Source organism: Portunus trituberculatus, chromosome 25 (genome assembly GCF_017591435.1).
Source record: "Portunus trituberculatus isolate SZX2019 chromosome 25, ASM1759143v1, whole genome shotgun sequence".
Lineage (NCBI taxonomy): Eukaryota > Metazoa > Arthropoda > Malacostraca > Decapoda > Portunidae > Portunus > Portunus trituberculatus.
Genome location: NC_059279.1, coordinates 1,826,770 through 1,898,858, shown reverse-complemented (window position 1 = coordinate 1,898,858; position 72,089 = coordinate 1,826,770). Strand labels below are relative to the sequence as shown.

Sequence of the window (72,089 nt, the reverse complement as noted above, 5' to 3'; positions counted from 1 at the left end):
TAACTTGTACACAGATATCATGGTATTATTGCAGTTTCGACCAATACACCACATGTAACTATACACATTCTCAAGGTCTTGATCACACTTCTACAAACATTTCTAAACCCATTTTACCCTATCGGAAATTAATAATATGGTTAGGTCAGGTCTAAGAGCATTTCTAGCCCCATTTTACCATATCAGAAATTAATAATAACTTCAGGACAGAATTTTTTTAGGTTGGGTTTAGTTTTCCCACCCTCAAACCCCGCCTTCTCAGGAGGTCCCAAAGCTTGTTAGACATTGGGAAAAAGAAATATAAGATAGGGTACATTGGTTGAAACTGCAAATTTACTGATATCATTAATACTGACATGTATCAACTCATTTTGAACTTTCATTTGATATACAACCACCACCCCCAAACAACACAAATCTTCCTTATCACACAAATTCATTCTTTTATCCTATATGAGAGCCAAGATGCATTTGAAATCAACGATAAAGAAAACCAACGATGACACACACACACACACACACATTCTGAAAATTCCTAATCCACATAATAGAAAACCATGACACACACACATTCTTACTTTGTCTCCATAAGAAATCATACATAATAAATTAATTAGAGAGTAAACCAAATGACCCACACACACACACGACCCTGAAACGTCTACACCCTGTTACACACACACACGTGAGAAAAAAAAAAAAAAAAAACGAAAAAACGCTGAATAACGAAACAGGTAACAGGAAACACAATAAAAACACAAACAAAGACGAAATCCAAACAAGACAGGTGAGTAATGAGTATCACAGGTGCCACGTCTCCAGGTAAGGGATGGCCAGTCTCAGCCTATTAGTGACGTAATTGTCAGCTGATACACCCCTAGGCCTCCCTCACCTTCGCACCTCACCTACACCTGCTAATTGACACCTGCGCCTCCCCCCTCCCTTCCCCTCGCCCCTCACCACCTGAATGAGCGCCTGCAGTGAGGGAGGAATGAGCCAGGAGTGGCGAGGAAGTGGCCGCGACCCTCACTCCGCCACTGCTCAGCTGATAAACAACAACGAAAATATGGCTGAACGACGACCGACGTGTTGCGTAGTTCCGCTTTTTCTACAGGAATACTAAATTGTTGTCTTCATCAGTGTTGTTCAATTATTTTCATCTATTAGGCTCATTATTATAATTGCTTATAATATTTAGATGTTATTAGTATTTTTCTTATAATAAATAACATAACATAACATAAAATAATAGGATAACAAAGGGCCACCAGGGCCCATCTAGGTTATCCTGTATCAGTCGCACAGCGACCTCGTCATCAGTACTTAAAGATACATTTACAAGTACACAATACATTATACTAATTCTAAATATTTGGCCCATTAACAGGGCTAAGTCCTGCAGCGAATTCCTCTACAATCTGTGATCCCCTGTGTGGATCATAAGTTCCGCTCCTCCTACGAGTCCTCAAAGTTAATGTTATTCATCATATTCATCAGTGTTATTGAACTATTATCAACTATTACGCTCGTTATTATGATTAGTAATAGTGTTTAGGTGATATTAGTATTTTTTTTTTTCCAAAGTTCAGCTCTTCCACCGAGTTTGCTGTTACTGTTATTCATCATGCTGTCATCATCAGTGTTATTTAATCATTATCAATTATTATGCTCGTTATTATGATTGGTGGCAATATTTAAGTGATGTTAGTTAGTATTTTCTTCAAGTTTCGCTCCTCCTACAAGTTCGCTAAGTTACTATTACTCATCGTATTGTCATCATCACCGTTATTTAATTATGATCAACTACTATTCTCGTTATTATGACTGGTAATAGTACCTAGGTGATATTTAGTATTTTTCTTCAAAGTTCCGCGCTTCCAACGAGTTCGCTAAGTTACTATTATTGATTCTACTATCACCATCAGTGTTATTTAGCTATTATTAACTATTATGCTCACTCCTATGATTGATAATAATACATAGGTGGTATTAGTGTTCATTTTTTCACAAGTTTCACTCCTATGAGTTCGCTAAGCTACTATTATTATAAGGATCATTCAGTTGTCAAGTTCTCACGCCCATGATTGAGAATAATATTGATGTGACTTTAGTGTTCTCATCCAAGTTCCATTTTTATTTGTGTGTGATTTACCCTTACTATCATTTTTATTATTATTATTATTATTATTATTATTATTATTATTATTATTATTATTATTATTATTATTATCATTATTATTATTATTATTATTATTATTATTATTATTATCATTATTATTATTATTATTATCATTATTACTAATCTGTCATTATCAACTGTTAGTCTAATTCATTTAATGATGGCTACTTTAATAAAATTTCATAGACTTGTTAATTTATCTCTCTCTCTCTCTCTCTCTCTCTCTCTCTCTCTCTCTCTCTCTCTCTCTCTCCACTAAAAGCTAATCATTGACCAACATAATAGTCACGACATAATATCCACATCTTGACCAACACAGAAGGAAAACCAGCGAACACAAACACAAACACATTACAACATCTTTTTTCACCTGCCAGTGTTTAGTGTTTACCTTATCAACACAAGAACTGATAATAACACGATTGCAACACCGCCCGACTATATTTATGAGCGGAAGGACTAGCGAGGCGTCGAAATAACCTAGCACAAGATAAACACGTGTCTCATCCCCGTAAGAGTTGGCAGGAAAGTACAAAAGACCAAAATAGAGAGGTATCTGTCCCTTTACCTGCCAAACCTCTTAATTTCCCTACGCATCTCTTTTCCACTCATAGCTGGCCACCGCTTGTCATGGTACTGTCCACGAGGTGATGTTAGCCTCTTCATTACTGGGACGCATTTTTATCATGACTTATTTTTGGATGGGTGTGATTAGACGATTTTACTGACATTAGGAAGTGTCTATCAAGGTCACAGGATTAATGGCAAGAATCTTCACTGTTTAAATCCTCACATAAGTTTCTGAAGCTTTATAAAATCACCAGATAGTAAACAGAATGAATATGAAAACGTGGCTTGGTGCTGAAAGGGTTAAGCTGTCCATTCATACGCTCTTTTCTCTCATGACGTCTATTTTTGAGATACTTTGATGCGCTATGGATGTAATCGTTGCCTAGTTGTTTCCAGACACTGTCCGTTTACTTCTGGGCAATATATGGTGTATTGTGAACAGTGACCTATGCAGCGAAGGGATCGGCAGTGAAATTTGAGGTGAATGATCTAAATTTAACCTAGAATTACCTATATGAAACTCCAGAGGAAGACGCTAATATTGCTTCTAAACTATCCACGCTTTGTTTTCTTATTAATTACTGTCTTGAGAGGCCAAAATGTGTTCTTTTGTTGTCTTGGAAGTGCAGGAATTGTTCTTTCATTACGTCTGCTTCAAATGTTATAGCAGAGATGATTAGATGAGTATATCCTCCACTCACTATACTGTCCACACGTCTGGTTTCCCCGGATTGTGACACGCTTTCTTCCCTCATTACTATTACTGTTTTCGAAGGCAACAAAGCTGATGAGATATTTAATTATTACTTTCTCCTCTCGTTGATTGCTTTCTTTTATTACAACTATTCTGCTACATATCTCTCTTTACGGTTATTTCATCACCTTGAAACGCTTTAGTCTCTCAAATCATCGTTTTCAAAGACCACAGGGAGAATGAGTTGGGTTTTCATGATTTTTATTTATTTATTTATTTTGTGTGTGTGTGTGTTTCTTCGTGGGTAATGTACGTACAAGGTTTACTGAATTACTCGTGAAAATCCTTATAGCATTCACGAAATTCTGCTTTACACTAGACAGGAGAAAACGCTGAAAATTATATGAGAGAACGAAGTCTATGGAGAATATGCCCAATGAGAAACATGACTAACCATCTTCGTGACCCATAGGAATAGTGCTTAGTAGAGGTGGAAGTACTATAGAATGGTAGTAGCTGTAGTAGTAGTAGTAGTAGTAGTAGTAGTAGGAGGAGGAGGAGGAGGAGGAGGAGGAGGAGGAGGAGAAATAGTAGTAGTAGTAGTAGTAGTAGTAGTAGTAGTAGTAGTAGGAGGAGGAGGAGGAGGAGGAGGAGGAGGAGGAGGAGGAGGAGGAGGAGGAGGAGGAGGAGGAGGAGGAGGAGGAGGAGGAGGAGGAGGAGGAAGAGGAGGAGGAGGAGGAGGAGGAAAAAGAAGAAGAAGAAGAAGAAGAAGAAGAAGAAGGAGAAGAAGAGGAGGAGTGGCAATAATTACTCTCTCTCTCTCTCTATTTATCTATCAATCTCTATATATCTATCTATCGAAGCAATTCCCAGTTGTCCATCACATCAACTATTAACCAACTCACTTTCATCACACGGAAAAAAAAAAAAAAGGCAAAAAGAAAAAGAAAAATAAAGAAAAAGAAAAAAGAAAAAGAAAATCACCTTGAAACCAAAAGAAAAGAGATTCCCACTTTCTAATTAAACATTCAAACGTGCGTCCTAACTGATATTCTGTGGATTTTATTTTTATTTGTTTTTTCTTTACTTTACATAAGCGAACACGTGCTTCCCCAACGTGTGAGGTGGATAATGACGATGCAGGGCAAGGTGGACGTGATGCAAGGAGCTCTGTTGGCACCGGGCAGCCATGAGTGTGTGAGTGTGCCTGTGTGTGTGTGTGTGTGTGTGTGTGTGTGTGTGTGTGTGTGTGTGTGTGTGTGTTTACGTGCTTCTACACTCATACTTTCTTGTTCTATAGTAAACACAACATTCGCAAGCGTTTCAGAGTATATTTTTGACAGGTTATATTAAATTAGGGTTTTTTCAAGCTCTTTTTTTATTTTACTTTAGCTTCAGTGAAAGTTATTTGTGTTTTCAGGGAAGTTTTGGTGATTGTGGTGATGCCTGTGTGTGTGTGTGTGTGTGTGTGTGTGTGTGTGTGTGTGTGTGTGTGTGTGTGTGTGTGTGTGTGTGTTTACGTACTTCTATAACGATACTTTCTAGTTCTCTAGCAAACACAGCATTCACAAGCGTTCCAGGATATACTTTTAACAGATTCTATTAAATTTGGGCTTTTCAAGTTTTTTTTTTTTTTCTAGCTTCATTGAAAGTGATTTATGTTTTCAGGGAAGTTTTAGTGATGGTAGTGATAGTTTAATACGCCTAAGTGAGAGGAATTTGTGTTTTCAAGGATGTTTTCATGATTTTAAAAGCTTAACGCTCGTGTTTGTTCAAGGATGTGTATTTGGTAGTTTAACATCCTCTAGTGATAAGTAAATTTTGTTTTCAAGGATATTCTTCTTTTTCTAGGGACAGTTTAAGACGCTAGAATGAAAATTATTGACGCTTGCAAGGGTGTTTTCAAGGATTCTACAGTATATATTCCTTGGGTGCTTTCTAGACAGGTTAACAGGCTCTAACGAAAATTATTGCTATTTTCAAAGGTGTTATCATGATTCTAGTTTAGTGATAGGTTGTGAAGGATTTTGCATCATTAAAGAGAAACAAACAGCCATAAAAAACACGATCCATCATCTGTAACATTCCAAAACGATAGATTAGAGAGAGCGAAGCGTTTCAAAATAGACGAAAATAACATCTAACACAACCATTAGTGAGAAGGATTTTGCACCATTAGAAACAAACAGCCATAAAAAAAAAAAAAACACGCCCCATCATCTGTAACATTCCAAAACGATAGATTAGAGAGCGAAAAGCATTTCAAAATAGACGAAAATAACATCAAACACAACCATTAGTGAGAAGGATTTTGCATCATTAAAGAGAAACAAACAGCCATGAAAAAAATCTGTAACATTCCAAAACGATAGATTAGAGAGAGCGAAGCGTTTCAAAATAGACCAAAATAACATCACAACCACAGCAAGTGTTCCTTTTGGTGCCTCACTGCTGCCACGACTCAACGACTCATTTCCTCCGCTGCTCATGCATATCCTTTATCACTCTCATTCTCCTCAATCAGCTCCCGCCACTGAGCGCAACTAACACCGCCCAGAGAAAGGACCACGACATTCTGAAAGCAACAAAACACCTAGTTGATTCTTTTCATGCACTGATGTAGGAATCGGTTCCCTCAACCATGACTGTTTTCAAAGGCCACAGAGATGAACAGTCGGGATTTCAAGTGTGTTTTCTGGTTTTTAATGTGGAAATGTTTAATTGTCACTAGAATGGTAAAAAGTTATGTTAAAAGTAAGTAATATTTTTCTCTTATAATGTGGAAATGTTTAACTATCAGTAGAATGGTAAAAAGTTATGTTAAAGTATGCAGTATTTATTTATTTATTTATTTTTTATATATAATGTGGAAATGTTTATCAGTCACTAGAATGGTAGAAAATAATGTTAAAGTAAGCAGTATTTTTCTTTTATGATGTGGAAATGTTTATGTCACTAGAATGGTAGAAAGTAATATCAAAAGTATACAGTATTTTCTTTTTTAATGTGGAAATGTTTATCTTTTTTTATTTATACCATCTGTCACTAGAATGAAAAAAAATAAATAATGTTGAAGTATGCAGTATTTTTATATATTTTTTTCATAGAGTGGAAATGTTTATCAGTCACTAGAATGGCAAAAAAGTAATGTTAAAGCAGTATTTTTTTCATAATGTGTAAATGTTGTTTATTTGTCACTAGAGTCACTAGAATCTGTGTAGCTTACTTGCACAGGGTCTTGAAAGTATTGGTGTGGAGCAGAGCTGTTTGGAAATGGACATATGATTAATTATTTTTCTTTTTATCTTGCAATGTCAAAAATAGGTGAAGAATTGTAAGTTTATTCGTAAAGGTATACATGTATGAGAGAGAGAGAGAGAGAGAGAGAGAGAGAGAGAGAGAGAGAGAGAGAGAGAGAGAGAGTGTGTGTGTGTGTGTGTGTGTGTGTGTGTGTGTGTGTGTGTGTGTGTGTGTGTGTGTGTGTGTGTGTGTGTGCGGATAAAATAATAAAACCAAAAGAAAAGTTTTTACAAATTTATTATATTCATCTCGTCACCAAAACACTTAGTCTATAGATACAAAATGAAAGAGAACCATCGTCTCAGCGCGGCTCCCATTCAGGCTGCCAGTGAGTGAAGCTTTCGGGAGAGATAGATTATGGAGTGTCGGGGTCTGGAGTCAGGGAGGAAGCGTGCCAGCGTCAGGAAACAATCTTACCGTCCATATCTGAAATAAATAAATAGTAGTAGTAGTAGTAGTAGTAGTAGTAGTAGTAGTAGTAGTAGTAGTAGTAGTAGTAGTAGTAGTAGTAGTAGTAATGTGAGGAGGAGGAGGAGGAGGAAAAGAATTAAGAAGAAGAAGAAGAAGAAGAAAAAAAAAGAAGGAAGAAGAAGAAGAAGAAGAAGAAGAAGAAGAAAAGAAGAAAGAAGAAGAAGAAAGAAAAGAAGGAAGAAGAAGAAAGAAAAGAAGAAGAAGAAGAAGAAAGAAAAGAAGAAGAAGAAGAAAGAAAAGAAGAAGAAGAAGAAGAAGAAGAAGAAAAAGAAAGAAGAAGAAGAAGAAGAAGAAAGAAAAGAAGGAAGAAGAAGAAAAGAAGGAAGAAGAAGAAGAAGAAGAAGAAGAAGAAGAAGAAGAAGAAGAAGAAGAAGAAGAGAAGAGGAAGAAGAGGAGGAGGAGGAGGAGGAGGAGGAGGAGGAGGAAAAAGAAAAATAACAATAAATGATACACAAAATAAATAAAAGGAGGAGAGAGAGAGAGAGAGAGAGAGAGAGAGAGAGAGAGAGAGAGAGAGAGAGAGAGAGAGAGAGAGAATCAGTGGCCATGGAAAGTGGTAGCGGCAGAGGAGCAAAGCGTCACAGAATCACAGACTACAAGCTGAACCTCGTGGCATCACTTACCCGTAGCTTGGTCTGCTGTGGCCATGGGAGGGGCGGTGGTAGCTACCATGGCTGCCTCCAAAACTGCCACCAAAGCTGCCACCAAAGCCGCTGTTGTGGCCTCCGAAATGACCCCCTTGGTGGCCATAACCGCCATAAGGTCTGTTGTAAGGTACCCCTGGAGCAGACGCCGCCAGACACACCAGGGACATCAGCGCCACCACCACCACAACCTGCAGGGACGAGACGGGATATGAAATGAGCGAATTATATAAATGAACTGAACTGGTGGGCGAAATTTGTGTTGTGAGTTATGAATGGATTCAGTAACGATTGAGTAACGTTTAAGTAATGATGGTAATAATAATGATGGTTGTAATAATAATAATAATAATAATAATAATAATAATAATAATAATAATAATAATAATAATAATAATAATAATAATAATAATAATGATAATAACAATAATGACGTCTTTACATTCATTACAGTCTACGAAAGATTATCTACAAGACGAAATTTTACAGTAACCTAGCAAATATCAAAATGAGTAATATCGTTGAACAAACAAGTAAGACAAAACAACTACTCAAAGACTAAACACAACCAGCCACCGTCCAGCAACATTGCAACAACAGTCATCCAGGAAATCAGATCATGCAGAACAACACAAGAGTCAACACAGAGGCACTTAGCACACTGTCCCTCACCCTCTCGCAATACTTACCAAGGAGCGAAGAGCAAACATCGTCTCTACTATTGGTATTCGTCTGAACCTCCTTGTGTCTGCCTCGTCCTTCGCTGGATGATGCCTCCTCAACACGCCGCTGCCCTTTTATACACAGCGACCTATGACCAGCTGGAGTGACCGCGCTGATGGTTGGCATAACTTTCCTGGACGCACTTATTTTCTCACTAATCCCTCTCTCTTTAAGCTACAGCAGAAAACGAAGTATATTTCACGAAGCGTCAAATATCAGCAATACATAGAGATTATCGATTAAGTGTTAGAAAGTAAGGACTGATATTTAGACGGGTTAGAAGTGCAGGTAATGGCGAGGACTGGAAGCTGGAGGGGGTGGGTCTAGAAACGGGCTTCCCAGCATATGAATGACCCGAGGCAGTGTTCAGGACTTCCCCCAACACCGTTCATAGTAGCAAAAAACATGGAGCGGAATTATCTGGTGGGGAATCCTTTACCTCTGCTTGTAAATAGCAACAAGAGAAAACGTTAATTTGGCGATACTACGGGATTCAAAACGTTTCAGTGTATTCTTATTAGGTTATAGTGTAAATTATTAAGGTTTTCAAAGGTGTATTCGTGATTCTGTTTGGCGGACAATATTCTTTCCTTCACCTTGTAAACCATAACAAGAAGAATGTTTATTTGACGATGCTGTGTGATTATAAACGTTTCAGTGTATTTTTATCAGGTTCTAGTGTAAAAATGATTAAGATTTTCATAGATGTATTCGTGATTCTGTTTGGCAGACAATATTCTCTTTCAACTTGTAAACAATAACAAGAAGAATGTTTATTTAGCGATGCTGTGTGATTGTAAACGTTTCAGTGTCACTTGCACTGTCTTTATCAGGTTGTGGTGTAAGTTATTATGGTTTTCAAAGATGTTTACGCGAGTCTATTTGATGGAGAATATACTTTTTTTTCTCTCAACTTGTAAACAGTATCAAGTAAAAAACGTTGATTTCGTAATGCGTCGCAACTGAAAACGTTCCAGCGACTATTGGCTTATTCTTGATGGCCTGTTGTGTAATTTATGAGGGTTTACGGGGCGTTTACGGGTATGTTTCCATGATTGCAGTGAGTTAAATATTCCTTATGCCTCACCAATGTGAAGAAATATACACGAGAACTTACAATTAAACCTCAGCGTCATTTTACTAATGCCTATCAGGTTAAAGTTTGAATTATAAGGTTTCCAAAGCTGTTTTCTCGATTCCACTGACAGTTAAACAATGATTCTGTGTCACTTATAGGAAAACAGGACCTAAATCATCCCTGTGGTCTTTGAAAATAATCCTTATAATTCTTATGTGAGGAGCGTTTCACAATCAATAGTGTATAGTTAATAGCCACGTCAAAGTTAACGATAAACTCATGTACGTACACACAAGGAATACTTAGGAATAATACCGGTCAAAAATCAGATTTCTTTCTTGGCAATGTAAACAACAAATATGCAATCTTCAATGGAGCATCTTATATACTACGGGAATACCCCACTCTCTCTCTCTCTCTCTCTCTACTACTACTACTACTACTACTACTACTACTACTACTACCGCTGTTACTACTACTACTAAGGCTACTATACTATTCCCTCTTCTCCACACCACGGTTCATCCATCAAACTTCACACATGGGCAACAACTTTATAAGCCTTGGCATGCAAAAAAGGGGTAAATCCAGAGTCCAGACTGAGTTGAATGAACCGACCCACACGCACACACACACCCACAGAAGTCCTACACATGCCAAAGGTGTCTCACTGCCTAATTAACCAAAGGTATCTGAGCGCACACCTAACACCTGCTAGCGCCTCCAACACAGAGAACATGTCCTGACGGCGAAGAAAATGTGAGGAATAAGATATAAAACCAATAGTAAGCTTAAAATAAAATGTAAGTTAGTAAAGGAGGCGATAGCAACTCAAGAAGCGACGGGAGACCAGGAAAATTTTGTTCTCCTCTCTCCTTCCCACCTCCTTTCTCTCTTCCTCGTCCCACTCTCTCCGCAGCACCACAATAGGTAAACTTTGACGGGAATACCCAGTGGCGAGTGTCTGCCTCCTCAGGTATTCTGTGGGTGCGTGACAGTGTTCGATATGAGAATCACAGTGTCTTCTCGGAAAGGCTACGCGGGAAGTACAGGTAAAATGTCACTGATTCTTCGCCATGTCTTTTTTTAATACTTAGTGTTGTTGTTGTTCTTGTTGAAGGAAAGCCAAGAGGAGATAAACTTCGAAAAAATACGATGAGGTAAAAATGAAGATGTAAAGAAGAATGTAAAGGAAGAAAAATGAAAATGGAGGGAATATATGATGGAGGAGTGAAGAAAGATGTGAAAGAAGGAAGAAATGGAGGAAAAATGAAGAAGGAAGGAAAAAATATAGAATGAAATAAAGGAAAAAAGAACAAATGAGGAAGGGAGGAAGAAGTGAACGAGAGAAATCACAAACATGAAAGCATTATCATAAGATTATTAAGATTACACCGCTTTTCCTTGGACCCATAAATGCCTCAAAAATAATAATCAGAGACGGGAAAAGATCAACAAGGAAGCATGACATTATTACGTGCATTCTCCTTTATCTTGAGTTTAATTCCTGCTTTCCTCTCCTGCGTCAATCAGTACTATTATCATTTCTATTACTATCATTGTTGTTGTTGTATCGTTGTTGGGTTACGTATGAAAAGTGATTAGCTGCCAGAAAAGATTGGAAAGACATTGGAAACACTCGATCGCTCTCAGACAAACCTCGCCCACTTACTCTACCCACACTACACCTCGCAGCCAAGGTCACGCTGGGAAAGTACGGCCATTATTTGCATTGCTACGTGCCAGGCAACAAAATCACATTCAGTCCTTTGTAATTTACACGATGTTGTCCTTGGCTCCCTGTCTCTGTCCCTCCACTAGTACATGTTGTGGTCGACACGCAAGCAGGACCACGGCAGCACCCCAGATAACAGGAGAAACATTATCCCATTACCGTGAAGGGAGCTGATGCAAGGCTGTGGTGACTATGAAGGCGTCAAGGACAAACTCACTGGATCCTATATACACGTGCGTACTGTACTCTTTACATTGTCAATAACAGCACACTTCGTCTCTCGTGTGAATACATATGCCCATATACAACACGTGACAATTATGAGCATATATACACTGTTTGATGATGAATAACTAGTTACTGTTATGTGCTGAGGTAGTTAACAAGCCTATTGCCTCCACACTAACCACAGCCAACCAGCACAGGGAACAAACACAAGATAGCGGCATACACAGACGCTCACCAATTCAAGTTGCGTCTATCAGGTGAACTATTTCTTTAATTCTCACCTCAACAAACTTATTATTAATCACTCACATTAACTGGTAATTCTATGTTTCACCTGGACATGCAAACAACTTCCCCCCTCACGATACCTCGCCTGAAAAGCTTAAAGTTAACTAGTTCTCTGCACTCTAATAATAACCTCTTTACAGCTTGTTAATCACCACCACCACCACCACCTCCACCACCACCACCATCAACTGCTAAACTAATCACATCTGATCAACCTAATCACCTCATTTAGTTAACGTAATCACAACCTGGTCAGTCACATCACCCACCTCACTTCACCTGCACATTACTTAACCTTAAAACACCTTTGAAAGCCCTTACAACTTCAACTACTGAGTCTTTCATATTTATCATTATCCCGATCACAACTGCCTAACCTAATTACCTAATCACATACAAAACCTAACCACTCATACTAATATTAATCAGTTACACTTAAATACTCAGTCACTCAATAAATATTCCTTCCATTAACAAATTCTTACTTTCATCTCATCTCTCTCTCTCTCTCTCTCTCTCTCTCTCTCTCTCTCTCTCTCGACATGAACCATATTATGAAACACTTCGGAGCCACAACACCGTCACTAGATGAAAAGACTCTAAGTTGAAGTACTGTGGGTTTTCAAAAAGGTCTTTATGGTTCTAGATCAGCTACATTTCAACATTATCAACAGGAAAAAACACTTGAGAACACGCTTACGCACGAGTGCCTTGTTAAGAGTTAGCCAGACACACCCACCTGCCAATGCATGCAGACAAACATTCACCGCCGCCCTTCCACCAGTGTCAGCCCCTGCAGCCACCCTGCATCTCACCTTCCGCCCACCCACCCACCCTCCCTAACCACTACGCCGCCTGTAACAAGCTGAGGTTCCTATCACAACCCACCCAGACACCACCTCGCACCGCACCGCTATGGAAAGCACTGAACAGCGCCACACACTCTATACTCACGCAAATCAATAAATATCTTTTCATAACCTATCAACTCACACCTACTTTGCCCTCACGCTCGCCTATAGTTCCTTAGGGAGAGGTGCTGACATAATAGTAATGTTCAACCCTGCCTTAACGAACATCTTGCCGTCCTGAAGCACGCACGTCACACCGCCCCCCCTCGCTGGAATTGTGTAATCGCCATTTGTTCACAGTGAACTTGCAATCGGCACCCTATTCTCCCTCCAGAGCTCGGCAGAACAAAAACTGATAGAACAAAAAACTGGATCCTAAACACATCAAACAACAATGAAGCTTGCGTTCGTACAGCTTTTTCGCAGCTATCTGAGCTATGTTTGACTGTGGCAGGCCCCTGTGGGTATAATGGCTGATAAGCTCACTGTATGTGTGTTACAAGTAAAGGTATTCTAAGTTAGGGGACTGATGAGCGTGCGTGACCAAAACACTTTAAAACACACTCAAAATGCAAAAATCAACATCCTATATACACACCTAAAGCACGTTTAACACACCCAAAACACAATGAAACACATCCAGAACGCGTTTGATATTATTCCAAACACAACCAAAACACTCAGAATAAACTCAACCTCACCTAAAATACGCATGTAATACACTTGAACCACACCCAAAACACGGATAATACACCGAAAACACACCCGAACTTAACCATGTACTCAACCTCACCCAAAACACTCCAACTTACCCAATACATGCAGTAATAAAACCACAACGCACTTAAAACACGCCGCAATACGTCAAAACACGCCTAAAACACACCTAAACCACGCCAAACCTTATCCAGAATAATTGAGAGTTAGAGTTAGAGTTCGTTGGTTTTAGTTCCGGTATGGTCTGGCATAATTACAATAAGATCGGAAGCTGTTTATTGGGAAGTTACTGCTGTGGTTGGAACGTCACAGTGGAGAGTTGGGGTCACCTGATTGACGTTCAGGAGAGCATTAGATGTGAGGGATTCTATCAGATAAGAAGAATCCGTCACATCCGATGCTCTCCTGAACGTCAGTCAGGTGAACCAACTCCCCACTGTGGCGCTCCAACCACAGCAGTGACCTCCCATTAAACAGCTGCTGACTCTAACAGTGCCAGACCAGCGTGTTACCACTGTACTAGCCAGAAACTTGAAACAAAGAAAATAAACCCCCAAAAACACTCAAAATGCCTTCACCTAAAGCCCTCACATCCCCCCACACCCAACAAATCCAAGCACTGAAGACACTCAAAACAAGGTACGTTATCATATCTACAACATCAAATACACACTTGCAACATCCTAAAAACACTTGCAACACCCAATAAACGCCCGAACACCCTACACATATCACAATACATCCAAAACACACCTAAAGCCACGATATATCAAAGAACGGCACTGGAGCATGGGTAACTAAGCTAAATATTGCTATTTAAGCATTTCTTCTTTCTTCTTCCTCCTCCTCCTCTATTTGTCCTCTTTTCTACCTTTCGCCATTACTATCAACACACATCTAGGCTGAGAAACACAGGAAAACATATAGAAGCCAATATATTGCGTTATATAATGAGAAACAGGTCGAGAAAAGCGCTAACTCCTGTTGCCATGACTACGCCGCCATTGCATGAGTCATCAGAGAGACGGCGCGAAGAGCGGTGACTCGTTTAAATTTACGTAAATAATTCCAAAAATGACCTATAGAAAAAATGAAGCCAAGGCCAAATTTCTGATGTTTTATGACTTGATACATGTTCTAACTGTTATCCATAAAATCAAAACATCTCCAGCCTAATTAGTATTAAAGAAATATCCAAATTAAGTATGAAAAAAGTTATAAAATATGGTCATCACTAAATATAATAAAACGTCCAGCCATTTCGACTTCACAGATATATCAAAAAATATTAGGCAATATAATCTATCTTCTCGGGCATCCGAAACTTACCGAGAGTCAGAAGCAAACCCATAAAAGTTTTAAATGTAAGTGATGAAGCATTAAAAACTTAACACATTGTAAACCACTGTTAAATCCAGCCATGTTGATTTAACAAGTATGCTAACACACTTTGAGGAATCTGAGCTATGCTGTAAAACAATTTAGAAAGACATACACCAGCATCCAAAGATGTAAACAAATGAAAACAAACATTATAATGACAACCTTGAACAGAAATAAACACCATTATAAAGCCAACATATTTGACTCAATGGGTTGGTTTCACACTTAAAAGAGTATAAACGATTCTTTGAAATTACAGAGACACAGTTATAATTTGAATTAAAAAATTCCAATATGGAGATATGCAAAATTTACGCCAACAGAGGGCCCTTATTTAGGCCTCAAAACAGCACAAAACACCACATAATTACCGAACACAGGCACGAAAAACACTTCAAAGTCAAAGAAATATTCATAGAAATCCTAAAAACATATTACAAAAACCGAATAATAGAATTAAGTAAATAATGAAAAATATTGGAACCAGCAGGTGCACCCACCGGTTACCGGGCCCTCAAACGCCGGGCTGCCGGGCGCCATCTTGCCTCTCATCACACCAAATATCAAGCAATGTTGAGTATGTTTGACCGCTGAAGGTAAAATACTGGGTAGGTGATTCCATTCCGAGGTATGTTTGGCTCACAATAGGCGAGAAATTAATTCAAGCAAATAACCGCTGATAACACAGGACGCCCTGCCTTCCCCAAACTTACTGCTTGTTTACCCTTCAATATCTAACTAAATTTTCAAACTTTCACTCAGACGTAACGAATATCTAATAATAATAATAAAATAAAGCCGATAACGGATAAAATAACCGATAACTGACAATACAGCCTGCGGAAGACCAGGAAGAGGGCTGGTGGAGAGTTATAGTGAATCTGCTGGCACAGGCACTCACCTGAAGTACGTTACTGTACGTAGTACTGGTGCTGCTTGGTGCAGGAAGAAGCTGGCTGGAACGTGCAACTCTGTGTGTGTGTGTGTGTGTGTGTGTGTGTTTGTTTGACAGTGTATGTACCTTTCCGTGTTTAGAGCAAGACTGAGCATTGTAAGCAGCCACTCAGCATTTCCGCCCATCCACCGGTCTCCGGCACCGGCAATTTCGCGCTTTTTTTTTTTTTTTTTTCCTATATCACAGCGCCACCTGCCACTCCCTGCCGTGATCGGGGCGCTAATAATTGACAATTATCAATTACCAAGTTGACTATGTATTTTTTTCGAAAAACAGCGCACAATTAGACTAATACCAATACTGTTATATAGATAGGGACATATTGGCTACAACAACTCCTCCAATGCATATATCGTAATGATAATGTATAATTATACATTATCATTATGATACATTATTATTCCTTCTTTTCCTCCTACCTGTCCATACCTTCTCTTAATTCTACCTAGTTTCTCCTCCATCTTTTTTTTCCTCTTCCAGTCTCTCTCTCTCTCTCTCTCTCTCTCTGTTTACCAGCCTTCAATACTGTTTCTATGCAATATTTACTAGGCAGAATAGGAGAAAAACGATATTTAGTTTAATTTACCCTTTCAGTTATTTTTCTCTATGTAATATTTATGAAACATCAGAGATTCTTAAAACAGCAGATAATTAGTCTAACACGTTTGATTTAAGTTACCAAGTCGTTTGAATATCTCCATGGAAGTTATCCAGTTACCCTACCAGGAGTCCAGTTGCAGCATCTCCCTCTCACGGCATTAGTACTAAATTATCTCAGGCACTATGAGCTGTACTTCGTAACTCATTCTTGGGGTTTCGGTCTAAAGATACGTAATTTATGGAGAAGAAAATTTGTCCTGCCTCGAGATGGATTTTTCATTGCTTCTTTGATGTTTGGAGAGAGAGAGAGAGAGAGAGAGAGAGAGAGGCATGACATTACTCTTTAGATATTAATGTTTCGGATATAATTTCTGGCCAGGGCACATCTATAGCTGGGAAAAAAAAAAAAAAAAAAAAAAAAATCCTGCCTTCATATAAAATGTTCATGGTTTCTGTGGTGTTCAATAGAAGTGTGGATCAATTTTCATATAAGTTTTTTTTTAGTGTTTCCATGATAGTGTTAACCCTTTCAGTGCTACACTAGTTCTCTTTTTTAATGCCTCTAACTCTATTTTTGTGCTAGGCTCTCAAAAGTGTTTCTGTAGCTTAAAAAGATGACAAAATTTTCTTCTGCTTTTCCACTCCTCCCTCCTGTGTCTCCATGCATACAGGTTTTACAGTGGCAAGGTTAATGAAGGATGAACCAGCAGCCAGAGTTAAACAGGGCATTACACCTTAACCCCTTGAGTATCATGATGCATTTCCATATTCATTCTACTTACTATTTAGTGATTCTATACAGCTTCAGAAACTCATGTTGGGGGATTAAAATAGTGAAGACTTTGGATATCAATCTTCTGACCTCCAAAAACCCTTACTAATGTAAATAAATTGGTCTAATCGTAGACAAATCTCAAGGTAAAAATGTGTCCCAATATAAAAGTTAAAATGAAATAAAAAAAGGAAGAAAATAAATCCTCCAATGTGAAAACACCTTACTGTACTATACATCACCTGAAGCTGCAGGTAAGTATACACAAAGGATAAAGTGTGAGATGAAAGAAATAACTACAAGTATATTTATATTTAATTTGGTATTTAAAATTTTGTTACTGGTCATCTGGATGGACAAGTCACTGCTTCTCCCAAACCATGTCAATGAATCAGGAGATGGACCTTGTTATTACAGACTCATGAAAGGAAAGACCTCCTAATGGGCTTCACATATACTCAAAATATATATAATTCCTGATAGTAAAAAGTAAGATCCTTTATAAATAGTGTTAAGTGGAGACTGGTGACTCAGCGAACGATGCTTTGATTACAAAATATATATCATAACAAATTGCTGGCTCCAGGGAACTGCTCAAACATTCCTCCACTTTTACAGATACACAAAGAATGAGAAGGAAAGATGAACTGCTAAGAAAAAGTTATCACAATAAATGGTTGCATGACTAGAGAACAAGATTAACAGGGTGATTATAATATTATGCCTCCAGACAGTGGCGATCTGAAAGCAAGACTTGTGTGAGTGAATGGATGGAGTGAAGAACCTCATCAGATCTGCCCAATAATTTCATCAAGATTCAGTTCATCTAATTGTGTAACAGAGTGGTAGTGACAGGAGTAGTGGTGGTGGTAGTTTAAGTAGTAGTGGTTACTGTTATGAAAGTAGAAGTAATAAGTTTATGTAATGTGCTGTGATCATAGTACTAAAAGCAGTAGTACTAGTGTAAAAAGTAGTAGTAGTAGTAGTAGTAGTAGTAGTAGTAGTAGTAGTAGTATAAGTGTGTGATAAACAGTGGTGGTGAAGTAGTACATGTTGTAGTGGTGGCAGCAGTACAAGTAGTTGTAGTGTGATCAAGGTTTAGCAGTACACACTTGTGCCATGTTGAAAAAAAATCAATATAAATACAATAAGACAACTTAAGATGAGCTATGTACACTACTAGATTCCATGAAATAACCATCTTTGGTACAAATATTAACTGCAAAAAACACATGCTGACGTCGTCCCCCCCTTCACCCTCGACCATTATAATATCTCGGAGCCTCCCTTCACAGCAGCCTGGCAGCATATACCTTCAGACACAGCTCCAGCACACCTTGTGAGTCTGGGGCAGCACCTAGCATCCTAATTACCAGCAAGTAAAAATTCTGATTCTTTAACACCAAATTTCAAAGGAATTAAGTAGCCAATGAATGATTCTCTATTTTAGAAAGAAACACAAAATGCATTTCTTTACTTATCACTGAGTATTTAAAGCCACGGAGTATTGTGAGTTATTTAGAAATTTGCAGAACTATTGGAGTGTGGCTCTCCCCTCCAGCCATCACAAGGTGTGTGGGTGCTCCAGTCTGCCCACACTGCACTAACACTGAGGCTCACTAAGGCTCACTCCCACATCTTACTTAAGTAGGCTTTTTGGTTAGAGGATCACTTCAGTTGCCTCTTATTATGTAGGTGATTTTTAAGGCAAATATCTTTTAAAACTGCATGGGAAAATAATTAACATATATATGGCATTATTAACACATTTACAAAAAAATGTACTTTGTAACTTCAAAAATATTTCAACAACCTTTTAAACATTAATTACGGAAGTCACATTTCTTAAGTAACGCTAAAATGCACATCAGTGATGTTCCTACGCTAAGGCCAGAGAAGAGCCGTCCCTGGCCCCAGCAGGAGTGTTTGTCTTGTAGCTTCAACAGGATGGCTTCAGCTGTACACCTCATGGTAGAGAATTGTTATACCACTCTTGTATCAGGAGTTATATATCCTGACAGGATGCAAGTCTATACAAGCAATGATGACAGCCACAACAGGTCAGTAGTGATATGAGTACAACCTTGTCTTGGTTAACATTGTGACTTGAGGCAATTTGAGCTATAATGCACAGCAAACTTATTCACTTTAATATTTGCAAAACTTAGTCTCACAGAGACTGTGCAAAAGGCTTTCCTTACTATTTATTCATATATATTTATATATATGTGTGTGTGTGTGTGTGTGTGTGTGTATATATATATATATATATATATATATATATATATATATATATATATATATATATATATATATATATATATATATATATATATATATATATATATATTTTGTAGTGTCCCTCATGTGTTAAGCCAGTGATGTGCTCTCCAAAGTAAGCAATACATGGCCCTCTGTGCCTGTGCTGGCTCAGGATGAGCTGACCTGGGCATGGGTGCATAGCGGCCCAAGAGGTTCCTGTAACCCTTCCCTATGGTGGCCAGCAGAGGAGTGGGACTTGGCATCCCTTCCCTGTCCCCACTAAATCCATCTGTCTGGTCCTCAGAGCTGCCTGGATCCAAGACCACAGATGCTGGAGGAAGAGGAACTATTGCACGAACCTCATTTTCATACGGCCTGAACACAGTGATGGGACGCATTGACTCAGCCTCTGCCACCACCACACAGCCCCATGTGGTGCCCACATAGACCTCACTGCCACACACAGCCACTGCCGTCACCTGGTGGGTTATACCGATAATTAATTTCTGTTAAGTTCTTCAACTTTGATGTGTGTGTGTGTGTGTGTGTGTGTGTGTGTGTGTGTGTGTGTGTGTGTGTGTATACTGTATCTATCTAACTATCTTTTTACAGGACTAACTCATGTAGTGTGAATTCATGTTATACCTTGAGGGGTAAACAGCCATAAGTATATAAAAAATAACAAGGAACATTTAAAAATACACATAATTAATCATGACAAAACAAAATGCACCAGACATATCAAATCAGCCATTTCTCTGAAGACTTTAACTTACAGATGCATCTTTAATAACTCAGGCCAACCATGAGGCAATGGCATCAGAAATAGAAAATTCCCTAACCTGGCAGTGTGATGGGGACAGATGCTCCTCTATGCTGATGGACTGCAGGCTTTCAGAACATGGCACCAGCTTGGAGCAGTCTAGTCGATTCACTACTTTCTGATCCCTGGCATCCCAGTGATACACAACACACCCTGGCAAGACACAGATCATTTGTTGCAACTCTACCTGACTTACATACACATTCATATATGCAAGCTGTGCCTACTGTGGTTTGAAAGATAATACAGAATGTTACAAATTTCATGCTTCAAATTTCTAATACATTCTTCCTTCACTCTTACCAGGATAGACATAAGACCAGATGGAGTTTCTGAGATGAGCAGAGACTGTGGAGAGGTTCTGTGGAGCGTGAAGTATCAACACATCAGCGGAGGAATCATTTGCTGGAGGTGTTGAGGTGGTGAAGTGCGACACAGCATCTTGACTCGTCACCAGACCATCGTCCCGCAGGCAGAACACACTCATGGTGCCCTGGCTGCCCCCACACCATAGTGACCTACAAAGATTAACAAATGAAACATAATTAATTTCAAGTAAAGAAAAAAATAATCCTAAACACTGATATTAAGTTTTATACTGGTAAGAAGATGTAATCCTGTCGTTAATGAAGCAACATTCATCCTTACCAAGTGTTGTCAGTCTGGGTAACAGCAAGGCAGTGGATCTCATGTGTTGAGCCGGCCAACTCTGTCATGACAAAGCTGCCCTCGCCCAGAACAGGGGAGGTGGGTGTGACGTCTGAGCTACACAGGAAAAGGCGACCATTCAGGAGAGCTACAGCCACCCGACCCAGGGCATGGAGGCTGCAGAGGGAGCGCACAGGGGAGGACTGAGGGGCATCTGGCTCTAAGCAATAGCTGAACACTCGGCAGTAGTCCACCGTGCTGGGAGAACAAGAAGTAATGCTGTAAAGCTCACATGTACATCTTTGGGAAATATTTATAGCACATAAACTCATAAACTTTACAAGTCAGAAAATGCTGAAAAACATTCACTTACTTGTAGCCGTGAATGTTGCCGGCACTGTCGCCCAGCCAGACGTGCTCACCCACACAACACATGGCAGTGATGGTGTCTGGCAGTCCTTCTATGCTGGTGTATCCTGCCCAGCCCCACTCCCCGGCCCCAACCATGTCCAGCTGAGGGGAGGTGCGGCTCACCCAGATGTTCCCCAGCTCACGCATCACCAACTCCCCATCTGTAACAAAAGTTTTATGAAATACAAACACACTATGGCAATACCATCATCAATAAGACTGTGAATGTGGCACTAATTAATATCTACCAATGAGAGTAGAAATAGTAAAAAGTCATCAACTGTCGGTAAGCTTCCTGGAAAAATTAAAACCATGAATTACAGATGGAGTTTAAAACAAGTGAAGGCAACACTGAAGGAAGACGGCAACACACTCACCTTCATCCTTGACGTAGGTTGGAGGCACCCTGATGGCATCAATAATGTTGAGGGAGTGGTCAAGAGAGGCCACGTCCAGCAGGTGAGTGAACTCCGGAGCCGAGGCGATGGAGACAATCTGTGAGGCTGAGGGTCTGAACCTTGGCTGCTGCGACCAACACATCACCATCAAGTCCAGCACATACACTGGGTACTCTGTTTCCTGTCAACACACACACACACACGTACGTCATTCAAGAGGCCACCTGACTCACTGACTAACTGATGAGCTAGCTGGCTTATTTACAGCTGTACAAATAAATAATCTCAACTTGTACTTAGAGAAGGAAAAAGAGAGAGTAGACAGTGTGTTGTTACCCTGTGTGTGAGTGCTGGGCGTCCTCCCTCCAATACGTGTTCCTTCACATTATCACAGTGTTCGTACGGCTGGTGTGTCGTGAGCAGCTCATACATAAACATCCCAAAGGAGAAGCAGTCCACCTGTAATACAAACACTGTATACTACATGCATAACTGTGTGTATTTACTCAAATAACCCTAGTTCTCCTCTTTTATACTAACCTTGACTTTACATAATAAAATCTAAGGGTCAAATTATTGTGTAATCTTTTCCTTTCTATTCATGATCTACAAGAAACATTCACCTCTATGACATTTTGAATAAGCACTACAATTTTCTACATGACGATATTATTTTGGAAAATGTGCTTAATACTATAAGTCTGAGGCACATTTTTACCTTTTCTGTGTATTCTTCCTCCCCATTGTGTCTCATCATCTCCGGCGCCATGAAGCCCTCCGTGCCTCCGAAGCCCTTGGTGCCTGTGGGTAAGCTGGCCCGGCTGATGCCTGGAGCCACCATTGGTTTTGTTAAGACATCATAGACAGAAACAAAATACAAGCTGTCATGTCTGTATGTTCTTTGACAACAAAGAATGCTGTTAGTAGTAGTCTTAATCCATAAGTTGTTAAATGCTAATGCAACTAATCCTAAATTATTTTAATGAGCAAATGGAAAACTAAAGGCATTATAAAGATTTTGCTGATTCATTACTCCATTTGTTACTTTGTCTTTCAATATTATACTTTAGTTAAAAGACACCAATCTGCTCTCTTAGCAAGACAAACTGGCCACCTACCATAGTCTGCCAGGCGAACATCCACCCGAGGGTGAGGCTGGTGGTGGAAGGGCGGTGGCAGCTCCCACACTAGCACGTTCTCACTCTTCAGGTCTCGGTAGATAATATGTTGGCCGTGCAGGTACTCCAGGGCTTTGGCCACCTGTGGGGGAGGATGGAATTTGATAGGACTGATGGACATGAACATTTTTCTGAACTTAACAGAGTATTTGGAAATCCTTGAATTTTATCAGTAATTTTTCTCAAGAATATGTAAAGTTATCCACCTTGCAACTACAACTCTTGACGAACAACTGACATTTCTACTTGCAGAATGTGGATGCTAAAATGCAACACTGATACAAGATTTTGCTAATACAGTATCCTGCTCAATGTCTGACCTGCAGCACCACAGCCTGCAGTGTGGGGAGGGACAGTCTGCCGCCAGACCGCTGGTAGTGTTTGAGGCACTGGTCCAGCGCTCCCTGAGGTGCCAGCTCCAGGACCAGAGCCAGCGGGCGAGGACACACCCCAACCAGCGGCACTATGTGTTGGTGCCGTAAGGAGAGCAGAATGTTGACCTCCTGTCTGGCGGAGCAGTAAGCTTTGCAGGCATACTGTAGGGGGTCTCTCTCCCACTTGCTCTGGGCAGCCTGGAAGATATTTTCAAGGCTAAATTTTTGTCTATTTTTACTTGATAACTATAATATATTTTTTTTCTTCAAGTTTACCTGGAAAGCAGAACTAACTCAAGATCTCAATAACAAATCATTTGATCCAATAAAATTAGAACAAAGAATCTCTATTATTCTTTTCTATCTTCAGTAATCAAACACATGAAAAGAAATGGCCACACCCTACATTCACAACACCCTGGTACTCATAATGTCTCTTTATTTCTTAAAGATTTGGCTGAAAAAAAAACTGCAATGAAATTCTTAAGTAAATAATATGGAACAAACTAATCAATTCTCCACTAATATGTTAATTTACTCATCTTTATTAATTTTCTAACATCGCTTCTTGACTTACAATACTTTTCTCTGGTCCATTAGATGTATTTTTACCAGCTTATATCTGCATCCACAGGGGCAACACTTACCTTGAAGGCTACAATGGCACTCTGCCGGGCATTGGGTCCCGGGTCGACAGGCTGCAGCATCTTGAGGGCCACGTCCATTGGTCCTCCATTGAGACGGTTGCGACACGAGCCCTGGAAGACGAACCCAAAGCCACCACGCCCAAGCAGCTTTCCTTGTTTGATGACCTCTGGCCGCACCAAGTACCGGTCACCAAGATCCAGGAACACCTGTACCATAGCCAAGACTCAGAATAAAACATGTTGAGGTGTATGTAGATAACATCCTTAAGCCTTTCACTGCTATTTGTTGCATCTTTTCTTAATGACTAACCACTCTGAGATGTCTTATTTTTTGTTCTACAGCCACTTCCAAACATTGCACTACCTAAAAATTGCAAAACATATTCCTTTTATCGCTCTCTTTCTTGTAGATGATTATAAAGAATCCAAACATTGATTTTAGTAGTAGTATGAATAGTTGAATATTGCAGTGAAAGGGATAAGTTTGGTAATTAAAACAATGAGTTGAAGCATAATGATTTAGAAATGGACATAAGAAGAAAGTCACTCAAACAGCATGGTTTGATGGCTGGAGTAATCTCATTAGTTATGTTGACAGTGCTGCACGTTATGTATCACTATAACATATAAGAAGAGCTGGAGGCAAGAAACAGAGCCACATACGGTATCAGGAGCAATCTGTGCCAGGAGCAAGTCAGCGTGGAGTGGGCACGGCACGGAGCGGGCGGTGTAGGCAGCCAGGATACACTCCTCCACCATGAAGGAGTAGACCACCGGTGTCACCTCCTGGGCGCCGGTACTTTCACCTTCGTTGTTGGCACTGTTGTCTAGGTCTGGACGCCCCTCCGCCGACGCCTTGCGACTGGATAGGGCAGGTGAGGCAGCGATGAGAAGAAGCCTTTGACTTTGCCTTGTGCTATGCGGAAAATGCTTGGTGTAGCAAAATAAACCCTTTACCTTGTACCAGTGATAATGTAAACAAATACAGATTTCTTACTTTGTACTTGCATTATTTTCTATGAAGAAGTGAAAAATATGATTCAAGCCCTAAGGGTTCTTGAAATATTTGGTAGCATGCAGTGCATAAGATGCTAGTCAGCACAAGTCTAAGTCAAAAGAATATCTACACCTAAATCAGATACAAAAAGTTTTGTGGAAGAATCTAAGGAAGACTTTGAAACTGCATTACTTCTAAGAATAGGTGCTGTTTGAAAAACATTTACAATATTTCATGCTGTGCTGACCTTATGAATATTGGTCCTTGTAGGCTAAACAAAACAATAAAGAAATAGATTAACTCATATTGTCAAAACAAGAAGAGAGAACTTTCAACTACTCTTCATACTTTATAGAGATTGATGATAACAATTTCAAACAGAAACAAGTGCCATCCCTGCATGCAGTGCAACAACAGCCATTCCCAAGGTGACCACGGCCAGGTGGGGAGGAACTCACCTGGAGGTGGTGGACTCGGCCCCAACACCGCTGTCCCCATCTGAGGTGTAGGACTCCCGGGACCCCCAGCTACGCCTTGGCAGCTGAGGCGACATGTTGCCTCCAGCACCTGCTGCAGCACCAGCCGGGGAGACACCCCCACCCCCTCCAGCAGGGGTGGACGAGGAAGAGTTGCAGCCCCCAGGTTGTGATGAAGCCACATTACCAAAGGGCATTGTTGCAGGATGGCCCTGAGATGTGAGGAAGTATGGCATGAGATCCCTCACATGCAGCCAAAGCTTAGGTGCCTTTTAGCCACTTCATCACCACAACACAAGCTTCTTACATTCACCCATTATAAAACATACTCCACAAATGACAGACCCAGTCTTTTTACACATGCCCAACCTGTCACACAAACCTTAAATTTAACCTCCACAAGTGTAGAACATGCTTTCCCTATGTACCAAAGCCCCAGCGAGTGTCATTCACCCAATCTATAACACTATGTAATAATCCAAAAAACTTATTTTCAGTTAAATCTTTCTCCTAAATTATCACTAAGTAAATGGAATAAATTACCACATTTATTTGTTTCTGTGTCATCCTAATGTACAAATATCATGTACTTGTCAAATTTTTATAGTAACTCTTATCTGCTGAAATTACTTTAAATACCTGGCACCAATAAACCCACGTTGTTGTCCATTTTTCACCATCCCCTGAACCTTAACACCATTTCACTCTCCTCTAGTAACACTCAGCCCCACCACCTGCTTGAAGGGCTTCAGTGTGGTCTGCTTTACCTGCTGGGACGGAGCCAGACTTCCCAGGAGACTGTTAGTGAGGAGTGAGCGCTCAAGAGAGGAGCTGTGGGATGCAGTCAGGTCCTGGTGGGGTGCCATGCATGTTAGTCCATTAAGTTCAAAGCTTGTTAGTCCATTAAGTTCAAAGTTTGTTAGATACACTTAGTTAGTTGAATAGATAAAGGATCTTTTCATGAGAGACAAAGTAGCAGATGCTTTGTTGTGTGAATATACACAGAGCAAAGAAGCAGTTGGCAAAGCTGGTGAAATACTGTATAATTCTGATAAGGCATTGGTTTTCTTTACATAGAATGTTAAAGAATTAACATCCAAGAGTTTACTGAGGCTTGTAATCACTTCTGTTCATCTAAGGAGAGCCACCACTCATTAGAATGTTGCCAAAGTGAGAGAAGCAAAGGAAAGCTACTGATGCAGCAACATGCTTCCCAGCAACATCAATGAAACACTAATAGGCATGTTTGTTTGTTTGTTTGTCTGCCCCACATAGACAAGTGAACAGACAGGCTTCCGTCTGACCCCTCATCACTGGGTGGTGTGGCTCACCTGGGAGATCTGAGAGGCTGTCATGGAGCAGTACAGGGGGTTCATCTCAACAAAGGAGCCCCAGTTGTCAGGGAGGTGCCGGGCCTGGGGGTGGTTGCCCGGCCCCTCATGCTGCCCGTGGCACTCCAGACACACGGGACAAGGCACCAGGCGGGTCACTAGGAACTTTCCTTCACTGGTGTGAACAAAGCGTGTGCCCAGTGTAGGATACCTTGGGGAGGAAGACAAATCAGTGTTACAGCAATGAGATCAGTGTTGTTGATCTGCCAAGCTGACCCCTAGATTCCAGGGGCATGAGGCATCACTGATGTGCTTGTTAAGTCATCTCCCTTAGCAAGACTTACAAACACTCATTTAATTTCAGTTATTTACATTATTACATTATTTTCGAAATTTCTTATAAAGATCTGTACAACATTTACTTTCATAAATGAAAAATTAAAAAATTAACTAAATTGTCAGGAGTGAGTATGTGACCCACCAGTCCTCCAGCAGAGTGTCTATATGGTCCACGGCCAGGGAGAGCAGCTTGGCCACGCACTCCGGCGCCGGGTCCAGCACCACACTCTGGATGCCATTGGCAAGGATGTCTGCTGCAGGGTTGGCCACCTCCTTGTCTTGGAAAGGTCTCTTGATCACCACAGCTTCATTGGGAAGGCAAATCTCTAAAACAGCTGAGTTGTTCACCTGTAGAGAGGTTTCCATAAAAAATCATCGACTCATCAGTGCCGTGACGCTGAAGCTGTACATAAAATTAATAAATAACACTTCTTAGATCTAAGACTGAAAAAAAAAGGTAAATATCCCAAAGCTCATCAGATGATTCCCTCACAATATGAATCATAGATAATCTCATTAATGATCTACATATATAAAGCAATATCCAGTAATGCTTGTCATTCATAGCTTTGCATACAGCCTCCAAAAAGTCCCACCCCCATACCTCTACATCTGACCACATTCCCTCCTGGCGGACGAGGAAACGCATGCTCTTGTAGTCATAATACAGGTGGTTGGCTTGTGTGGTGGGCTGTGAGGAGCCAGGTGGGTGGCCCCCATGTCCATGAGGCATGTGGTGGATGCCATGTGAGAAGGGCAGCACTTCTCTCATGCGGAAGAGTGTGGTGTGGGCGTAGTGCAGCTCCATACCTGTCTGCCAGCACATCCATTCTGCCTGCCCTCCCAGCACTGACGACAGCCCTCGGTCATTCAACACCTGTAAGGCCAAGTGTTGTCATATAGACATCTTCATCAACTTACTATTACTGCAATCTCATCAAATAATGGACACACACAACCTTACTTAACTAATGGATGCATGTTCCTCAAAAGACTCTTGGACATTTACTCGATCTACAATAAATCAAACATTATACAAGTAAGAAATGAGGAGTCTTCACTTTAATCAGCATCGAGGACTTGAAGAAAAGAGCAGAGGTGAGGAGCAAAACAATGAGGAAGTGAAGTGGTTACCTCTCGTGGCATGACAAAGTAGTTCCTGACAATGTCCACCACAGCGTCGTCTGCAAGAATGCGGGTGATCAGCCGAGACCAGAATCCAGAGGGGAAGTATGACATGAGGAGGAGGCGGCGAATGGCGGCGTGAGGGGCAGAGCGGTGGGTGACCTGGACTGCTGGCGGCTCAGGACATACTGCAGGACTGCCATCAGCACCTTCCTTCTTGGGACTTCCTGCAAAAGTAAATAAATACTTTGTAATATTCACACTACCCTCTTTTGATAAACCATGAGCAGTGCTTATCAAATACACAGCATATACCTGACATTGAATTCTGAAACATGATAGTCTTACATAGAAAATTGATGTGAAAAATAATTTGGAAGTGTAAATCTATATAGAGTTCACAGTACTGAGAAAATCATGGAGTAAATACCTATGGCTTCTGTGGTGAGGCCGTGCGAGGAGAGTGGCCGAGGTTTGCGTTCCTCAGTGCTGCTCATGTAGAAGGAGGAGTTCCCCACTATAGTAGATCCAGTGGAGGTAGAGAACTTCTTGTTTCTGATGGCCCAGCCCCTTGAGCGTACAGGAATCTGTGGGGCAGGCAAGGTGTGCGTTAGTTCACTCATCACAACAGAGGACAATGCACACTTAACTAATAGCAGAATAAAGAAAATAAGGTGACATTAGGTCTAATCAACTATCACTTGAAGCATTTGCTGTTCAAGTAAGTAGGTCATGAAAAATAAGTTCAAATAAACCAGCTACAGGAAACTATCTATAAGAGAGCTATATTCTCTCCTCAAACTTCAAGGAACTGTTTACTGCAAAATTTATAGCATAATAACCAAAGTCACCACTGACAACACGAGGAGTGATCTAGTATTACAAACCTTTCACTAGCTGTAGTCATGTTCTTATTCAACCAAAGCAATTACAGTTATCCATATAAAGCAACAAATATCACACAATCACAGGCAATCAAAGGGATAATCCTAGCAGAATCTGAATGAGTGAACATCCATACCCTGACATCCGTCCCAGGCAGGCCACTACGCAGCTGTTCCTCTGCGGGCAGCAGGGAAGGAATGAGCAGTGTCCTGTTGTCCCATGTCAATGCCACTTCAAACTTGTTGAGGAGATTCACTATATAAGACTTGGCATCCATTGGGGCACACGTTGAGGACTTGAACACATGCTTGAGGTCATCCAGCTTCATAATGCCTGAGGAAAGAATCAGCTGTGTTTATGATCTGCTATTCTGGGACTTGACCTTGACACAACTGACTCTTCTGGCAAAATAGAATAGATTTAGAAGAGCACTCAGACAATGGCAATCTGGCAATCAGTACAAGAAAAGTAGGTCAAGTACTACATAATCATGAACAATGAATACATATAAGTTTGGAGTTATATTGCATTAAAACATAATTAGATTAGACTTGACATAAACTATATTTATTACACTATCTTTCCCTCTTGTGCATGAGCTATACATACTACAGTAGGATAAACATAAACTCTCTCTCTCTCTCTCACTCTCACCATTCCTAGCGAAAGGGTTGATCTCCCTGATGGTGACCACGTGGGCCAGCATATCACAGAGCCACTGGGGGTCCAGGAAGTACAGGTCCTTGAGGGTGGCATCCTCATAGTGCAGCATCACACCTGCAACACACCAACTTACTCAGCTCAACACTTCTCATGTCATTATATACTTTATAAATTATTTCCTTCCTTTATTTACTTTTCATGAATTTCTGGACTTTTATAGACATGATATAAGAAAACAAGCAAGAATTAAGTTTTCTTCTTCTGTATCCTGTCTTGTTTGCATGTTTTCTATATATATTTTCCAACACATGACTTTTGAGAAATAGCCTGAATAGATAAAGTATAAAATGTATGAGAGTATTATTTTAGCAGGACAGCCACCCCCTTTCTCACCATTCTCATGCAGGAAGGTGGTGGCCTGGTTGAGCTCCGCCACATCCCTGAAGGGGCGGTGACCTCGGCTGGACATCTCCTGGGTCACCAAGGTCTGGTACTTGTCTGCTGTCAGCACCGGGTCACGGCCCTGCACCCGCCGCTCCAGGGCCAGCACGCCTATCACGTCCTCCAGGGCCAGGTAGGAAGCAGGGATCCTTTGCTCCAGGAGCCGTTCTTTGCTCCCTGTAAGGAGGTAAAATGTGTGTTAATTCCCATCATGCTCCAATCTGAATAATCAAGTTTTTAAAAGCATAAAAAAGACAAAAGGTGATCTATACGTTACTAACATAGAAATGCTTTGGAAAATTAAAATCTAACTATTTTCAAATGCAAAAAAGTGACATCAACTACACTTACCTGGTGTTTTGAGGCAGAACACAGTGTCATATATCAAGTTGCAGAGAAGCTTGACGTTATGCCTCGTCTTGCAGCTCACCTGAAAAAAACAAAAGGACCATCACAAATACAGAACAAGAAGTTACCCTAGAAAAATCTAGTAAAAAGAATGTGTGATTATAGCAGGAGAGCAGCACCACATCATAGCAAACATCACGGACTCCTCCTTGTCCTGTACCTCTATGGTGTCCAGGACTCTTGGAAGACCCAACTTGTCGGCGTCTATCACGTTGATGAACTTGTCACGGATCATCTGCTGCAAGTCTTCACTCCAGGACGGAGGGAACTTCTCCTTCACCAGGTCATAGTGAGTCCCCACAATGAGCACTGGAGAGTTGGGAGCTCGGGCCTGCGGGAGGGATAATGACAATAATGAACTATTTATCAGGGAACAATGTACATTCTTATTAGTTACCATTTCCTTCACTTGTATGCTAATAATTTTCATTTTCCTATACAGCAATGGGGTGGGAAGTCTCATAATGTGATCTAACCAGCAGCAAATGAAAATGCATACAATAACATGCTGCCATTATTATATTTTTTGTTTTATTATAAGTAAGATTTTAAATGCAGTAAATCCATAAGTAGAAACAAAGTATCAGTCACCTGGATGTTGACGAGCCACTGCAGGATCTCGGCCACCCCTCGCTCCCCATCACTGATCTTCCACACCACCAGGTAGAGGGAGCGCTTGGACAGGAAGTACTGGTGTGTGGCATAGTACTCCTTCTGCCCCCCAAAGTCCCAAGTCCTGTGAAACAACACCATCACTATAGACAAAGACTCATATCTACAAATATCAGTTACCTTTACAGTTCTCAAGAGTAGCATGATGCACCTCTTTTATTATAAATATTCCAAGGATTCTTAAATGCAGTAATCTCTCTACTTAATACTTTTTATTTGTGATTGCTGCATTAATTACGATCAAATGACATTCTACAAATCATCCATTTTAGTATCATTGCTTCTGGGTTTGTTTATATTAACCCTCAACTTAAAAATTTTACAAATATTATCATAGATGACAGTGTCTTAAACATTAATTAATTTTTTTTCTCAAACCATATTCTATTTCAGATCTTGAAAGCAAATTATATTACAATCTACAAGCAAACAAGAACCTGTACATCTGTTGGCACACACCTGAACACAACAGGACCATAATTGCTGTGGCCTCTTATTTTCTTCTCAAATATCCAGTCCCCAATGTCCACACCAACGGTTGACATGCTGGTGCCTCGGGAGGTGCGGGTGTTGATGTTCTTGTTGCCCATCCTCTTGGCCCAGTGCTGACACAACAATACACAACAATGTAGCAATGGACACAGTATCATAGGCTTAAGGCAATGTAGGAAGGCAGGATAATCATGCAGTCCTTAAAACTGCTAACACTAAAATATCATCAAGAGACAGTCAGCTGGCAAGTGAGAATATTCATAACTTCCCCCCATATATTTCCCATACTTATTTGTCAGAGAGTATGTGATCCATTCACAGCAGAATTACAATCAACTCAATACATGCATTTACACAATACTGTACATGACAGGTGAAAGCAAGGTGTCATGTCACTCTCACCTCCACTGGCTTTTTCCTGTAAGAGCCCGTTCCTTCCTGCCGTAGCTGCTCCAGGAGGGATGTCTTCCCGATGCCTTGGACACCCACTATCATCAGTTTCATTCTTGCATAGGGTCTGGCATCCTCCAATATGCTCTGTAGAGATTCAAGTTATTACTTCTGATTCAGCTGCAGTATACTTAAAAGTAATCTTAATGGCAATAAAAGGGATCAACATCTGAAATCAACTTTGTAGTTTTATGTTATACACTAACCTTCAAGTAACCTATGACATCCATGGTTTTATATTTCTTGCTTTCAATCATGGACTTGAGTGGCTCCTGCAGGGAACAGCCTCGAGTGTTGAGGTTCCACAAGCGAGAGAGCAGACCCATCTCCGGAGGCAGCTCTGTGATGTCGTCGTTGCCGGATATGTTCAGGACCTGCCAACACACCATCACTGCTCACTCACTCTCCCCCACAATAAACAATGACCAGGAAGAGAATTTAGACTTTTGAGGCTCAAAACCTAATACATAAAGGAAATCCTGACATACATGTATACAACCCAACATTAACAGGAGAACAAGTGATAACGATTTGAAGAAACAGCTTTCTAAATACAGTAGTAAATCAGTGAGTGTTCTGGAAAAACTATAAACAAAAATCTAAACAAAAAAATTAATAATCTGGCCTGAGAAGATGGAATATTATGACCTTGATGCAATCCTGTAAAAATGGACATAAGTGAATACACACGGTGACCGCTGCTGACTCATGGCTGGATGTGAACTCACCGAGAGGTTGGTCAGCTCGTGGAGGGTGGTGGGGAGGTCCCGCAACTGGTTGTTGCTCACATCCAGCATTGAAAGGTTGGGGAAGAGTAACCAAGACTTTCGAGGAGTGCTGGTTCGGACGGGGCTTGCCTGAAACACAACATAATTCAGTGTTTGCCTTTCTCTTTATTGACAATAGTTTAAATGCTACATTGTTCTAATTATCCAATAAGAACTCTTTTCAATTAAGGGAATGAACATAAGACTAAAGACTGAAGCTTTTTCATTTTAGGGGTTCACTTTGCACACTTCATAATATTCTAATTCATCTTTGTTTACACTCTTTTATGTATTTTGTACCTGTCATACCACACTTTTACCTCTCTTTTCCCTACTTCCTCCTCCATGTCAGTGCTATATCTTCCTCTATATTAATAATTTTCTTTTCATACACAAGTGATATGAATAAGAATATGCAATGAAAAGACATTCCCATCCATCTGCATCTGAAGACAGGCTCATCACTCACTTCATTTTCATCAACTTCAGTCACAAGAGAGAAGTCACTGTCATCCAGATAGAGTGAGAGGCGTGTCAGCTTGTTGTCTGCCAGGATGAGGGTGCGCAGCGACTCCAGGCGCATGTGGCGGCGGTGGATGCAGCTGCCAGGGGTGGGGAGGTACCCATAGGAGAGCTTGTTCCTCCCCGAGCCCGGGCAACACTCAAGTTCTGGTTATACTTGCGACCTGCATATATGTAAAATGGGGGAAAGGAAAAGGAGGGGTATTTATTGGATCTAGCTACTAGAAAAAATGAGGGGGGGAGGAGGAATAGTGTCTCTTTGTAGTGATCATTCAGTGGAATGTAACAAAATTTTTCTCATGCATGACATAATCATAATCTTTTCCATTATACTATTATTAGAATGGTAGGCAAACTATTTTGTAAGTGATCACAATATTTAAATTCAAAGTACTACATGGTGTCATAAGAGGTGACAGCATTTCAGTACCTGGACACAAGAATTTGTTGTTCTTAGTAATTTCAGCCAGGGCATAACAGGAGGAGACTGTGGACTCCAGGCTCTCCAGGGACTCACTACGGGCAACAGTGGGCCAGGCTCGGATGCGATTGTGGGAGAGGTCCAGCTGCTTCAACCCCACAGGGTAGCTGCTTGCTGAGCCCATCTCTGTTAGTCTGTTCACAGTACAACAATGTTAACAAACTGAACAAACTATTCTGCCTTAATACTTACATTACAATCCATTTCTTGGCTAAATTAGATTTATGTTGGCAAAGTCAATTAGCATTCAGCACTCACTACATCCCTCTATGCAATTAATGCCTATCTTGAAGTCATGATTCTCAGAGAGACAAATTCCCGCGGTCATTCACCTATTATAGCTGAGGTTGAGACGGTTGAGGGAAAGGGCCAGGCAGGCCAGGCCGTTGGGGACGCACATGAAGGAGTTGTGGGACAGATTGAGGGACTGTAGATTGGACAAAGTTTCCTCCTCTGTTTCCCTCACCCCAATCAGTGACTCCTGTATCTCCACAGTGCTTGACCACAGGCTGTGATGCTTCAGCTCTCGCCGCCGGCAGCAAGTCACCACATTGCCGTGTTTCCCCAAAGACAGCACTCCTCTGGTGGTGGAAAACTGACTCCTCAACAAAAGTGACACCAGTGTGAAGATTTAGCATCAACTCTTCATCAACTTTATCTCTTCATAATTATTTCCTTAATCTCTATTTCAGAGCTTAGATAAAATGTAAAAATGAATAACCAGTAATAGCCATATGAATGCACAGGAAACCATTCTTTAATGAAAAAGAACATATATTAGGATTAAAGATCTTTATTTCACAAGAGATATATATACAGAAAATTATCGCATATATCATTTCAAAGCTGAATTCTACTGATTAAAAACACTAATCACCTGAAATAATGCAATTAATGTAACTAGTCTATGAAGATATTACCAACACACTGTAACTGCATGGAACACATAATTCTGTGTCCTAGCCTTTGCTGTCTGTGCCATGCAACACTACAGAACTAAGGCCTGGACCCTGCAACACTACAGAACTAAGGCCTTAAAATGCAAAATTACCTTGGGTCAGGAGTCTTCCGGCGAGCTGGAGACTCTTCTGTGAGGTCGTCAGGGAGACTGAGGTGAAGGTCACTCATGGATGACATGCTGTCCTCATCACTGACCTCACTCATGGCATCTGACCCAATTCCTGGAAAATCACAGTAACACATTAACTTACTTCTTCACAGATGGATGTCATTAGTCTGGGATAGTACAAGGACAATACTCCTAAATGGAAACTTTGAGTCATCACTGTTAATTTACAATCTTCAGGATATGATCAGAGGCACCAACCACCAACAAAACAATAGCCATCATTATCTGCTAAATTACAGACGTTTACTTATCCCCACAGCAATGACCCACCTGAGTCGTGTCCGTGACCCTCAGGCCGCACGGGAAGGTCATGCAGCAGGTTGAGGGACACATTGAGCTCCCTAAGTTTTGGTGCAGTCCAGATCTTGTAGGGGAGAGAAGACAGCTTGTTGTTGGACACATCCAGGAGCTGCAGAGCTGGCAGGGTGAAAATTCCATCCGGCAAGTTGTCCAACCGATTGTCCTGAAGGAGCAGGCAAGGTATTAAAGACTGTACACACTGAATTCTTCATAATACATACACCAATTAAAAAAAAAATACTACATAAACACTGTATGAGATGAACCAATAGGTAATAAGCCTTTCACAACCAAAGTGCTCCTAAAGTATTAGAAAATGTATAATTCTTAAACATATACAAAAAGGTCTATAGTCTTCCAGAATCCATGGCAGTACATGTATAGCTAGTCACCAGGTTCTACACTTCCTCACCTGTAAGTGCACTTCCTCCAGGACAGATAGAGGGCCTTGGAACAGCTCTTTCTTTGAGCCTTTCCTGGGCAGTGTCACAGTGCCATCAATGAACTGGCCAATGGAGGGAGGCAACTTCTCTATCTTGTTCTGGGCTGCATTTAGAATCTGAAAAAAAATTTTCATAAATACAACACTGCAATTTTCTTCTTTACTCAGTGCTGTAAAATATTCTACAAGTATAAAACCAGAGCATGAAAACTGTTTAAAGTTACTCCTTTTCCTTAAAGCTGTATTTCAAGTTTAATGGTAACATGAAATATGTAGGCTGCTTCATCAAGTAGGGAGTCATTTGTACCATTCATCTAATGTATACTGATCTTCATTAAGCTATCACCATGACACACACAGCACTGAAGATACAGACAGGTGCACCTCACCACCACCACACCCACCTTGAGGCTGGGCAGCTGGAAGATCATGTCTGGCAGCTCTGTGAGGGCGTTGTTGGAGATGTCCAGCCTGGTGATGGCGTACAGTGCAATGACCTGGTTACGGGGACTCAGCCTCAGCTTGGGGTTCAGATTTACTGAGGCATCCACCAGCCATTGGTCCTGAAGAAAACACAAAAATGATTAATTTACAAACTTCTCTATCTCTTAAGTAATGAGATTCTGAAAATGCTTACTTATCTATCTATCTTAAAGTAGGTGGCTGAAATCTACCACAACCCAAATTTGCTGAAAGTGACTTCTTAATACATCACCTCATGGCGGATGTCTCATGTATTATATAACATACCATAGTCGCATATCCAATATGATTTTTTTAATGGAGGGAGACTGTTTCTGAATGACTGAAAATAGAAAAATCAAATTACTGTATCAAACCACAAAAATCTGTGACACTTTATGAATTGATTTTCATAGCAAAAGATGTACTGACCTTGAGGTAGGAGAGACAGCGTTGGCCGTGCCAGTTGATCATGACAGGGGTGGAGGGGGCAAGGGAGGAGTACACTCCCCCACCACTGCCCACATTAAGGGAGCTGAACTGTTGGCTAGGTTTGATGTCCAGGGCTCGCTTGTTGACCTTGAACTCTGGATCAGGGTGAGCCTGAAGACAACCACCATGGTAAAGGTTATTGTAAGTTAAGTTTTGACATATTTGTTATTAGTTACAAATTAGCAACACAGTGATGTATTACTACTATCATATACCACTTCATGTTTTGAATTTGAAACACTTATTCAAAGTCTGTTAATTTTCAATACTTGGAGACTTTATGAAGAGCTCTAGTCTTATATACAGTGTACAATTTTCTTTTCTTTCTGCAGTCTCCCTAAAATACTTGATGTGATTACATATCTGACCTTGAGGGCAAGCAACTTGGACACAATGACTTCATCCTTGGCGTGAGCAGCAATGAAGAGCGCCTTACACTCGTCATCCCGGGCATGGCTCTTCAGCAAAAGGTCCAGCATGCCCAGGTCTCTGTTGCGGCATGCCTCCACAAGGGCAGTGGATCCTACACACACATATTCATCATTAATAACTAATAAATACAAAAAGCCATCAATAAATCAAGAGTTTTGCTACATTATTCAGTGTGTATTGATATAAAACGAAGTTACCTGTGAAAATGTACTCATCCTCAGCAAGTCGTGCCATCTCGTCGTCTGGCAGGTATACCCTCAGATTGGGATTGGCTCCTGCCGTCAGGAGCATTGACACTATGATGTGGTGCTTGTTCTTGACGGCAATATGGAGTGCAGTTTCTGTGTGTAGAGGAAGGTACAAAGTTGAAAATGTTGAGGATGACAACCAATACAACAAATCTTAATCAACATCATTTAATAATCACCGAGGCAATACAAATGTAATTTCAATAACATCTGAATATTTATGTATCTATTAACTATTTCAGTCTCCACCCCAGCTGCTCGCATCCTCACCTGTGTTACTGTTGCAATACATGTCGATGTCCAGCGGGGATAACATGTTGTCCTTGTGAGCATTGTCTGTCTTGACCAGGTTCAGCTTGGACATGAGTGCCTGGATGCCCCCAGAGATGCGGTGCTTGGTGGGACTTGTCACCTCCTCTGTCTTCTCTGCTGAGTCTGTGTTGGCGTTGAGGCTGCTTTTGGTGTTTTCTCGGCTGCTGGACTTTGAGTCGTTGCTGCTGGTCTCTTGATCCTTCAGACTTCCCTCCTCTAATTCCTCTTTACTCTGTGAATGGTAATACAAGACATCTATCATCTTACAATCTTACAAATACAATACTTGATATTTACTGTATTTTTGTTCTCTACTATTACTAATTACACAATCCTGAAGAGACCAATGCCATGTTCTTCTGTTCCTCAGCTTCCTAAGAGCTATAAAGGAATGCTTACCTTCACCCGGTGGCCCTGGACTCTGTGCTTCAACAGAAGGTCCACAAGTTTCTGGTTGCCCACGTAGCAGGCCAGGTACAGGGCACTCTGTCCCGTCACATCCTTCATGTTGATGTCAAAGGCCATGTCATACTCAAACTGACCTGTCTTGTCCCTGGAGGAAATAACAAGTTGACTAGTTAAAAAACATCACAGAAGACCAGAGACTATGCAACAATTAATGATTCATTTGTAAATAAGACAGCTTAAGAACATCATAAAGAGAAATCAAACCAATTTAAGGTAAAAAGAGCAAAGGAATGTATTTACCTCAGTGATCCATTCATTCACAAGTAAAACAACAACTAAAGAACATAAGAAAATTGACGAGTGAAAAGCAAAAATCAGAAGGCAATGTATAATTTTCTCCACTCATTCAAGAAGCAATGTTACACTGACCAGTACTTATGGAGAGCTTCCTCTGGGTAGGGGAACTTGAGTAGCAACTCCAGCACAGACATGTGGCTGTTAATGATGCAGGCATGGAGGGGCAGCCACCGCTCCACTGTAGACACACACGCCAGGCACGGGAACTTCTGCACCACCAAAAAACAACATAAATGAGTGAATGAACAAGTGAATGAATAAGTAAAAGGAAAAAAGTGACCCATTAAAAAAACAGTCCATTTAACTGTTGCTCTCATAAATTTTATATAAAAGATGTTTTGACACTCTTGTAATAGTCTGAGTTACAAGAAAAAGGCAGAGAGAGTGAGAGTGTTCCAGAGACTACCAGCAAGAGTGAGAACTTTCCACAGCAACACAGCATACAAAGTTTTAGATTCCTTGCAATACATATTTTGATGATGAATAAAAAAGTAACTCATAAACAGACAGATTTTTTTAGATAGCTTCTTAATAAAGTAAATATTCAACAGAAGTAAGCTGGCAGAGTGTCTTCTGGAAATATGGATGGGAAATTTCAACCACTACTTCTGACATTGTTTTTGTTGCCCCTGGTTGACTTTCTCCCCCCTCAATAAAATCACCTTGAGCAGCATCTCGGCAATGTCCCTGCGGCCATAGTAGCAGGCGATGTAGAGGGGTGAGTACTTGGTGACTGGGTGGATCCTGCCGTCCGCCCCATGATCCAGCAGCAGCCGCACCATCTCTCGCTGGCCCTCCTCACACGCCCTGCCAGCGACACCACACCATGCATTCCCTCACCACCACTGTGGCAACTTATAAACTATGGTGTGTGTGTGTGTGTGTGTGCAGGGTGAACATTTGGGATGTAAAAGAGAGAGAGAGAGAGAGAGAGAGAGAGAGAGAGAGAGAGAGAGAGAGAGAGAGAGAGAGAGAGAGAGACTTATTCTAATATGTAAGCCACTTAAAACTTAATAATCAAAGTGCAATATTATGTTTGTAGGTCTTTACCACACACACACACACACACACACACACACACACACACACACGTACTTAAAGAGAAGAGTGTTGGAACCATTGGGGGCAGAGTTAATGATGATCTGTGCCTCTGCCCCAAGGTCACGCAGGATGGCCTTGGCGCGCGACACATCCCCACGGCTGCACGACTCCCGCAGCGCAGAGTGGAGCTCTTGCCGCGCCAACTCCCGCGCATCTGTTGACCCGCCACACATGCACAATAATTAGGGCACAGGTTTCTTTTAAGTTGAAAGCTATTTTTTTTTTTAACGTTTCGTGTAAGCTAATAGAAAGATAATCATATTTATGTTGTTAACTGATTATTTGGTGAATCTAAATACAAAGAAAAAGCATAAAAATCAATGCCTCTTAGACTACGGCAAACACGTGATGTATTAGAACAAAATTATCACCATGAGGAAACACACCCTATGTTCCAAGGCAATGACGAACTTGTACATGTGAACAATAAAGAAAAAATAATGAAGTTATAATAAAAAAATACAATAAATTTAGTGAAGTTCATGGCCTCGCATAAAGAAAATAAATGAATGTTGTTTATTGTGACAAGTAACAATAGCCGACTTACCTGCCAGGCTTGCCACTCTCCGCTTACTGGGTTCAATTCACGGGGAAAACAACACATGTCACGTATACATACTTACCTGCATCTCATATTTGCATCACAACAACAATATCAACAACAACAGCAATAGTTCTTTTCCAGGCAGCACTGTCTCGCTACGTGTTTCATAAGGGACCGAACATCTTACATATTTCCCTCGATAACTTACCTTCACTACATCGTCAAAATCAGAACGTAGCAGTTAGGTTACGTGACACTTGGGAGTCACCGCATTCCTAAAGATTTCATCGTCTTATCTACCTATCTACACTGTTTCAGAAGGATGTTATTGGAATTTATGAGGTTTTCATTACCTGGTGATATTTCAACTAACATTATTCATATATCAACAGGGAAGATAACCTCAGTAACCACACTGTCTATCCCAATGACCTTAACGAAAATTCTTATGAGAGCCAACGGCATTTCAGAATAAAGGCCTAACTCACACAAAACTGAATCATACAGTCAGTCATACTTGTCAAAATGAGTGCACACAAACGTCACAGGAGACAGACAGTAATGCCACACGAGATAGAAAGGAGAACAAGTAGTGCATTACAGAGTTTGAAGGCAGCGATACCAGCCGAGGCGAGCAGCAGATCAGATTCAAAATCAATCAAGTCACCATCGCCGAACATGAAAGCAGGAGGCGTAGTCCAAGGAAGAAGCTGAGCGGCGCGTCGATCAGCACATGACTGGACTGGAGGGGCACTCACACCCACACCCGGGCAGCTGCAGTTTGGAGCTAATACTGCAGAAGTGACAAGAGCACACCTCCGTAACACCACCCAGCATCACGCCAGTCTTCGCTCATCAGCATAATGCTTCATCACCACCACCATCGCCACAGCGCGCCTCTACGTCTTCACTGCCTTGCCCTCACTCTCGCTCTCTTATCGTGACGCAGCGTGTTATCTACGGTTCTTTGCATATCTTACAACGATACAGAGGTGCTATGTAACTAGATCACATGGGATCAAAGGTTACTTGTATGTAAGCGATGAAAAAAGTACTGTATTTATGTGTGTGTGTGTGTGTGTGTGTGTGTGTGTGTGTGTGTGTGTGTGTGTAATTCACCACGGTCGCCTACTGGTCATCCAGCCAGTCTTCCCCATTACGGAGCGAGCTCAGAGCTCATAGACCGATCTTCGGGTAGGACTGAGACCACAACACACCGGGAAAGCGAAGCCACAACCCTTCGAGTTGCATCCCGTACCTAGTTACTGCTAGGTGAACAGGGGCTACACATTAGGAGGCTTGCCCATTTGCCTCGCCGCGCCGGGACTCGAACCCGGCCCTCTCGATTGTGAGTCGAGCGTGCTAACCACTACACTACGCGGTGTGTGTGTGTGTGTGTGTGTGTGTGTGTGTGTGTGTGTGTGTGTGTGTGTGTGTGTGTGTGTGTGATGAAATAATAGAATATTCACAAGAAAGGGTACATAACAGTATGAGAGGAAGCACGCAATCAGCATTCAGCATATAAAATTACAGTTTCCGGTTTCAATTTTCCTTCCTGAAGACGATTTTGCGCCAGCTGTGCCAAGACAACACGTGCCTCACCCCAGCAGGGCTCAGGCTACAGCTGCCGTTAAAATAATCGCATTTAAAACCTTCGGTTTGTTTACGTCATGCCAGCCAGGGTTTCATTTCTAGCTTCTCTTCCGACGTTGGCAGCCTATCACATTTGAGAGATGTATAAGAGGGGATATGATAGAGTTATTTAAAATGTTCTCAGATACAAACTACATAGATGTGAGATCTTTCTTTACCTTAGAGGAGGAAGTAGGACTAGAAATCATGGCAGGAAGATTAGAAAGCAAGGCTGCAGGTTAGATATAAGAAAATATTTCTTTAGTCATAGGGTGGTAGACTTCTGGAATGCATGGCCAGAGATGGTTGTAAATAGCACTAGTTTGACAATGTTTAAAAACAGATTAGATAAGCACTTAAATTTATTAGATTTATAATTATGTACAGCGCTGCATGATAGTTTTTATAAGAAATTTACTATAGTTAAACAAGACATGATCCCCATGTATGAGGATCACAGATTGTAGAGGAATTCGCTGCAGGACTTAGCCCTGTTAATGGGCCAAATATTTAGAATTAGTATATAATGTATTGTGTACTTGTAAGTGTATCTTTAAGTACTGATGACGAGGTCGCTGTGCGACTGATACAGGATAACCTAGATGGGCCCTGGTGGCCCTTTGTTATCCTATTATTTATGTTATGTTATGTTACTTCCCACCATTGAACAGTGAAATTGTCCTGACTACAGCATCAAATAGATCTATAATCCCTGACAGTGGAGCAACATCCCCACACCATACAACCAAACAGTAAAACCAAAAATGGGGAGTAGATATGTGGCAGCAGGCTTACAAGGCGTCCAGACGGTTAATTCATATTTGGCGGGGATGCGCGCGCGGCTGTGCGGGACGGGTGCGCGGTGCGAGGCCGCGGGCGCCTCATGACAACAAACGTATGCCTGACGTGGGCCGGTGGACGCTGGGGAGAAAACTTTCCACAAAAAACCCCTCCAGAAGTGAACACAGACCATGGCAAAGCATCATCCTGACTTGATCTTCTGCCGCAAGCAGCCCGGGGTGGCCATCGGGCGTCTGTGTGAGAAGTGTGACGGGAAGTGTGTGATCTGTGACTCCTACGTGCGGCCCTGCACCCTGGTCAGGATATGTGACGAGTGCAACTACGGCTCTTACCAGGGTCGCTGTGTCATCTGTGGAGGCCCAGGTACACTGTGGTGCTGGCTGTGTGTGTGGTGTTAGGTGTGGTGTGGTGATGGCGGGGATCAATACTGCGGCGCCCAGCAGGAGGGGAAGGGAGGGTGGCGGCGGTTTCGGCCTTGTGTTGGGGTGGTGGTGGCGGTGGTGTGGTGTCGGGAAGCCTGTAAGGGGCTGGCTGGGGTCTGGTGGTGTGCACCACATGATAGTTACTGTCCTCACTTAACATCAGTTTTGTATTGGGGTCCTTTAAGTTTCAATTATTGCCTGTTAGGTGAAACGTTTATCCAAGTGCTTAGATGAACGTGAAATATTTTTCTCTCTCTCTCTCTCTCTCTCTCTCTCTCTCTCTCTCTCTCTCTCTCTCTCTGTCATATGTTAGCATCGTGACATGACCCGTCTCCTCCCGCAGGAGTGTCTGACGCCTACTACTGCAAGGAGTGCACGGTGCTGGAGAAGGACAGGGACGGCTGCCCCAAGATCGTCAACCTCGGCTCCTCCAAGACAGACTTGTTTTACGAGAGGAAGAAATACGGTTTCAAAAAGAGATGAGGCGGGCTGTGGGTGGGCGAGGGGTGTGGTGGGGCTTTTTGTATCTGGAGACTTATTTTCACTTTATATTCATTATATGTGATGTTCATTAATGATCAAATATATTTTGTTTACAGGTATACATATTATTACTGACCTTCCTTTGCTTCTTGATAATAGAATAATGTAATTAATGGAGGCCACGTATGTTATGTATTACTCATGAACATTACTTAACCAAAAGTAAAACATAATGCCAGAGCACTAAAATGATTAAAGAAACAAAACCATTTGATTGCCAACATTCTGGTTACAACAAAACATGCAGGGCTGCCTTGATCCCTGTGCTGCAGGAATAAGACATTGTTTACCATAGCACTGGCTTTTAGAAAAGCCAGTCTAGTATGTAATCACTTGAAAGTTTGTCTTCATGTATTATATGGGTAAACATTTTTATCGTCTGGGAATAAACACCACTGGTATGAATTAATAAAAGTTTTCCACAATAATCATTAGTGCATCAATGGAAGCTAACCACTAACCTCACCAATCACTGCTGCAGTACAGTGTCAGCAGCTGTCATGGCTCATGAACGAAGAAAGGGAGTGGCCGTTTAGTTTCTAATACAAGTGCACGTCACACACTAGGAGTGAAGGCAAGTGTGCATGGCTTATTTAGTGAGTACAAACAACTTAAACATAAATAACTAATAAAAAAGGAGCAAATTTAAAGAGAATGAATACCAAGGTAAATAAATATAACAACTTAAATAAGAGTAATAATTAGAATACATATACCTACAGATAAGTGAAAAAAAGCAATACAAAGTTAAAAGTAATTACCAATAAGTATAAATAAATAAATAATGATAAATAAACACGAGAAGATACAAACAACTAATGGAAGCTACAAGCACCACAAGATAAGCCAAGAAGCAACACACACACACGCACACACACACACACACACTCCTCCCCTACACTTGAGACAGGCCAATCTCCCAAAGTAAACACAACTTCCCGGGGCAGACTATACAGTTATGCTCTCCACGTCCATGAAACTCTACGGCTGCCCGGTAAACATGACCCATCTCTGCACCACCACCACCAGCACCACCGTTGCCTGTGCTGATGGGATTGCCTCGCCTCGCCCCCGTCACCTCCCGCACGTCTGGAGTGGGACAAGATGTATGCGCAGGACGGTACTACGTGACAATGGGATGTATGTGATAGTTTGTGATGCTGTGTGTGTGTGGTGTTACTTATATATCAAGCTGTGTGTATGAAGGTAACTGGCGAGACACGGAGTATGCATGTATGTATGTACTATGTATTTAAGATAATCATTGAAATTATAAAGAAAGTTGTGGCCAATAAAATATCTATCTAGTCATTTATCTATCTATCAATGACTTAAGGAATGGTTGTGAATGAGACTGTGATGTTATGAGACGACAGACTTCAAAGCATCTGGCTCACAACAGCAGAGAATGTGTGGTGCACTTTAATTCCGTGGCGAGGTACACGTGCACCCACCTGCAGCATCTCCCTTCAATCAATACCTTCCAGCACCGTCATCGCCCCTGCCTCGCCTCGTCGCCCATACCGCGCCCCCGACACCGACTCGCCGGGAACACGTATGGACATGTATGGGTGTGAGGGAGCTGAGGGTGTTTCAAGTCATATAATACATCAGGTATTTCTGGTGCTTCCTTGGGTTTACTCGCATTACTTGGGTGTGAATGCAGACAATGCGTGGCGGAAAATCGAAGCAGGAAAGCGTCAATACTCACGAGGGGTGTATCAAGGTGTGGGTACATATAGGTACAAGGAGTGTGGGTGACGGAGCGCCCACTTACCTTGGTGCAGCACAGGGTAGTCCAGGAAGTAAGAGAAGGCGTCAGAGGCTTTGTCCACTGACTCCTTGGCGCTTTTCTTCAGCCGGTCATCAAAACTTGCCCTCCTGGCATATACGCTGTCGGCTTGGGGCGGCGCCAGGGTGAGGCAGGATGCCACCGAGCCTCGCCTGCGATTGGCGGCGGCTGACGTGGGCTGCTCGAGGAAGGCCTTGCCCTTCAGTGCGGGAGGAGCCTCGGTGATGCTCGACTCTTGCTGGTTCTGGTACGAGCGATGCAAATCGTTAAATGTCCCGGAAAACGAGAACCGACGGGAAGGAAAATCTGGCACGCTGCCCCGCCGCTGCTGCGCCCGGAGCTTGAGAGACTCGCTCCTCACTGGCAGCGGCTGTGGCGGCAACGGGTTGTTTTTGAAACTCCAGGAGAGGCGCCACTGACTGAGCCGCTCTGTTAAACTGGGCCTGCGTTTCGTGACGGGCGGAGTGTCGCTGGCGGGCGGCGGGTCGTCAGGCGGGCGGGGAGAGTCTTGGGTCTCGTCTTCGCGGTCTAAATCATCGTCAGTTCCGCTACCATCATTCACCACTTCGATTTTTCCAGTCTTACTTAAGCGGACCCTTGAAAACTCCTGGAGGTCAAGTGAGGCTCTCCTGTCCATCGAGCCTCTCCGGCTGAGCACCTTGGACTCCTCCATCTTGGCGAAAGAAGGAAAAACAAAAGTGTTCGTCTTGGTGTCGTCGCGGCGCACAGGGGCGCCTGTGTCAGTAGTTTCAGGGGCCTGTGAGTCTGGCGCTGCTTGGGGAGGCTCTTCAGGGACCTCAGGGACGTTGGTGGCTAGCAGCCCGTCGCAGGCTTTCTCAATGGCCTCTTGCATCACTTTTAAGGTGTCCGTTGGTTCTTGTGATGGCGAATAGTAAGGGCCAGAAAGATTCTCAGAAGCTAGTGGGTCTGTAAGTAGGCTGGTCCTTATCTGGTCCACATCGGAGGGGAGTCTAGCGACAAACTCCTTCACAATGCCCCCAAACAGAAGGGCTGCTTGTTCCCTGCCCACGTCCGTCATCTTGCCGGGCGCATCGTTCGGGGACTCAGCCTGGCAATGCCTCATGCTGCTCGCCATGGTCTCGCTGCAGATGCTTACCAAGTTGTCAAAAATAGACTTCTCAGATTTTTTCCCAAACTCAGCACCAAGCTTCATAAGGGCCTTCTTCAGGGCCACCTCTCGCTGCTGTGGTGTGTCCTTGCTCCCCACAGCGTCAGCCAGGCTTGCTTCACCACCTAGAGCAGGCTGATTGAGAGGTGAGGAGTCAGGCTTCCTGACCTCGGGTGTCTTGTGGCTGGTCTCTTCGCGTCTGTGAGGACTCTCGTCTGTGTTTCTGTGGCAGCGGGAACTAACATCTTTTCTGCGCGTCCTGCTGGGGGAGGCTTCTATCTTCTCTTCAGCACAAGTCTCTGAGCTTTCAAAATAAGTTGGTGTGCTTTCAAAATCAAAATCGGTGAAGGTGGACCATCGCATGAAGCACCTGTCCTGCAGGCTGCCCCGCCGCAGGACAGCCACAGTGCGCTCTGGAGTGTTTGGAATCTTCCTGTCGCTGCTCCGGCCTGGCTGTCGCCTCAGTATTATGCCTATGTGCTCCTCAGCGACGGCAGACTTATTCCTGAGACGGCCACTGGGAGACCCTTCAGGTCTAAACAGCGGCTCTGCCCAGCCAGTGGGCCGGACTGACCGAACAGCCGCCTGGCCACCGTCCTTGCCCTCATCACCTTCCTTGGCTGCTGCTCCTGAACATTTGGTCTGTGTGTGCATGATGTCGTTTCTTGCCGAGTCTTGTCCCGCGCAGTCCGGGACGCTGCGCTGGGTCATGTTTGTCTCAAACTGTGTGTCTGTATCACTGATTTTCTTGAAGCTTAGACAGACCACATTGTTCTCTTCCGCTTTCTCTTCCTCATCACTGTTCTCCTGCTGCGCTGCGCTGCTCCTAGCAGGCACGGCAGGCACGGCACGTCGGACCGGCTTCTCTCCTGAGCTGCGTTGCTTCTCTCCTCCTTTCCCGCTGCTGCGATCAGGCGGTGTCTTTGTGTGCAAGGCAACAGTTTGAGCTATGGTGTGGGTGGGTGTGGTTACAACCGACCCGTTTGTGCTGATGACGTGGTGGGTGACAGTGGGTGAGGGGCGAGACTCCTGGGAGGTGACAGCGGCACTGTGGCTCTCCTTGGCGTTCATGCGACCCGAGCTAAGGGTGTGGCATAACTTCCTGTAGGAGGTCGCCACCACCCCACCCTTATCATGGTCCTTTCGCGAGCTTTTTTCTTTGGTTCGGCCGTCTCGCTTCTGGCTACTGCCCTCCGCCTTCCCGCCACCTTTCCTCCTGAAGCAGCCTTTCCTGACGAAGGGCGGGGTGCTCTTAGGGTCCTGCCTGGCGCCGATGAACTTTCTCTCGAGAGTGGGCGTGGGTAAGGGGCTGTCTGTCTCCACGAAGTCTGCCATGCTGCGTCCTACGTCATGGACCAACACGAATGACTTTCAACGGTTTGGGTTTCGAATAATGAGACGTGAGTGACAATCAGCGGCCAAACTGTTCACGCTGAGAGGAAGCAACAAGTACAGGGAAAAGAACTCGTCACACAGACACACACACACACACACACACACACACACACACACACACACACACACACACACACACACACACACACACCGTCAATTTAGTTTTCCTACACTGGTTTTAGAGAAATATGTATAAGAGAGGCTTTCAGAGATAATCCAAAAGGAAGAGGAAGAGAAGAAGGAGGAGGGAGAAGAAAAGGAGAGGGAAGTGAATGAAGAAGCCGTACACAACTTATGTATGGTGTTCGGCGATTTTGTAAACTCACACACACACACACACACACACACACACACACACACACACACACACACACACACACACACACACACACACACACACTTTATATCTTGCTTTCCTTCTTTGTTTACTGTTTAATATGACATCAAGCTATGGAGAGAGAGAGAGAGAGAGAGAGAGAGAGAGAGAGAGAGAGAGAGAGAGAGAAGAGAGAGAGAGAGAGAACACAACAACGATTTAACAACACACACACACACACACACACACACACACACACACACACACACACACACAGAAGAAAGAAACAGAGAATATAGTCTTTCCAAGTATCACCACAAACACGAGAGCCAGCAACTTATTTCCTGACACAGCCCAATGCAAACACTAGCAGCCCAACACAGCACACGATTCCTTCACTACACTGCAACACTTCATCATTACTCCAGAAATCCAAGTACATCGGCGAGAGACTCAATGTTCACCTCTTAATGTTCACCACACTCACACACGCAGGCTAACTAATTGGGATTTGAACACTTGGTAATACGAGGCGAGAACTTCACCGATGCGCCGCGAGGTAGCCAAGACGCAGAAGGAAAGGAGATGAATGAAGAAATGTGTGTTTTTGGAAGATTAAACAGGTGCGAAATAAGAAGACATCGAGGTTTAAGGCAGTGATGAGAGGTAAAAGTGAGGGAATTTAAGGTGGGAATAATGAAAGAAATTGAAAGATTTATAGAACAGAGGTGGAGACAAGCCAGAGTGATGAAACAGAAGAGATGGAAGGTGAAGATGAGAGAAGGAATGGTGAGGGAGGAGATAAAGAAAACGAGACATGAGATTGAGGGAGGAAATTAAGTTGAGGAAACGAGGAAGGAGGGGAGAACAACGGGAATGAACGATCAAGATGTGAACATTTGCGAGGAAAAGAAAAAAAAAAGTGAACCAATGAATTAGAAATCGACAGAATATGAATGAAGAACAAGTAGAAAAAAGAAAAGGAAATGATAAAAGAAAAAAAGATCGAAAGAGAAGTTGATGCAAAGAAAATTAATAATAAAAATAGGAAGACAAGACATGTTAGTGATACCGAATAGGCGTGAAGGATAGGAGAAAAAACATACCGAATAGGCGTGAAGGATAGGAGAAAAACATATACGGAGGAGGAGAGAACAGATGCAGAGAGAGGAGAGGAGAGAGGAATGAGAGAAAGAGAGGAAGGGAGACAGAGAAAGAGAAAGAGAGAGGGAGAGAAGAAGAGACGACGCCCGCTTACTGTGAGGTCACGAGGCGATGTGCGGGAGAGTGACACACACACACACACACACACACACACACACACACACACACTCTCTCTCTCTCTCTCTCTCTCTCTCTCTCACCACAAAGCCACGCGCTACTAACTCACCTTACCTTATGAAGACAATGTTTTCATCTTTATTAAATGAGAAACAAGATACATCACATATTTGTCACTCATTACCTGTACACATTACGTAACTCTCTCTCTCTCTCTCTCTCTCTCTCTCTCTCTCTCTCTCTCTCTCTCTCTCTCTCTCTCTCTCTCATATTGTTGGGTATTTGTGTTAGTGGTGATAGTAGTAGTAGTAGTAGTAGTAGTAGTAGTAGTAGTAGTAGTAGTAGTAGTAGTAGTAGTAGTAGAGCAAGAAAATAAGAATAAGAAAAATGAGGTGAAAAAAATTGGAAGGAAGACAACAACATCAAAGAAATGAGAATGAAGTCAAGAAAAACATGAAAGAAAGAAAGAAGAAAAGAAAGAAAGAAAGAAAGAAAGGAAGGAAGGAAGAACGAAAGGCAAGAAGGCAAAGATAGACAAACACAGCAGAGAAAGGAGAAGGAAAATGAAGAAAAAAAAAAGAACAAATATTGAAAAAAAGAAAAGAAATAAAGAACGAAAGAAGAAGAATGAAAAGCAAAAAGACGAAGATGAACGAAGACACAAAATAGATAGATAAATAAACAAAATAGACAGACAAAAACACAAAAAAGCTAAAAAAAAAAAAAAAAACCAAGAGATAAAGAGAAAGCGCAAAGGAAAAAGAACAGGGGAAGAAAACCTATAACTTACTGACATCTTCCTAATTCTGACGCCTTACCTGACCCCCTCCACCTCACCTTCGCCCCCCTCCCTACACGTGGCAATAGGCCTAAACCATTCACCTGCAGGAGCACCCCATTACACAAGTGCCCTGTTTATTACCTGTAGTGATGGTAGCAGGTGGGTAGGTTAAGTTTGAGCAGGTTAGGTTAGGTTAGGTTGGGTTGGGTTGGGTTAGGATAGGGAAGGATTGGAAGGAAGGAGGGAAAAAAAGAAGGAAGGAGGAAGGAAGGATGGAAAGAAAGAAGGAGGAAAGGGAGGGAAGGAGGGAGGGAGGGAGGGAAGGTAGGAAGAAAGGAAGGAAGGAAGGAAGGAAGGAAGGGAGATAGAGGAAGGAAGGAAGGAGGAAGATAGATAGATAGATAGATAGACAGATAGATAGAATGATATATACATTACTCGGTAACATACAGAAAGGTCAATTGAAAAAGAAAAAGAAAAAAAAAAGAAAGAAAACAAAAGATGGATGGAACACGAAATAAAGGGGAGAGAGAGAGAGAGAGAGAGAGAGAGAGAGAGAGAGAGAGAGAGAGAGAGAGAGAGAGAGAGAGAGAGAGAGAGATACATGCATTGACAGACTAAGGAAGTAGAGAAACAGGAAGAGAAGAGAGAGAGAGAGAGAGAGAGAGAGAGAGAGAGAGAGAGAGAGAGAGAGAGAGAGAGAGAGAGAGAGAGAGAGAGAGAAAAAAAGAGTATTTATCTTTTTCTTTTCATCTCTACAACCTCTAAAGAAATATGCAGGAAGTTTACATGTGTGGCTCTCTCTCTCTCTCTCTCTCTCTCTCTCTCTCTCTCTCTCTCTCTCTCTCTCTGACATCTGACTCCCACGACGGAGATTATCATGACAATTTTTTCTATATTTTTTTTTAAGGATTTTTTTCATTATGTCTCAATTTACTCCTTCAGACACTCAACCTACCACCAGGAATATCTCTCTCTCTCTCTCTCTCTCTCTCTCTCTCTCTCTCTCTCTCTCTCTCTCTCTCTCTCTCTCTCTCTCTCTCTCTCTCTCTCTCTCATTTACGTTTTTGTTTTAATTTTTCTCTCTTTAATTCCACTGTTTCACATAATCTCTCTCTCTCTCTCTCTCTCTCTCTCTCTCTCTCTCTCTCTCTCTCTCTTTACGTACGTGGAGATGGAAAGAAATGAGAGGAAGGCAAACCGCAATATAACAACTATACGGTACTAGAGAGAGAGAGAGAGAGAGAGAGAGAGAGAGAGAGAGAGAGAGAGAGAGAGAGAGAGAGAGAGAGAGAGAGAGAGAGAGAGAGAGAGAGAGAGAGAAATGAATGTTAATTATATAGTAGAAATAAACACATATTAATAAATTTTCTCATGGATTAAATAGAGAGAGAGAGAGAGAGAGAGAGAGAGAGAGAGAGAGAGAGAGAGAGAGAGAGAGAGAGAGAGAGAGAGAGAGAGAGAGAGAGAGAGAGAGAGAGAGAGAGGCAGATAAACAGATGGATAGATAAACCGAAAGAAAAAAAGAAAGGAAGGCATAGAAGAAGAAATAAAGAAAAAGAGGAAGACGCAAAAATATAGATAGATAGATAAACAGAAGTAGATAACATAAATAGTAGTAGATAGGTAAGTAATTATGTACAGATAAACAAATATAGTGATTAATGGATGGATAGATCGATAGATGGATAGATAAATAGACAGATGGACAGATAGATAGATAGATAGATAGATAGATAGATAGATAGACAAATGAAGGAGACAAAAGCACCATGACAGAAGGACAGGTATCAAATTATTTACATGACCAGGTACAGAGAGGTTTGTTTTCCATGGCACCACCACCACCACCACCACCACCACCACCACCACCACCACTACTGCAGCCACTGCCACACGAGTCACCACCACTAAGCCCGATGTACCTCACGACATCACCACCATCGCAACTACAAATCACCACCATCACCCTCACAACAAAACACCATCACCGTTATTGCACCACCATCATCACCATGAGAGGCCTTTAGTCATGAACGCCACCACCACCACCACCACCACCACCACCACCACCACCACCACCACTATCAACTACAATTATTAATGAAAAATACAATAAAACAACGAAAAAGAACATTAGACAAGCAAAAAATTCCACACTTCCGCCTCCTTCTCTTTCTCTTCTCTCTTCCTTCTTTTCTTCTTCCCTTCCTTTCTTCCTGTTTTCTTTCCCCCTTTTCACAAACAAGCTTTACCTAACGTTATCTTACCCCCCCACACACACACACACGAGAGTAGAGATGGAAAATAACAGAGAGAGAGAGAGAGAATAGGAAGCAGGAAAAAAGCAAAAAGGTGAAATGAAACAAGCTGAAATAAAAAAAAGAAAATTAGAGAGAAGAATAAAGGTAGATAGAAAAGAAACAATAGATAAAGGAGGAGGAAACAAGGAGTGAAGGAAGAAGGAATAGAAGAGGCGGGGAAAATCTCGAGAGAAAAGAAGGAAAAGTGAGGAAGTGTAAATGATAGGCTGCGGTTGAGAGAGAGAGAGAGAGAGAGAGAGAGAGAGAGAGAGAGAGAGAGAGAGAGAGAGAGAGAGAGAGAGATGAAAGACAATACAAAATAAAAAAAGAATAAGAAAGAAAAAAGTAAAAGAGGGAAACGGAGAAAGAGGAAGAGAGAAAATGAAGAGAAAAAGAGAAACAAAAGGGAAAAAATAAATGAAATAGAAGAAAAAATAAAATAAAATGATAAAAGAGAATGCATGAAAGGAAAACAAAAGAAAATACGAGGAAATGAGAATAAAATACGAAGAAAAGTAGAGAGAGAGAGAGAGAGAGAGAGAGAGAGAGAGAGAGAGAGAGAGAGAGAGAGAGAGACCTTGTAAGGGCTCCACGTGGTGCTGTGTGGTGAGGGGAGAAAGATAAGAAGGGAGAGGAGAGGGAGAGCAAGAAGGGAGAGAGTTTGTAACCTTGAAGACATTATCGAGTACAAGACTAGTAATGACGACTAAAGAATGAAGAAGACAAATAATAATAATAATAATAATAATAATAATAATAATAATAATAATAATAATAATGATAATAATAATGATGATAATGATAGTGATTTTAATGGTCATCTCTGCTTTGTATTAAAATGGTAACTATTTGTTTTTACTACACAAACATTGAATTAGAGATGATTTGAAGTAAGAAGTGAGTTTTTTGAGGTGAATGAATGGGTGGTAGTAGTAGTAGTAGTAGTAGTAGTAGTAGTAGTAGTAGTAGTAGTAGTAGTAGTTATTGCCATTGTTATTGTTGTTGTACTTATGAATGAATAAGTGTGCATTTGCCATGACACACACACACACACACACACACACACACACACACACACACACACACACACACACACACATGTGTGTGTGTGTGTGTGTGTGTGATATTGTGTGTGTGTGTGTGTGTGTGTGTGTGTGTGTGTGTGTGTGTGTGTGCTTGCCGTGCTTACCAATGGCACGCAGGAGACAGACAGACAGAATAAACTCGAGACACTTGTTCCTTGAAGATAATCCTCCACTGAACGTGATGGAGGATGAGTCTCGACCTCCTCCTCCTCCTCCTCCTCCTCCTCCTTCTCTTCTTTATCATCCTCCTCTCTAACCAAAAGGCATATGGCAAGATTATGACGTCAGAGTTAGAGGAGGAGGAGGAGGAGGAGGAGGAGGAGGAGGAGAGAAAGAACAAGTAAGAAGAGAAGGAAGAGGAAGAGTAAAATGAATGGATGACTGATACTGAGACGTCACAAGGAGGAGGAGGAGGAGGAGGAGGAGGAGGAGGAGGAGGAGGAGGATGAAAAAAATAGGAAAATAATAGGATGAAGAGGATCACTGGAATGAAGAGGAAGAAGAAAAAAAAGGAGGAAAAGAAAGATGATGAGGTAAATGAAAGAAGGAGGAGGAGGAGGAGGAGGAGGAGGAGGAGGAGGAGGAGGAGGAGGAGGAGAAACAAGGTAAAGAGGACATGATAAAGATGACGAAGAGGAAGAGAGAAAGAAGAAGAGGAGGTGAGGCAGTAAGAGACCAAGGAAGAGGTAAATCTCTCTCTCTCTCTCTCTCTCTCTCTCTCTCAAATGGATGAAGAGAGAGAGAGAGAGAGAGAGAGAGAGAGAGAGAGAGAGAGAGAGAGAGAGAGAGAGAGAGAGAGAGAGATACTTCCGGACTTCCTCACCGTGACACTTGATACTTGGAGGAGGAGGAGGAGGAGGAGGAGGAGGAGGAGGAGGAGGAGGAGGAGGAGGAGGAGGAGGAAGAAGAAGAAGAGGACGAGGGAAAAAGTGAAAGAGAGAATGAGAATAAGAAAAAAAAGTGACGAAGAGAAACAAGACAAGTCACGTGTGCTAACATACACACACACACACACACACACACACACACACACACACACACACACACACACACACACACAGAGGGCGTGGGTTGGCATTAATGATGAGTCTTACGGGAGAGAGAGGGAGAGAGAGAGGGAGAGAGGGAGAGGGAGAGAGGAGAGGAGAGGAGAGGAGAGAGAGAGAGAGAGAGAGGGAGAGGGAGAGGAGAGGGAGAGGTGGGGACATGAACAGTGAGAGGAGTGACTGGAGGTGTGTCAACCAAATGCCAGCTTGTGGAGAGGCGTTACCTGTTCTTGTGTTACCTTCAACTTCCTTGTCTTCTTCTTCTCTTCCACTTCCTTCCTTCCTTCTTATTTATTTAGTTTTTTTTTCCTTCACCTTGTCTTCTTCTTCTCTTCCACTTCCTTCTTCTACTTATTTATTTATATTTTTCCCCTTTCTTTCTTTCACCTTGTCTTTTCCTTCTCTTTCTCTTCCTTCCTTCCTTCTCCTTATTTATTTATTTTTTTTCTTTCTTTCCTTCATCTTGTCTCTTTCTCCATTCACTTCCTTCCTTCCTTCCTTCCTTGTCCTTATTTATTTATTTACTTGTTTTTTTTTCTTTCTTTCCTTTTCTCAAATTTGACTTTTGTATGTTTTTTTTTGTTTCATTTTGGTTTTTCATATATTTGTGTGTTTTTGTTTGTGTTTCGTTTGTTTTGTTTTGTTTTCCCATCATTCTTTCCATCATTTGTCTTTTCTATTGATTTTTTTTCTGCTTCTTTCCTTTTCTTTCTCCATATTTTTTTCTATCATTGTTTCTCTTTTGCTTTTCATTTCTCATCATTTTTCTATCTTTATCTGTGTTTCCTTTCTTTTCCTTCCTTTCTTATCTCTTTTCTCTTCTTTTTCTACTATTGTTTTTTTCTATTCTCGTTTTTTTTTTTTTGTTCTTTTCATTCTTTTCTATAATTTTTTTTCATTTCCCATAATATTTCTATCTTTATCTTTTCTTTTCTTTTTTCCTTTCTCATCTGTTTCTCTCCATTTTTTTCCCTATTATTGTTTTTTTTTTCTATTTCTTCTCGTTTTCTTTAATTTTTGTTCTTTGCCATCATTGTTTCTTGTTTATTTTTCATTTCCATCATTCTTTTTCTATCTTTATCTGTTTTATCCTTTCTTTTCTTTCCTTTCCTATCTTTCTCTCTTTTTTTCTCCTTCTTTCCATCTGTTTATTCATCTTTCATCGTCTTTTTTTCACTTATTTTCCTTTTTCCCCTTTCTTTTTTTTCCTTCTTGCCTTTCACTTCCTTCCCAATCTTTACCATTTTTGTTTTTCTTTTGTGTTCTCTTGTGGCAGTTTGTGATTCTCTGGTTCCTCGTTTCTCTTCTATTGTGTTGCTTTGACTTGCTGTTTGTTCTCTCCTTGTGTTTCTTTTATGTTGGCATCTATTGTTCTGTTACGTTGTGTTTGACCTTCCTTTGTGTTCCCTCGTGTCTGTCGCTTTAGCCATTGTTCAGCGTGTCTTTGTGTTTGTGTTTGTTCGTGTTTGTGTCTTTGTGGTTCGTCGTTGTGTTTGCAATTCAACACCGAGCGAAGATGCATCACAATCATTCTTCGTCTGTGATTTGTGTTTTCATTTATTTCGTTCTGTTGTTTGAGTTTCGTTTGAGGACGCCGGGAATTTATGAGCAACAAGCCAAGCCGTGTGTGTGTAATTCACTGTTTGATCAGCTGCAGTCTCTGACGAGACAGCCAGACGTTACCCTACGGAACGAGCTAAGAGCTCATTATTTCCGATCTTGGGATAGGTCTGAGACCAGGCACACACCACACACCGGGACAACAAGGTCACAACTCCTCGATTTACATCCCGTACCTACTCACTGCTAGGTGAACAGGGCTACGTGAGAATCGAACCCTGGTCATCTGGCTTGTGAAGCAGCTCTAACCACTGAGCTACCGTGTGTGTGTGTGTGTGTGTGTGTGTGTGTGTGTGTGTGAGATACTTTACAAACACGGTAACAGTTCAAAATATCCTCTTTCTTCTTGTTACCTTTCGTTTTTCGGGATGATAAATAACAAATTAATAAATAAACGAGTACTGTACACCTTTGTCACACCTGCCGTGCGTCCCTCAGGTGTCTCAGGTAACTCTTCAAACAATCACCACACTTCTAATTAATCTCTTCAGTACCATACCGCGTTTTCATCTTAATCCTGGTTACTATTTGGCGATTTTATGGAGCTTCAAAACCTATGTGGGGATTAAAATAGTGAAGACTGACCACTAATCATTTGAGATCTATAGACCTTTTCTAATGCAACTAAAATCGCCTAATCACACACACAAATCGAAGTGGTTAAGGTTTCTGCGTCTCAAATTGATCTCTGCAGTGAACACAAAAGTCAAACTCATCCTGGGATAAAGACTGACCATTAATCATTTTACCTCTATAGATCTTTCTTAATCACAGCCACAAATCTCAGTATGGAAGCGGTTAAGGTTTCTGCGTCTCAAACTGATCTCTGCAGTGAACACAACAGTCGAGTTCATCCTGGGGTAGAGACTATGACCATTAATCATTTGACCTCTATAGACCTTTCCTAATGCAAATAAAATAATCTAATCACACCCAAAACTCTCAGTATCGGAGTGATTAAGGTTTCTGCGTCTCAAATTGATCTCTGCAGTGAACACAACAGTCAAGTTCATCCTGGGGTTCGTCGTGTCCTCGTTCATCCTGGGATTATCACCGTGACCAGCTGATCCTTGCTTCCTGAATGCCAGCACACGCTATTCATGATTCCCGGTGAGTTATGAGTTCATCTTTAATTCCGTGCACGTGTCTGGGGTTTATTTTTATGGTCTTCGTTATATCTTATGTGGGTTGTTGCCTTTTGTTGTTGTGTATTGATTTTTTCCCCGTTTTCACGTTTATTTTCTTATCTTTTCGTGTCTTTTTTTTTCTTGTGTTATGATACGGTGTTCTTATATTTCGGTTTTTTTTTCGTTATTTTCTTTTCGTCTTTTTTTTTTTTTTTTGTGTGTGTGTTTATGTGTGTGGTTTTCCTTCCCTAGTGTGTTGTTTCCCTATTTTCGCCACACCTTGTCAACATCTTAACTTGCTATGACTAAATATCAACCACTTTTCAATATCGAACATTTAACTTCACGCTTGACGCTTTTTCATATTCATTCTGCTTACTATTTGATGATTTTCTACAGCTTCAGAAACTTATGTGGAGGATTAAAATAGTGAAGACTCTACCCATTAATCTTCTGAACTCCTTAGACTTTTCCTAATGTCAATAAAATGGTCTAATCGTGTACAAATTTCAAGGTAAAAATGTATCACAGTATTGAAGGGGTTAAACAGCCTTTCAATAAACAACATCACTTTCTCTCCTTGTGTTTACTTCTCTGTTATCATCAGGTCTATTTTACATTATTATCTTATCAACAACGGCTCCCTGGCTATTGATAACCTTTTAATTACACCGCCACCTATCACACCGCCCTCCTCCCTTCACCAGCCGTCACTTCCATCATTGTGGGAGTTTATAGTGAGTTTGTACTGAAGGAGGTGTAGCTCTTAGGACACCCAGGCACACGATAGCTTCATAAACAAACCAGTCTCTCTCTCTCTCTCTCTCTCTCTCTCTCTCTCTCTCTCTCTCTCTCTCTCTCTCTCTCTCTCACTTCAGAACTATAATCTTCACAAATCAATCAATCACTCTTTCTCTCTTTCGTGATATCAAAAGTTCCTAGATTGTCAAGTTTGGCATTCAGTTCTTCATAAATAAGTGAGTTTCTATTAAGTGGTATTACAAATGGAAAGTTAATATAGTGTCATTGATTTTATTGACATTAGGAAGGGTCTGTGGAGGTCAGAAGATTAATGGCCAGAGTCTTCACTATTTTAATCCTCACATAGGTTTCTGAAGCTGTACAAAATCGCTAAATAGTAAGCAGAGTGAATATGGAAACCCAGCATGGTACTGAAGGGGTCAAAGGTGATACAAGACACGGATTAGTTAGAGATAAATAGAACGTTGCATGGATGAAGAGCGTAAGAACGTAAGGCGGTACTATTAACCCTTTCAGTGCTGGGACATATATTTACCTTGAATTTTATGTGCAATTAGACCATTTTACTGACATTAGGAAAGGTCTATGGAGTTCAGAAGATTAATGAACACAGTCTTCACTATTTCAATCCCCCACATAAGTTTCTGAAGCTGTACAAAATCGCTAAATAGTAAGCAGAGTGAATATGGAAACCCGGCATGGTACTGAAGGGGTTAAATCATTCTTCCCTCTCCTGAACATTTTAAAACACGCGACGGTCGTACAAGTGTGAATAAGAAGAGTAGATCCAAAGTGTTTTAAATTTAGCCTTTCTTTCTTCTTCTTCCTCTTATGAATATTGAAAAAAAAAAAAAAATAAATAAATAAAAATACGTCTGTAGTATAATTGTGTGTACTAAATGACAGGTGTTCTGGATCTAGCCTTTATTTATTTATTTATTTATTTATTCATTTATTTAGCCTGGATTTACTTTTCTTCTTCCTCAATTCCTTTAAACAAATGACAAGTGTTCTGGGTTTACTCTTTTCTTGCTTTCTTTCTTCCTTTAAACAAATGATTAGTGTTCTGGGTTTAGCTTTTTCTTCTTCTTTTCTTCCTTTAAATAGATTATTAGTGTTCTGGGTTTAGCTTTTTCTTCTTCCTTTCTTGCTTTGTGTCCTGGATATAGCCTTTCTTCTTCTTTTCTTCCTTTAAAAAGATGAGACATGTTCTGGATATAGCTTTTTTTTTCTTCTTCTTCCCTTCTTCCTTTAAATAGATGACAAGTGTTCTGGACTTCACCTTTTCTTCTTCCTTTCTTCCTTTGTGTTCTGATATAGCCTTTCTTCTTTTCTTCCTTTATAATGACAAGTGTTCTGGATTTAACCTTTTCTTCTTCCCTTCTTCCTTTACATAAACATTTCAAAACACACGTGAATAAAATGAGCAGTAGATAGATCCCAGAGTGTTCTAAACTTAGTCTCTCTCTTTCTAGGTTTTCTTGATCCTGAAAACACGATGGAAGCTTCTTTAGTTCCGGGTTGTGTTGGAGCGCTTTTTTATTGTTTTTTTTTCTTGTTTTTTTTTTTTCAACGATTATTCTCATCCATACTATCATTTCTTATCTTTGCGTTGACATGTGTGAAATATGATAAATACTTAAATATCTTCTTTTCTTTCTAGGATTCTTATTTATTTTTACATGTCAAAAGTTTTAAGGTAATTTTAGAAGTCTTGCGGGTTTCCATATCGAAGTGTTCCGTGAAATGTGAAATGTGGAAGAATAAATATCTTCTTCTTTCTAGGCTTCGTAGTGTTCCTTATTTTCACCACAAGTCAAAAGTTTCAAGGTATATTTAGAAGAGTCTCGCATGTTTCCGTAGTGTAAACCTTCGAGAAATGTGTAAAATTATCTTCTTTTCTTTCCAGGCTTCGTAGAGTTCCTTACTTTTACCATAAGTCAAAAGTTTCAAGGTATATTTAGAAGAGTTTCGTGAAGGGTGCAAAAATAAATATCTTCTCTTTCTAGGCTTCGCAGTGTTCCTTATTCTCACTACGAGTCAAAAGTTTCAGGATATATTTAGAAGAGTTTTGTGAAGGGTGCAAAAATAAATATCTTCTTTTCTTTCCAGGCTTCACAGAGTTCTTTATTTTCACCACAAGTCAAATTTTTCAAGGCACATTCAGAAGTCTTGCATGTTTCCGTAGTGTAAACCTTCGAGAAATATTTCCCACCCTTAACAAAGCAAATCATGACAAATTGACGTCTTCCTTTCCTTTTAGACTCTCAGAAGCTCCTTATCTCTACATACAAACCCAAAGAACCAAGATAATTTCAGAGGAACCTTGTATATTTCCACATCTACAAATTTCCTTCACAAAATCCGATCCTTGGAAAAAAAAAATAAATAAAACTAATATTTTCATTCAGGATTCCCACACTTCCTTATTTCCGGTACAAATCGAGAGCCCCACGATAATTTTAGAAGTGTCGTGTGTATATCCAGGTGAACGAGCTCCTTGAAGTGTTGCCGTTCATGAAAAGTAAGCCAATAAATGAAAAAAACAAACTTGCCGAAGCCAGCCAGCCAGTGTCTTGAATCTCTCCGTTTTCTTTCATTCCAGGCGCGCAGCGGAGGGCAGACTCATTCTTTCCTTCCCGGCGACGCAGTGCTAACATTACACTACGACTTAAGACTTCTACTTGAGAGAGAGAGAGAGAGAGAGAGAGAGAAGCTGCTGCGTGCTTGTCAGACATATGATACACCACACCTTTACTAACTCAGGTTGGAGTCATATTACTTTCTCTCTCTCTCTCTCTCTCTCTCTCTCTCTCTCTCTCTCTACATGTTAATAATTGAACAGAACGGATGTAGAGAAAAACAAGGAGAATAATTAACATCTTATTCCTAAAGAGAAGGAATTATTTTTACTCCTCCTCCTCTCTCCCTACTTCATCCTCCTCCTCCTCCTCCTCCTCCCACTGCATCTTCCTACACTTGTAATGTTATGTTATTATTTTCAAGAATTTTAACACACTTTCTGGAAAATTAATGTGCACTGAGTTATCCTAAGAATCTTCATAATTACGAGTGACTACTACTACTACTACTACTACTACTACTACTACTACTACTACTACTACTACTACTACTACTACTACTACTACTACTACTACTAGCATGTAAACAGTAAAATCTTGGATAAAACTTGCCCTGATGAATTAAAATAAAAAGGTTTGTTAGTAAAGAATAAGATCAAGATTAGGTATAAATCCTCCCTCATAAATAAATAAATAAATAAATAGAGATTCATTCATTAGTATAAAGTAAGATCAAGATTAGCAATACAATCTCTCTCTCTCTCTCTCTCTCTCTCTCTCTCTCTCTCTCATACACAACTTACCAATAATATTAACAAATCAACGTAACTATTTGTTTCACTAAATTAATCACACCTTACTCATAATCTCTCTCTCACACTCTCCCTCTCTCTCTCTCTCACTCTCACTCACTCTCCTTCTCTCTCACTCTCACTCTCTCTCACCGTATCTTCCATGGCGTCGGATACCTTCACCTCCATAGATAGGTCAGTACTTTAAAAAAACACTCCCACATAACTTCCACTACCACCACCACCACCACCGTCGCCACCACCACCACAGTGTTACAGAGGGGCGCTTGACAGGACGGCTCGTGATGGACCTTGCCACTGCCACGCCACCACCCTCACCACCTCACACTTCCCACGTCTCTAATTCACCCTTTGCCTTCTGCTTCTCTCTCAGGCAGGAAGGCAGCGGGTTGGCTAGGCTTCCAAACAGAGCTCAGTCAGAAAACCCTGAAGTGAAGACCGAATCCAACCAAACCCTCCTCCTCCTCCTCCTCCTCCTGCTTCTTCTCCTCCTCCTGCTTCTTCTTCTTCTTCTTCTTATCTTCCTTCAGACACCTATTCTCTCACTTTCTCTCCCTCTTCCTCCTCCTGCTCCTCCTCCTCCTCCTCCTCCTCCTCCTCTTCCAGACACGTCCACTACCTTCCTCGACCTCCAAATGCATCTTAGTCTTCTTCTTCTTCTTCTTCTTCTTGTTATTCTTGTTCTTGTTCGACTTTTCTTGTTCTTTTTCCTCTTCTTCTTCTTTTTTCTTTTTTGTTCTTCTTCATATTCTTCTTCTTTTTTTCCGTCTTCTTCTTTCTTCTTTTTTACTTTTTCTGCTTCTTTTTTCTCCTCCTCGTGTTTCCCAGAATGTTTGACAGCCTTCTGATAAACGAGACGCCTTAAAGTGTCTTAAGAAAGGAGTCTGGTATCTTAAGAGTTGCTTACAGGGAATTTGGTGTGTGTGTGTGTGTGTGTGTGTGTGTGTGTGTGTGTGTGTGTGTGTGTGTGTGTGTGTGTGTGTGTGTGTGTGTGTGTGTGTGTGTGTTTACTGTTTTATCATCTCTCTCTCTCTCTCTCTCTCTCTCTCTCTCTCTCTCTCTCTCTCTCTCTCTCTCAATCATTCCTAATTCATATCATTACTTTTATTTATTCTTATTTACTTAGTTTTTTTTTTCTCATACATCTTTTTTTCAATCAATTTCTTGTTCTACTTTCAACTTCTACTAATTTTCACTTACGTACTTAATATTTCAATGACCTTTTATATTTTATCTTCTATCTTTCTTTCTTTCTTCTTCTTCTTTTTTTTTTTTTTTTGTCTCTTCATTTGTTCTGGTTCCATGACCTACACATTCTGAGTTACGTAATCTTATAAATGCTCGTTACGTTTTTTTATTTTTATTTTTTTTCTGTTTTATATCTCGATTTCTGAGGCACGTGGGGTAAGAAGTGTGTGTGTGTGTGTGTGTGTGTGTGTGTGTGTGTGTGTGTGTGTGTGTGTGTGTGTGTGTGTGTGTGTGTGTGTGTGTGTGTGTGGGGTCCCGTTTTTATCTGTACGTAGATGACCTCTGACCTTTCTCCATTTAGGTCAAACACGACACCGACGACAACAACAACAACTACAACAACAACAACAACAACAACAAGTGTCTTCATTAATCTATTTACGCACGACAATTTTCTCCTTCTTTTCTTCCTCCTCCTCCTAACTTTCCTAGACAACAGACTTTCCTCCTCTATCTCCTCCTCCTCCTCCTCCACCTCCTCCTCCTCCTCCTCCTCCTCCTCCAAGCTCCTGATTTTTATACACACAAGTTTTAAATCTTTTTACAACAATGCGACAAGAAGAAAAAAAAGAGAAAAAAAGGAAAAAATCAGGAATTACAACTAACTCTCTCTCAGACCTGCAAGGGAACTGGCAACTAAGTGGGCCCATTTTTTTCCGGTGCACTTGGCCAGTTTTCCTTCCTTGCATATAAAATTAAATCAGAACAATAATCACAATATCAATAAAGCTACAAATATAAAACTGTCTGAATGATTGCCTGACTGACTGACTGACTGACTGACTGACTGCCTGACTGACTGACTGACTGACCAACTGACAGCCTCAATGCCTGCCTGAATAATCAAAAGCATATTCCACTTACCTCACCCAGACGTCATCACCAGCCAGCTGTTCCAATCACCCAAGCACTGGTCTCGCCTCCTCGCTCCCTCACACCTGCCTAACCAATTCACACATGACCAATTTGAATGCATCTTATTGGCTATTGATCAAAGTGACGTGAGGGTGAGCCAGGGAGACGAGGAGGGAAGACGAGGGGCTGGGAACACCTTCTTACCTTACCACACCTTCACATCTTGTCACGCCACTTACCTGTAATGGGGAGAAAGTGAGTCATTAGCACAGGTGGAAAGGAACAGGTAGGATTAGTAAGTTAATAAGTAATAATCATAAAGGAGGTTCCATTTCTGTACAGGTGAGAATAGGTGTGAGTTAATGGTAAGTGGTACTAGTAATAGAGAAAGTGACTAATTAACACAGGTAAGGAGTTTCTATTTCTAACAGGTGAGTGGAAACAGGTATATGAGTCAACATGGTGAATATAATGAGGAAAGTATGTTTTTATTCTCTCTCTCTCTCTCTCTCTCTCTCTTATGGTTCAGTTGTTCTCGTGTCTCGTGTGTTTGTGCATTACTGATTTTTTTTAATGTTAGGTGAAATAAATGATGTGAAGTGAAGGTGTGGAGAGAGAGAGAGAGAGAGAGAGAGAGAGAGAGAGAGAGAGAGAGAGAGAGAGAGAGAGAGAGAGAGAGACTAAACCCACGCACAACTTGCTGATTAATGTATCTCTCTCTCTCTCTCTCTCTCTCTCTCTCTCTCTCTCTCTCGTACCTGGGTGCACAAATTTTCTTCTTGCCTTTTTTATCTTCTCTAGGGAAGCCAACTAGGTTACACACACACACACACACACACACACACACACACACACACACACACACACACACACACACACACAGACAGACAGACACACACCTGACCTTCTCACCTCCTCACTTGTCCATAACACTACTCTCTTATTAACAGGCACAACAAGACAACAATACACCAAAACAGGGTCATAAGGCGCCGTACATGGATATATTAGGTAAAAGAAGTCATAAATAAGATTGATACTGAATAAAAATAATAAAAAAAGGTAAAATTGTTGACGTTTTTATTCATTTATATTGACACGCGTAAAAAAATATATATATAAAAAAAAAAATAAAGTAAGTCATTTAAAAGATTTGGTTTTAAAAATGTTTCGTCTTATTTTTCGTTTTGTTTTGTTTTATTTTATTTATTTATTTATCTATTTTTCTTTCCCTTCCTCTCTCTCCTCCTCTGCATCCTGTCTTTTTGTTTTCATTCGCTTCTGTTTCTCTTTCGTGTTTCTCCCTTCCTGGAATTTCTTTATTTAATCTCTCTCTCTCTCTCTCTCTCTCTCTCTCTCTCTCTAGTAGTAAAGATTTTGTAATGTTTTTCTTCTTTTAAGTAGTTCTCTCTTGTTTCCAGGTCTCTCTCTCTCTCTCTCTCTCTCTCTCTCTCTCTCTCTCTCTCTCTCTCTCGTAGTAAATATTCTGTAATGTCTTCCTTTTGTATGTTGTTACCTTTTGTTTCCTTCCAGTCTCTCTCTCTCTCTCTCTCTCTCTCTCTCTCTCTCTCTCTCTCTCTCTCTCTCTCTCTCTCTCTGACTTGAATGGCTTCTACGTAACCTTAATAAAATGTCGCGGTGGAAGTTTACGTCACAATATCAAAGGACAAGAGAGGACAGTTAATTAAGTCTAGAAGTTCACCAATATATCACCAAAACGAAAGGAATTAATGAATGTGTCAATAAATTAAGATGGTGAACTTGTATACGATGGTGGTGGTGGTGGTGGTGGTGGTGGTCTTGTGGGATGATAGAGACGTGATGGTGATGGTGGTGGTGATGTTTGGTAGGATGATAGTGACAATGTTAGTAGATTTTTTTTCTTTTTATCATTTCTAGGTTTAGTTAGGTTAGGTAAGGTAAGGTTAGGTTAGGTTAGGTTAGGTTAAGTTAGGTTAGGTTAGGTTACGTTTGCTAATGTTGCCCTTTAAAATTCACAGCGTCGTTTTCTGTCAAAGCACAGGTGAGGATGATAGTGATGTAATATGAACGTTTTTTTTTTTTTTAGCATTTTTGGGTTAGGTAAGGTTAAATAAGATTAGGATAGGTAAGGTTAGGTTAGGTTAGATTAGATAGATTTTCCTAATATTACCCTTTAAAATTCAAAGCGTTGTTTTCTGTTAATGCACGGGTGGGGCTCATAGTGATGCAATATTAACGTTTTTTTTAATATTTCTGGGTTGGGAACGTTAAATTATGTTACGTTTGGTTAGGTTAGACTCAATAAGGTCATATTGTGTTTGCTAATGTCACCCTTTAAAATTAACAGCGTCGTTTTCTGTTAAAGCACGGGTGGGAATGATAATGTTATAATATCAGTGTTTCTTAATATTTCTAAGTTAGGGAAGGTTAGGTTAGGTAAGGTTAAGTTAGCTTGGGTTAGGCTAGGTTTGTTAATGTCATCCCTGAAATTCATAGCGTCATTTTTTTATAAAGCACAAATGTGGATGATAGTGAGATAATATTAGTGTTTTTAATATTTCTAAGTTGGGGAAGGTTAGGTACGGTTAGGTTAGGTAAGGTTAAGTTAGCTTGGGTTAGGTTAGGTTTGTTAATATCATCCCTGAAATTCATAGCGTCGTTTTCTATTAAAGCACGAAGAGGTGATTGCAAGGGAGACGTTAGTAAAAATTTGATGAGCATTTCCTGTGTCGATTATTGCTTCTGCGAAAGGGGACTGGGGAAGGCGGGAGGTGAGGGCGAATTTGGGGGTGGGGTGAGAGGAAGGGGGGATAAAGAAATGTATTGACCCTCTTCGTTTCCGTTTTCTCTCTCCTAGTTTCCTTTCTGTTAACTGTTGTTGGTTGAGCGAGTCTTTTCCTCTTCCCTTTTTCTTTCTTTCTCTTTTCCTCCATTTTCTAATCTTTACCCAGCGTGTTTATGTGGGGTAAGAGAGAGAGAGAGAGAGAGAGAGAGAGAGAGAGAGAGAGAGAGAGAGAGAGAGAGAGAGAGAGAGAGAGAGAGAGAGAGAGAGAGAATAATTTATCTAATTGTGTTTACAGGACTGTGTGTGTGTGTGTGTGTGTGTGTGTGTTAATGGGAGAGCCGTGTTGTAATAGTGGACCTGCTGCTTGAAATTAAACACACACACACACACACACTACCGTAATGTTGAGACAAAAGAACAGTAAACAGAAGCCCAACGCCCACAACCTCTCTCTCTCTCTCTCTCTCTCTCTCTCTCTGATGCGAGACGTCACGGAAATTAAGACAGACTTGAATGCGTCTTGACTTTTACTCTATCTCTGGGAAAATATTCTCTCTCTCTCTCTCTCTCTCTCTCTCTCTCTCTCTCTCTCTCTCTCTCTGCAATTTCTTAGGTTTTCTTTCTCCTTTCACGGTTTCTATTACTTTTCTCTTTTCTTCATCTTCCCTTTCTTTCTTTGTTCTTTTTCCCTATTCCTTCTTCTCCTTCTCCCTTTTCCTCTTCTCTTTGTTTTATTCATTCTTCCTCTTTCTTTTCCATCACCACCACAACCACCATCACCGCCTACTTTTCTCCCTCCTCCTCTTCTTCTTCCTCCTCATAATCATTGGAAAGTCGCATACACACACACACACACACACACACACACACACACACACACACACACACACACACACACACACACACACACACGGAAAAATAAACGTACATGAAGATTTTTATACATAATCATACATACATGTGTAGGGAAAGTTGGTGTACATGAGGAGACACACACACACACACACACACACACACACACACACACACACACACACACACACACACACACACACACACACACACACACAAAGAAACATAAGGAAGAAAGAAACACGAAAAGAAACGCACACACGGGAAAGCTGCACACACACACACACACACACACACACACACACACACACACACACACACACACACACACACACGTGAAAGTACTACGTGAAAGTACTACGTGAAGTCATTACAAAAAGTACACACACACACACGTACGCAGACAGCCACACCCATACGCACACGGCATCAAATACGTACACAGATCAATACACACGTACACAGGAAACGTTCATAAACCCGCGTAGTGGAAAATAAAGTGGAGTACATACATGGAGGAGCAACAGTGACTCCACCCCGCCGCCATCTTGCTACGCCAATCCTCTTACTTCTCTTTTCTTTCTCCCACTTCTTTTTTCTCTTTGTTCTGTTCTTTTCTGCATTTTTTCCTATCTCTCTCTCTCTCTCTCTCTCTCTCTCTCTCTCTCTCTCTCTCTCTCTCTCTCTCTCTCTCTAACTTTCTCCATATCTTTTTTTCTCCCTCGTGTTTTTCTCTTTTGTTTATCTCTCTCTCTCTCTCTCTCTCTCTCTCTCTCTCTCTCTCTCTCTCTCTCTCTCTCTAGACGTCTTATCTTTTCTTCTCCCTCTTCCTCTGCTCTTTCTCTATTTCTATCTCTTCCCCTCTCCTTCCCTCATTTTTTTCCCTTATCTTCTTTCCTTCCCTTCCCTTCCAATCTTTCCTTCTCCCCTTCCTCCTCCTGTTATCTCTCTCTCTCTCTCTCTCTCTCTCTCTCTCTCTCTCTCTCTCTCTCTCTGCAGTGTTATTTTTAGAAGCCTGTTCTGATAGATGATTGTGAGACGATCAATAGGAGTTTTAGTCATTCTCTCTCTCTCTCTCTCTCTCTCTCTCTCTCTCTCTCTCTCTCTCTCTCTGGGAAACCACGTTATTCATCATATTTTTCATTTTTTTCTTTGTTTTTAACCTAATTCTTTGTTATTCCCTTGCTTGTTGGCTTCGTTCCATCTCTCTCTCTCTCTCTCTCTCTCTCTCTCTCTCTCTCTCTCTCTCTCTCTCATGGAAAATTGAGTGAGTTGTCTATTTTTTTTTTTAAACTTTCTTTCCATTACATTTTTTCCCCTGCTTGCTAACTCTCTCTCTCTCTCTCTCTCTCTCTCTCTCTCTCTCTCTCTCTCCACACCATTAATACATTTACCTGTGTACGGCTTCAAGTATACACATGATAAGTCTTCATGTACACCTTGATACCTACACGTGTACGGTTTCATGTACGTTTAGGGATACCGGATAATACCTCTTATGAGTCTGTATGTATGTATGTATGTATGTATGTATGTATGTATACCTTGATGGCTACACATATGCTTCAGGTATCCACGTACTAATTAAGGCAATGTTGATATAAAGGCCTTTTATTATATTTTTTGTTCCACTTCGTCAGTTTTTTCCTCTCCAACATGAAAAAATAGTTAATTAAGTGCTTGTGTACAGGTGTGAGGTCACGAGGTACAGGTGTGTGAAGGCGCCAGGTGTCACGAATAACGTTTAAAGATGCATTTCTATTGATCTACACAATCATTACAAGGATAGCCAAGTGCTTTCTTCAAAATAACTTCATCCCAGACCAAGAGCCAGTGACCAGTTTAGAATAGACAGACTATAGTAATGTAATTTAATGGTTGATACTGTGAGAAAGCGTCAGGTGAGAGGAATAATGTTAAAGGTCCATGTTTACGTGCAGGTGTGTAGGACGAGGTGTGTGGGAGGCAGGTAAGAGGGACTGTGCGTTTACCAGGTGTGTAGGTGTGATGTAGTGTGATGTGCAGGTGTGGGGTAGGTACGAGTGAAGGTGTGGCTGACAGGTGTGGAGTTCAAGGTCAGAATATGGATGAGTGTGTGAATCAGGTGTGGTGGAGGGCAGGTGAGAAGCGAGAAAGGTGTGTGTGGGTGTCAGGTGTGCAAAATTGAGTATAAATGCCTGCAGGTGTGTTTGGGCATGGATAAGGTGTTAGAGAGGTGGTGTGTGTGTGTGTGTGTGTGTGTGTGTGTGTGTGTGTGTGTGTGTGTGTGTGTGTGTGTGTGTGTGTGTGTGTTGAAATGAAGGTATCAGCCCATCAAGCCACCTGATTAGACACACACACACACACACACACACACACACACACACACACACACACACAGGTAGCCAGCCAGTCAGGAGGGAACCACGACTTTCACACGTAATTTCCGGCGAGCAATATCAGCCATAACGGAGCAGTTTCCTCCACTACACTCCTCTGTCTCTCTCTCTCTCTCTCTCTCTCTCTCTCTCTCTCTCTCTCTCTCTCTCTCTCTCTCTCTCTCTCTCTCTCTCTTTTTTTTTTCCTTGTATTTTTATCATCGGGCCTAAATATCCTCTTTATTTAGTTTGTTTATTTTTATTATTGTTGTTAAGTCATGTTTGCTCCCCCACTCTCTCTCTCTCTCTCTCTCTCTCTCTCTCTCTCTCTCTCTCACACACACAGATCAGGTCAACCTCCTTAATTTGATTTGGTATATCTGCTTGCTTCCCTCCCACCACCCCACCCTTGTTCCGGCTGTTTACGTGCCAGTTGGGGATTGAGGACACGAACAGACCGGCAGACATATACGTAGACGAGTTAACATACAGATAAACAGACTGCTTGGAATTAAGGACACGAACAGACAAGCAGAAAGGTACACAGATAAGTTAACAGATAAACAGACAGCCAGCTAGCAAGTACAGGTAAAGGTAAGGTTAGGTAAAGGTTAGGTTAGGTTAGGTTAGGTTAGGTTAGGTTACACAGATAAATAGATAGACTGATAGACAGACAGATAGACAATAGCATATACACAGAGAAGCAGACAGTTAATAAAGGTAAACAGATTAGATTAGATAAGATATAGTAAGGCAAGGTAAAATTAGATTAGAAAAAATAAATAAAGGGAAATATACAGGACATCAAAAGAGAGATAAAGGAAAGATAGAAAATAAAAAGGAAAGATAAGAAGAAGAGAATAAACAGGACAAAGGAAACACAAGAGGCAGAGAGGAAAAACAACACAATAGAAAGGAAGAAGTAAGAAAGGAGGAGAGAATAAGGTTAAAAATGAGAGAGAGAGAGAGAGAGAGAGAGAGAGAGAGAGAGAGAGAGAGAGAGAGAGAGAGAGAGAGAGAGAGAGAGAGAGAGAGAGAGAGAGAGAGAGAGAGAGAGAGAGAGAGAGAGAGTTAAAGCAATGATACCAAGCCAAGAGGAGAGGCGATAGGAAACTGGTATGAATGAAGGGTAGGATAGGAAGGAAAGGAGAGAGAGGGAGGGAGGGAAAGAGAGAGGGAAAGAGGGAAGGGAGGGAGGGAAGGGAGAGAAGGGAGGGAGGCGTTGTCTTGATTACATTAAAGCTCAGCTCTCCACCCTCCACCACTTGCTGCCTGCCCGCCGCCCACCGCCCCGCCCCGCCCCGCCCTGCACCACCACCACCACCACCACCACCACCACCACCACCACCACCACCACCCACACTACTACCAATGCCATTACAAATACTATCGATATACTAACACCATTACCACTATACCACTACTAAAACTACTACTACTACTACTACTACTACTACTATTGCTATTACTTCTACTATACCATACACATAATATTACTACCAGCACCACCACTATTACTAAGACTATTTCCAATACTATTACTACCACCATCACTACCAGTACTACTAATATTATATCTGTTACCACAACTACTACAACTACTACCAATATTACCACTACTACCACTACCATAACCTAACCTAACCTAACCTAACTTCACCTAACCTAACTTCACCAACCTCTATCACTATCATCATCACTAGCATCACCATTACAGAACCCTTCTCATATTCATCACCACCATCAAACTTCACTGCCTAAACCACCATTACCACCACCACCACCACCACCACCACAAACATCACACAGCTTCCATCCCCACCATCATCATCATCAGTCTTCATCACCATTACAGAATCTTTACCCTCCACCACACGCCATCACCATCAAAACGCCATAAGTTACACCCCTCACTATCACCACCACTATTTGCACCACCATCACCACTATCATCACCACCACTCCTGTTAATATTACTACCACACCTAACTAATTACTCAAAGTGGTGACCAGTATAACTATTTCACCACCACCATCACCACCACCACCACCATCATTTAAAAATTTAATATTTCGAATATATTGAGAGAGAGAGAGAGAGAGAGAGAGAGAGAGAGAGAGAGAGAGAGAGAGAGAGAGAGAGAGAGAGAGAGAGAGAGAGAGAATATAAATTGAACCTTATATGGGAGATGTTTATTAATGGGAAGATGTGTGTGTGTGTGTGTGTGTGTGTGTGTGTGTGTGTGTGTGTGTGTGTGTGTGTGTGTGTGTGTGTGTGTGTGTGTGTGTGTGTGTGTGTGTGTGTGTGTGTGTGTGTGTGTGTGTGTCCTTGGGTCGTGAAGAAGGGATAGTGATGAGGAAGTGATGAAGGGTGGG

General features: G+C 41.4%; 4 protein-coding genes and 1 long non-coding RNA gene across 8 annotated transcripts in view; 1 reads left to right on the top strand and 4 right to left on the bottom strand.

The window, feature by feature from the left end:
* Nucleotides 1-1,101, bottom strand: part of LOC123508627 (cholinephosphotransferase 1-like) — a 19,571-nt gene extending 18,470 nt beyond the window's left edge. For all 4 annotated transcript variants that reach the window (XM_045262455.1, XM_045262456.1, XM_045262457.1 and 1 more), the window contains exon 1: nt 964-1,101. The gene's annotated coding sequence lies outside the window, so the exon portion shown is untranslated. The remainder of the gene's footprint in view (nt 1-963) is intronic.
* Nucleotides 1,102-6,963: 5,862 nt separating this feature from the next.
* LOC123508929 lies at nt 6,964-12,813 on the bottom strand. The gene is made up of 4 exons (XR_006676038.1): nt 12,799-12,813; nt 8,548-8,755; nt 7,838-8,049; nt 6,964-7,169 (listed from the first exon to the last, which is right to left on the bottom strand). It is a non-coding gene; the product is annotated as an uncharacterized LOC123508929 (long non-coding RNA).
* A 4,676-nt stretch (nt 12,814-17,489) lies between these two features.
* LOC123508546 (leucine-rich repeat serine/threonine-protein kinase 1-like) lies at nt 17,490-48,054 on the bottom strand. The gene is given in 47 exon segments (XM_045262288.1): nt 17,490-19,929; nt 20,293-20,426; nt 20,577-20,791; nt 20,922-21,179; nt 21,295-21,493; nt 21,710-21,911; nt 22,067-22,189; nt 22,449-22,558; nt 22,849-22,990; nt 23,229-23,480; nt 23,930-24,136; nt 24,593-24,845; nt 25,174-25,197; nt 25,385-25,614; nt 26,170-26,253; nt 26,734-26,944; nt 27,215-27,420; nt 27,677-27,949; nt 28,207-28,424; nt 28,628-28,784; nt 29,219-29,415; nt 29,737-29,859; nt 30,139-30,363; nt 30,538-30,616; nt 30,755-30,925; nt 31,186-31,330; nt 31,726-31,871; nt 32,161-32,295; nt 32,415-32,582; nt 32,937-33,065; nt 33,445-33,593; nt 33,596-33,661; nt 33,928-34,112; nt 34,311-34,559; nt 35,030-35,159; nt 35,378-35,570; nt 35,820-35,966; nt 36,254-36,412; nt 36,744-36,914; nt 37,172-37,326; nt 37,433-37,576; nt 37,754-38,027; nt 38,195-38,348; nt 38,633-38,769; nt 39,223-39,367; nt 39,656-39,815; nt 45,381-48,054. Coding segments are annotated over 47 exon segments (10,491 nt in total). The 5' UTR covers nt 47,860-48,054; the 3' UTR covers nt 17,490-19,551.
* Nucleotides 42,627-44,031, top strand: LOC123508548 (PHD finger-like domain-containing protein 5A). The gene is made up of 2 exons (XM_045262291.1): nt 42,627-43,001; nt 43,404-44,031. Exons 1-2 carry the CDS (start codon nt 42,809-42,811, stop codon nt 43,541-43,543), a joined length of 333 nt encoding a protein of 110 aa, XP_045118226.1. The 5' UTR covers nt 42,627-42,808; the 3' UTR covers nt 43,544-44,031.
* Nucleotides 48,055-63,397: 15,343 nt separating the features above from the next.
* Nucleotides 63,398-72,089, bottom strand: part of LOC123508547 (probable E3 ubiquitin-protein ligase XBOS31) — a 90,130-nt gene continuing 81,438 nt past the window's right edge. The window contains exon 5 of the mRNA XM_045262289.1: nt 63,398-63,976. Coding sequence (XP_045118224.1) covers nt 63,954-63,976 — 23 coding nt within the window. The 3' untranslated portion in view covers nt 63,398-63,953. The remainder of the gene's footprint in view (nt 63,977-72,089) is intronic.

Coding starts and splice junctions, on each gene's coding strand:
- LOC123508548 (XM_045262291.1), top strand. CDS start 42,809: ATGGCAAAGCATCATCCTGACTTGATCTTCTGCCGCAAGCAGCCCGGG. Junction 43,002..43,403: donor TGTCATCTGTGGAGGCCCAG/GTACACTGTGGT, acceptor CTCCTCCCGCAG/GAGTGTCTGACGCCTACTAC.